General features: G+C 42.1%; 1 protein-coding gene, 1 long non-coding RNA gene and 1 pseudogene across 4 annotated transcripts; 1 reads left to right on the forward strand and 2 right to left on the reverse strand.

Annotated features, from left to right (window-relative positions):
* Positions 1-5576: 5576 nt before the first annotated feature.
* LOC125415945 (uncharacterized) lies at positions 5577-13610 on the reverse strand (annotated as a pseudogene).
* A 7570-nt stretch (positions 13611-21180) lies between these two features.
* On the forward strand, positions 21181-43787 carry LOC125415951 (uncharacterized). Of its 3 annotated transcripts, none has more exons than XM_085676929.2 (4): positions 21181-21318; positions 30179-30305; positions 31880-31975; positions 41931-43787. In XM_085676929.2, the coding sequence occupies exons 1-4, from the start codon at positions 21247-21249 to the stop codon at positions 43274-43276; spliced, it is 1641 nt and encodes a 546-aa protein (XP_085533055.2). In that variant the 5' UTR covers positions 21181-21246; the 3' UTR covers positions 43277-43787. The 3 variants fall into 3 exon arrangements, with proteins under 3 accessions (XP_085533055.2, XP_085533056.2, XP_048314522.3); XM_085676930.2 differs by having other exon boundaries at positions 21189-21610; XM_048458565.3 differs by having other exon boundaries at positions 21191-21680.
* On the reverse strand, positions 34851-53325 carry LOC125415956 (uncharacterized). Its single transcript, XR_014997153.1, has 3 exons — positions 53132-53325; positions 43816-43961; positions 34851-35242 (listed from the first exon to the last, which is right to left on the reverse strand). It is a non-coding gene; the product is annotated as an uncharacterized LOC125415956 (long non-coding RNA).
* Between the last annotated feature and the right edge of the window lie 13096 nt (positions 53326-66421).

Raw genomic sequence — 66421 nt, forward strand, 5'->3', positions numbered from 1 at the left:
ACAAATAACTCCACGTGCTGTATAAGCCATAAAAACTGTATTGGAATCTGACAGTGCAAGAAAGTTAACAGTATATACACAGGGAATGCACACTTATTATATCACCCTGCCTGTGTGATTCGGGTTCCTTTATTAAAATAATACTGAACCACAACTTCATAGTGAAACAACTGCCAACTTCACAACACCAGCTGTGCCCATTCAAAATAATCACTGTCCCACGCTATCGTCTCGCCAGCAAGAAACCACGCGGGACACTAGGATTCTTCTGCAGAGAAGCTTTAATGCATCTTGAGAGAGAGAGCATAAGCTAACATGGCCGGGGACCCAGAATGAGGGGAACCCATCCCTTATATAGGAAACAGTCCTTGCTTCGGACGTGTCACTCCTGGATTGGTCTGCTGCCCATCAACCCAGATGGCGCCTCGGGAGTAGGCGGGGACGCAGCAGTGGAAAATTACCAATTACATGCGCATTATCTTGTTCACCTGGCGGTGAAGCTGGATGCCAGCGCCATCCTGTAATGGAGAATATGGTTGCGGCCCTCCACAAATCACATCTGGCCTCCTTCAATGTCTGCATGCTTCAGAAAGGAGAGATGAACAAATCATTGAAAAATAACCTGAGTATCCTTGGAATATGCAGCTGGCCCAAAATGCATGAGGCCTTAGGGTTTACTGTAGAAGCAAGGGTATACAGGGCACAAGCATTAAAGAGTGCCCGCCCACATATCCATAGGAGGAATTGAGTTCAGTGGCCTCAGATGTCAGTGCAGGTGGGGCTGCCCTCTAAGCACCCAGGTGACTGTGGAGGCCCCAGAAGGTGAGCCTATTTCCACCTTGTCAGAGGCCAGAGGGTTTTAACTTGTTCACAGTTGTTGACAAGTGTGCCTACACGCCCTGATAGAGGGCGTGGTTACTTGGTGTTTGACGTCGAGACAGTGCGCAGGTAGTCCACTCCACCCTTACCAAAGGTCAGAGGAGTCAAGTATACTTCTGCTCCTTCTATTGTTTGTTTGTTTGGGGTTTTTTTTTGCTTTTTTTTTTCAAGACAGGGTTTCTCTATAGCTTTGGAGCCTGTCCTGGAATGAGCTCTTGTAGACCAGGCTGGCCTCGAACTCACAGAGAACCACCTGTCTCTGCCTCCCTCCCAAGTGCTGGGATTAAAGACGTGCACCACCACCACTACTCTGTTCATTCTTTTGGATTAATTGGTTTGGCCTCGGGAGTGACTGCCTTCAGGATTCTTAGTCTAGGGTGGGTTCACTGCCTAAACAACAGAATGCTTTTCTCATGAATTAATGGCTTGATGTCTCAAAGAACTGAAGCAAGTAGCTTCTAGTTGTCTTCTGTATCATATTAAAGCAGTTTTTGTCTTCTTCCCCCTTTGGTATTGGGGTAAAAAAGTGTGTTGAAAATAAACGTGGGCATTTCAGTATTCACTGGAACTCCCTCCTGGTTAGGTTTCTGCTTTATTTTCACTCCATCTTATTCTCTTTACTTATTTTTCTAATCACCATGCTCCTAGTGGGATCCTTGTTGAAGCTGGTCTCCAACAGGTGACAACATGGACTCAAATCCTTGGTCACCCCTTGGACCCTGGGAGCCTGCTGGAGGCAGGTACCAAGCTCCAGATGCAGTGCAGTCTACTATCTCTAGGCTGTGGTGAGAGCATAGACTGCGGGTGCTGCAAGACCGCTGGAACCTCCCAAGGCAGCACCTCACAGCTGTAATGACCTCACACCACTGGAACCAGGGCTCTCGTCTCTGTACTGCCCACAGTACTTCAGTCCTGGGCTTTTGCTCAGGGAACCTCATGCCTACTCTAGAGATATTTGTGCCCCGTGTTTATTGCTTCTTTACTCAGTAAAGAAACTGTGTCAACATAGATGTTCATCAACCCATTAATAGCTACTTTATTACATATAAATGTATGTACTTGTATGTGTATGTACCTACAAATGCTCTTCAGCACTAATAATATAGTCACAAAATTTTCATGAACATCGATGACCTTGGAATATATATCAATTGATGTCACACGATCTCAGAAAAACTATATTATCTCCCTTGTATGTGTAACCTAGGCTATGGTAAGTGTACATAAGTGGACAAATTTACATATGAGTACAATATGTCATGTAGAAAAGAGAATATAGGCTAAATATAGGAGAAGAGGAAGGATTGACAGCAGGTATTGAACATGAGTTGTGAAAGAGGATATGAGATCACTGTTCTTCTGCTTCTAACTCTGCCATGGGTTTTGGTTGTCGGTGGTGTGTAAGTGCATAAATAAATATCCCAAAGAGAGCGTGAAACCCAGTGTGAACTCCTAAGCTTCTGTTCTAAATGTCCACCCTAACGGTACAGAAAGAAGTTCAAGAGTTATATAGTTTTTGGTTTTTGTTAATTTTGACATGATATGTTTCTTTGAAACTTTTTAAGGAATGGGATGTAAAATTTAAAAAAAGAGGAATGAGAAATGTCGCTTGAGCATGTGTGTGTCTCTGCTACAGTGTTTACTCCTGAGGGTGTGTCTTTCTGCTATGGTATTCACTTGGAGCTGCTCACAAGTGATGCTTCCTAAACAAGCTGTACCTTGAAAAAATCGTTCCTTGTAGAAAAAAATGTTTATCCATAAAATACATTTCTATTTGTAAGGAAACACACCTTTCTATACCAGGAATACTATGCTAAACAGATGTAGAGAGACTCCAAGGAGGAAGAAAACACAGACTCAACTAAGCAGAGCAAACCTTACTGACCACAAACAGGACCGGTCTACACACCAGCCTGTCTTTGTTATTGACAAGGATGGGACTCAGCCTGAAGCTGAGAAGCTTTTTTTACTTTAGAAGGGAAAAAGGGAGGAGATGTGAAGTCTCCAACCAGACAGAGAAAAGCCAAGTACGCAGGAGGACAGGTAAATGCCGTAAGTCATGAGGCAACATGTGGATGAATAGAAATGGGTTAATTTATAGGACAAGCCTAAGCTATCAGCCAAGATTTCCTAATTAATAAGAAGTCTCAGCATGATTATTTGGCAGTTAGCTGGCAGTACGGAAAAATCTGCCTACAACTATATTTCAATAGTGTTGTACCCAGATTACGACCCCAAGAGACCACCAAAGAGGCCCAGACTGTAATAGCATGGTTTATTGGTGTTAATTAGCGTAACTCAATTTGCAATTGCATAGAGGGTGGAGGAGCTCCCTTCCTTCTGAGGCGTTAATCTTTTAAAGGTAAAACTTCAAGCAAGTCCTTCAGAGCTACTGTTTTCGGTGGGGTGCACGGTCTTCTTTCCCTACCCTTTGTTCTTAGAGCCAGACTTCTACTCTCTAGGTGGCTGAGTGTTTTACCACCAGAATGACTGAGTGTCCTTAAGCTCAGGAATTTCCCAGGTTGGGTGTGGGGGGGATAGAAGGCCATTATCTTCTTGGGAAAATGCAGCTAATCTAAGCTAGTCTGGGTTTCTAATTTTAAAACACTTCTTTGGGAAACAACTTCTTGTTCCTTTGAGAATAAGAGACGAGGGTCTCACAGACAGATCCATTACCAACTCACAATGAAGACATTACTACACTATTTCTATGTGCTACTCCTATGAGGTGCAAACAGTGAGAAATGATTCTTCCAGAGTCATTACAGGTAGAAGGATTCACTACAACATGAATTTACCCGTGGGTATCGAGGGTTGTTCATAGGACTTCTTAACCAAATAAACTCTCTGATACTGAGGTATGAGGAAATATCAATTCTCTTATCAACTGAGTATGTTAATTTTCCTACATGCCTAAATTTCTCATGTTGAGTTTGGAGCAATTACTCAACACGTAGCTACCATTTTTGATTTCACAGGTTTCTCTCCAGTATAGTGAAAGAGCACCCGGAGGGTGTCTCACACGCATGGAGACCTGTACCCAAGAACCAGGTCCGAGAGCCACTGGATGCAAGAACAAGAGGCAAACTTTATTGTTCACAGGCCTGTGGGTGCTGCAGTCACATGGAGAACTGAGCACCCCGAGCTACGTCTTAGGGTATCTTTATATAGGCAGAAGCAATGTTACAGAAGCAAAAGCGCGGTTACAGGGGTCCCATTGGCCAGTTTGAATGAGGCGAGGGGTGAATTTGAGGGCAGGCCTCGTGGTCCTTGACCTGGATCAAAGAAACCAGATAACTGACCAGACCCTATCTCAAGCACATATGGTCGTCTTTTGAAGTCTTTGTTTCCACTCAGGCCAGAATGTCTTGACCATAAATCCCCTGTCCTGCATCCTGATAAGGCTGTCCTGGGTATCTCACCAGATGTCTGACCATAAATCCCCTGTCCTGCAGCCTGACAAGGCTGTCCTCGTTCTGACCTCAGGTATCCTGCTTTGCTCAGCATTCCGGGGGCCCTTCTCTGAACTGAGCTTCTTTGCAAAATGACATAACTGTGGCTAAAATGAGTTGGGGTCCTTCAATAGAAAGAAATTGGTGTTAAGTTAGGGAAATATTGTAAAATTCTTCGTGGTATTCTTTACATCACTAGGACTTCTCTGCAGGGTGAATGCTCAGGTGTGGGAGAGAGAGTGGATGCATCTACAGGTTTTGTGACACTGTGTCTAGCACGCCACTGGATGGGAACATCCCACTGGATGGGAACAGCAGAGCTACGAAGGAGGCTGAAAAGCCTCCCATATTTGTTGCTGTCCTAGATTGATTTCTGTCGGTTTGATAATAAATGGCTGGGATAAAACCAACAAGATGAAATAGCCAGTTTATTTCAAGTTATGAGCTACTGTTCCTCATCCAGGATGTCAGGACAGGAAGCCATGCGGGAAACATGGGGAAATACTGCTTTCGGACTTGCTCATTCTAGTTTGTCTTCACTGCAACTTTTATGCATCCAAGGAATTCCTGTACAGGGTGGTGCTGGTTATCCTGGCTAACTTCTAGTACCCCATGTAGAAATCAAGAAAACAGAACACAAGCTTATAAGCTAATCAAATAGAAGCAAATAACTAGCTGGGAGCCCTTCAGATACTGCTGGCTTGTGTGGTGTGCTTGTCTGCAGCTAGATAAGAGAGACATCTGCACCTGCAGAGTTTCTCATTTTTGGCAAAACTTTGTTGCTGATGAAGACTTCAATTATTATTCAAGGCTTAGGCACAACTTGAATGTATAGAGCGTCTTTGCAATAGGAAGTATCTGCAGATACTTACAGTGTGAAGAACTTGCCACAGTGATTCTTTTGTTGACTGCCTCATCACAATGAATTCTCCAAAGTTTATATAGACACAAGGAACAGATAAGCACTGGTCCTTTTCTGCACACGAGTACGGTTTCTCTCCGGTGAGAATTACTGAGGTTGAACCAGGACTGAATGACAGCTGACACCTTCACCACAGCCTGCAGTGCTTTGTCTCACTGCAGAATGGACGCTACTGATGATAGATCGTGTTGACTAAGTGGTAAAGCACTTGCTATCCCTCACATGTGCATGGCTTCCCGGCTCTACGCATTCATTGTTGCTGCATAAGGTCTGGATCTTCAGCATGGGTTTTACCACACTTCACATGCCCGTGGAACGCCTATTCAGAATGAATTACTTGATGCCTTTGAAGGGCTTAAAAAATGTAAACTTTTTATTACATTTGTAGATTTCTCTCTAGTATGAACCGTCTTGTGTCGAGAAAGGGTATAATGATTAACAAAGACTCTGCCACATTCTGCATACTTGTAGGGACTGTCTTCAGAGTGAATTCTTTGATGTCTTCTAAGGGCTGAAGAAGAAGAAAAACATTTGCAACACCCCTCACACTTGTAAGGTTTCTCTCCAGTATGAACTATTGTGTGTTTCCTAAAGCCTGTGGGATTACAAAAGGCTTTGTGGCATTCATTACAGTTGTATGGTTTCTCTCCAATATGATTTTTTTTGATGTTTGATGAAGGTATGGAGAACAGTAAAATCTTTTTCCACAGTCTTTACACTTATAGGGATTTTCTCCAGAATGAATTCCTTTATGTTGGTTAAGGATTAAGGCAGAGGAAAATGTTTTTCCACATTCTTCACACTTGTAGGTTTTCTCTCTAGAATGAATCCTTTGATGCTGTTTCAGCATTGAAGGATAGTAGAATCTGCCACATTCTCCACACTTGTAGGATTTTTCATCAGTATGATTTTTCTGGTATATAAAAAGTGATGAGCAAGTTTTGAAGGCCTTGTGACATTCTTTACAGGTGAAGGGTTTTTCTCCAGTGTGAAGTCTCTTGTGTATAGAAAGTGTTTTATAAGAACTAAGGGCCTTACCACATTCTCCACACTTGTAGGTTTTTTTCATCAGTATGATTTTTCTGGTGTATAAAAAGTGATGAGTGAGTGTTTAAAGCCTTGTGACATTCTTCACACGTGTAGGGTTTGTCTCCAGTATAAAGTCTCTGGTGTACAGAAAGTGTTGAGCGAGAACTAAGAACCTTACCACATTCTTCACACTTGTAGGGTTTTTTCCCTGTATGAATTTTCTGGTGTTGAATAAGGAGTGAGTTATAATCAGTAGCTTTGCTATAATTGTTACAACCACTGTGTATTGTTCCTATAGAGCAAGAGTTGATCAAAATTTAAACAATATTCTCTGTATTTATGATTACTTTTAAAATGGAGAGATTTACCCATCCATATTTACCATAACTCAGAAACTACAGTATATTTAACATCTATAGTCCCTAAGCATAATTCACAAAATATGGCAGTATTCACAAACAATCTACACTTCTACTAGAATAAGATTATAAGCAAATGAACAAAAATAATAACATATAATTCGACATTAAATAGCTATGCAAGTTTTAAGGGGATTTTACTAACAGAAATTAGCCCATTGAACAATATAAACGTATGGCTGGAAATCCATGAAATTTTAACATAGCCAATAGAAAGTTAATTGTGATAATGTGAGATTGGACCAACATGAAAATACACAATTTTTACCCATGTATAGACTTATATTTTTATATGCTCCATGACAATTAAACTGTCAATGTCATTATTAAATAACATATCTCAAGGCTTTAGGATGATATTTTATGTTTTATTTTGATCACAAGAAATATATAACTCAAAGATGTCTAATTATAAAAAAATTTCAGGTACACTTATAAATAACAGAAGTTTTACTGAAGGCAACATAGTTGTCAATGAATAGATGATATATTTATCAATTTTGTTTTGCTTTGTGCTTTTAATGACAGAATTTCTCCACATAGCCATGAGTGTCCTGGATCTGGCTCATGTGATCAAGCTAGCCTCAGACTCAGGGATCTTTTTTCCTTTGCCTCACAAATGATGTGATTAAGGCATGTACCACCACCCTCAGTGATACATTTACCTATTTTTAAGAATTATTCATTTATAAGATTAAAAAATCATTGAGCAACGAATAAAGAAAAACAATGAATAAGGCACAAAAATCAGAGTCTTGTATTTACCATGAATTAATACTTCACAGAAATAGTACTTCATAGATATTTTTATACTTTATAGATATTTTTATCTATGAAGTAAAATATCATAGATATTTTCATCTTGCACTGTCTTGATCTGTTTTAATCAATGAGCAATGCACTCACAGATAGAATATGTATGTCGAACGATTACAGACAATACACACTTCCAAATAATAATGCAGAATATCAAATTGCAAAAAATATATTCTACTAGATCTTGACATTTTTATCTTTGAACATATATATATATTGAATATACAGTTATTGACTATATATAAAATTATAAATATATTTACATATATGTTTATATCTACAATGGTCAGGCATATTAAATCCTTAGTACTGTGAGTGTGACACAAAGAATTTATGAAGACATTTTCATCATTTATAAAGAACTCTGATGAGATAAATTTCCTTAAATTAGTGTAGGTTGTATTAAGCAGACTTATGTATGAAGCTATCTTATAATGATTTCACATCTAGATTTTTAGAAATGTGTGAACACTTTCAGAGGTATAGAAAACAGTTAAAAGTCAGTAACTGCCTAAGGTGACTCTGTTTTGCATGAGTTTTACCTGACTACTCCCCCAGCTAGTCAATCCTACTGAGAAAATGCCCTCATGCAGCTTCACCTGAAGCTTTGGCAAAACCCATCCTTTCACAACATAAAACACATTCTTTGAATTGATGGAAATTAAACTTTTGAAGTTTCAGGGTGTAGCAGTCTCTGATATGATGTAATTATGGGTTGGCCATTATGACCCAATCATGCCTCATACTGAGTGGCTAGAGTTCTTCTGGGCACGTGCCTCATCTCCAAAACAGTAAAAAAAGACTATTTATCTGAACTTCGCTGAGAGGCATTGACTATGTCTCCTGTGGATACAACCGATGGAGGTACCAGCAAAATTTCTGACAATCAAGAGACTCAGAACACCCTGGCTCTCTCAGCTTGCTTCACTGTTACAGTGGTAGTGCCCACCCCAGACCTTCCTTGGCCCCATAGATGTCTCACCGGGGACCAGAGAGTAGGGAATTTCCACTCTATGCCCTGCTACCAAAACCAACCGACTCAGTCTGGTCTTCCGAGAAGCTAGGTAAGGGTATTTTTCTCTGGTCCAGATTCCAGTCAGTGGAAAAATAATGACAGGGTCTCCTTCTATGTGTCTCCTATGAGTAAAGATGTCGACAGAAGAAGCAATGGATAACATTTTTCGGTTAAACCTTGTCTTATGTTATTTCTGATGATGATGAATGAACAAGCGAAAAATCCATTTAATGCATGCTGTCTCCGCTGCTGTCTCAGCCTTAGTATTTGCACCTTGCCCTGACTCTCATCGTGGAACAGAGAGGGGGTCACTGTCTGAGTTCACTTTGGCTTCCAGGTGACGGGAAGCAGCAAGGTTCTTCTGCCCTCTTGTCTATGGTCCGTGAGAAATGCCAACTCCTGTCTGGAGTTGTACTAGTGGAGTTGTCTGGAAAACTCCATGTCTGATCCTCTTCAACCAGCTCAGCAGCGGCACAGAGGTCCCCATTGTGGTCTTGTCAGGAGAGCAAACCTAGTCAACTCCCAGCCCCCGTGCTCAGGAAGATCCTGCCTGGCTAGAGGAGAGCTAACCGTCTATGAATTATACAGCCTCAATCAGGGCAGGGTCCGTTTTACTGCAGAACAAAAGGTGGCTGTGGGAACCACTAGACCAGTTCCTACAGTGTGGGGAACTGTAGAGCAGAGGCCCCAGAAATCAAAGGGGTCTGGCCAGGTGTGGGTCCAGGACTCTAGCTCACCATGGACGAAGAGTGGCAGCCAGTTTTCCTGTGGGGAGAGCACCTTAGCTGCCTGTTTGCGAGGGAGACTGGAGACAGAAGTTATGATGGGTCTTTTCTACTGGGTCTGGAATCCTGCGTCCTCTGAGACAGGACATTCTCTCTGTTCTTAGGATTCCTTTGCCCTATAGCAGAGGTCAGACCTTGTCTCTGCTTCATGGGTACCCATACTTTCATTTCTAGAACTTTCTGAGTTGCTTAGAAGTCTGTTTTTATGGTTTCTGTTTATATGTCTCTAGGTTACAGGTACTAATGTATAACTCAGGGTTTGACACCCTCCCCCAAGTCAATGTGTCCCTATCTCATAAGATCATTGTATTAGCCTAAAAATGTAAAAGAGAAAATACATAAAGTACTATTCAGGTTGGCTGCCCAGACCTCCAGACACACAGTACTTTTATGGGCATACGAATCACTGGCTTCAGTCTTATAGAGAAACAAATGCCTTTGAATATAGATAATATATTTTGAAATCTTCGTATGCTGTTTTTGCTCACTGAAAACCTGGTCCAAAGATAAAATGTGCACCACCCACTTCAAACTCAAGGATAATTGTCTCAGAGTTTCTTCCAATGCCCTGTCCTGGGTCATGTTGGCTCCCTGACCCTGTGACAGGCAGAAAGAGGATAACAGGACAGCTCAAGAAAAGACCGCATGCACTTGAGAAGAGTTAAGGGGTGAACTCCTTCCAAGAAAGGCTACTACTATTTACCTTATAGGAAGAAGATGCGTAGAATAAAAGCAACTAATGGGATCCTTGTCGTTAAAAAGAGTAAAAGGGACACTCTGCCTAAAATCAATCAATAGTAACTCCAAAATCATAGTCAGATAAATTCTGTTAGATGATGTCAATATCAATTTAAAGATGATTATGAAAAGTCTATTTATTATCTAAGTAATAAAGACTGCCTTTTGTTTACTATAAGGTTGACCTGGAAACTTCCATGGCATAACGCTTTAACAGTATGTGCACAGGTAATATCAATGCGTCACATGACCCTTGCTGTGCAGTTCGGATTCAACCTTCTTTTATTTAATGGATGTTGCACAGTATCCTCTAAGCTGAACACCATCTTCATAATTCTAGCTGTGCCCGCTGACGGCAACCACAGCCGGGCTTGTTAAATGCTATCCCTTTGAAAACAGAGGAGACAGGCAGGGTCATTGAGCCCTCATCTGAGGATCCACCCGGCCTCCCAGCTAGCTGCATGGAACTGGGACTCAATTGCATGAGGTTCCAAGGTTTTCTGGAGACACCAGGGTGTATAGGCAAGAAAAACTAAAGCTGGGTTGGGAGTCCACTTCTCTGTGGGAAAGCTGTCATATGTAATGGGTAACGGCCCCCCTGAAAATAGATATTGTCTAACACCCTCCCCTCTGGGACATCTTCTTCTTACATCAAGTGGTAAATTTACTTGTTAGGCCAGGTGGTGGTGGAGCACGCCTTTATTCCCAGCACTGGGGAGGCAGAGGCAGGCGGATCTCTGTGAGTTCGAGGCCAACCTGATCTACAGAGCTAGTCCCAGGACGGGCTCCAAAGCTACAGAGAAACCTTGTCTTGGGAAGAAAAAAAAACAACACCACCAACAAATTTACTTGTTAGGATTATTATGTCTCATTTGCAATTACTTAATCAAGGGAGCGATATATAAAGGTTCAAATGGCTGTTCCAAAGAGAGTAAATTATCTCAATTGACACTTTACAATCAGTTACCAACTGAACTCATGTTCTATGCTTCCCCTCTCAGGAGTCTTGTTTACAAAAAAAATGCTTTCTCAATCAAGGTTATTCATATCACTAAAGCTCTTACTAGGATATAATTCTTCTCTCTCAGGACCAGTGAAACCATTTGAAAAAGTTACAAAAGACATAAATACGAAGTTACATCATTAAAAAGGGTTAAATTGTTTTAGATGAGATAAATCATATAAGAAGAGGCTAAAACCACAAAAGCTTCGAGAGAAGTCACAGCAGGTCTGAATACACTATATATGGGACCAATGGAAGATGAGACTCCAAGGTAACATAGCTAATGCTCAAAAGATGCTAAAGTCCTAGGGTTGTAATGGTCTATGGAAGATGAGACTTCAAAGTAACATACCTAATGCTCAAAAAATGCTAAAGTCCTAGGGTTATAATGCTCTATCATTGCTAACAAAACCTGGCATAAAGGTATCTAGTCACTTTTGATAACTTTGTTAAACATAAACCATTTGGAGAAACTGAGTCACAACAAGAACTGTGGTGGAAATGAATTGTCTTTTTATTCTTTCAGGTGTCTTCTTATAAAGGTTAAACTTTATTATTCTTTCCTATGGGTGTATTCTATTTTGGTTTTATTTTTGTCTGTTAATTTGTTTGTTTGTTTTTTCTGTATTCTTGGCTAACATGTAACTCACTCTGTAGACTAGGCTGGCCTGGAACTCCAAGATCTGTTTGCCTCTGCCTTATTTGCTGGAATCAAAGGCGTGTACCACCACTGCCGACAAATACATTCTTTATGATAATGCAAGATGCGAATGTAGAGTATCCGTAGGACTGACTTAGAATTTGTAAAGGTTCACTACAAAGGAATTAGGAAACTAAAGCTCCCAATCTCTCCGTGGACTGTATTTACGGTTTAAGGTTTATTTTGCATAAAAGAACTTCCGTAAAAATTCTTTTTTGAGACAGGGTTTCTCTGTGTAGCCCTGCCTGTCACAGAACTTGCTCTGTAGACCACGCTGGCCTCAAACTCACAGAGATCCACCTGCCTCCTGAGTACTGGGATTAAAGGCCTGTGTCACCACTGCCCGGCTGTGTTTTGCTTTTATTTGTTCGTTTTTTTTTAAATTGTGACTTTTTAAGGCTCAAAATTTTAATAAGGTAACTTATTTTCATTTATAAAATTCCAATCTTATGACAGTTACTAATTTATTGAAAGCTGTTACAAAAGGTAACTAAGACATAATAGTTATTTATGAGCCACCCCCTATTCATGATTAAAATCCTTATTGTGCCCCAAATTGTGTTTGTAGTCCTGCTAAATACAAATGTAATTCATGTTCCCAGACAATATTAGAGGGTGACACTGGATCCTGCCTTCCATTCCACAGTCCTCTGTGCGGGTTATTGGAGTGCAGCCTAAAGCAGTTATCTCAAATAAAGGTTAACTTAGTTTGTTTAATTTGCAATAATATCTAAATATGAAGTATACTTTTAAAAATGTGGTTATTGACATTTAATCCCAGCACTCAGGAGGCAGAGGCAGGTGGATTTCTGTGAGTTTGAGGCCAGCCTGGTCTACGAGAGCTAGTTCCAGGACAGGTTCCAAAGCTACAGTGAAACCCTGTCTCGAAAAACCAAAAAACCAAAACCAAAACACTAGTTATTGAAATTGAATGTTGGGAGTATAATGGGTTAAATCTAAATTACACCCGCATGCAGGACACACCCAGAATCAAACAGCACACTTACCTTCCAAGCTGACACATTCCCTACCAGTCTAAGTAGGATGAGAGCCTCGTCAAAGGATAAGGATGTGGGAAAGCCTGCCTTTCTGCTGGATCTTTGGACTTCAACTCACCCCCCACCCCAGGCTCTCTTTCCTACACACCTGGATGCACAGGGGCTGGTGCTTGTTCCTTCACATCCCAAGGTCCTTGTCTTTGCTTCAGAAATGTCACCAGGTATGGCTTAGAGACAGCAAGGCCCGTTTGTAGGAAAGAGGAACAAGATGTTTGGGTGTTCTTCTTTCCAGGACACTGCTTATGAGAAAAGAAATGGTGTAATAAATGACTGCAGGAAATTAGTTCCTGAAATGTTTTCTGATAGGTATATTAGAATGTTGATGAGGAATTTACAATCTGCAGATTCTAAGCTTCATTTAAAGGGAATGAAATTAAAACTGAACTGTGAAACATCTTCATTAACTTGAACGCTCCACACCTCCTGCCGCTGGATTTGTCCCAGTCTCAGTAGAGTGAAGGACGCATGGCTTCCATCACCAAGAGGTTAAACATAGACAGGGAAAAACAATGAAATGTTTCCTAGCGATACTACAACATCCCTCATCTTTCTTAAAATGAAGAATATGAAATTCTCTGTTGAAAATCACAAATTTCCAAGAGATACCACACAAAACAGGGGAGATACATGCTGAGGGTGAAATAAGAAGTCACTATAGATGAGATGCTCACCCAGGAACACCAGGTTGCTGTAATTCTCCAGCATCACATCCTTGTACAGATCCACTGAGTAGGTTCCAGGCATTCCCTCTCTTGGGGAGAGAACTCAATGGCCACATCCCAGAATGACAGCATTTCCTGAAATATATAGAACAATGAATGATATCGCACATTGAATAAATTAAAACCACTAATAATATAAGTACTAAGATGCGTTGGGCTGGATAGTTCTCCTTTCAATCTGACACTGGATATTTGAGAAGAGAGTAGCATAGTTGAGAAAACAACTCCTTATAATTTAATTTTCAATTGGTGATTGGTATGAAACAACCCACCCCACTTTGGGTAATGTCAGCCTGGACAGGTGGTCCTAGAAGGTATAAGAAAGTGGACTCAGCAAAGCAAGGGGAGCAAACCAGGAGCAGAGGTCTCTGCTCCAGTTCATGCCTCCAGGTTCCTGCTTAGATTTCCCTTAGTGATGGACTGTGAAATATGTGGCGCGCCCCTTGACCAGCAAGGAAGAACGACCATGAAGTCTAAGATCCTTCTCAAATCACACTTTATTGGAGCCTCTTGGTTGAAGGGAGAGCAGAAGCGAGAGAGCAGGAGTGAAAGAGAACAAGAAGAGAGAGAAAGCGAGAGAGAGAGAGAGAGAGAGAGAGAGAGAGAAAGAGAGAAAGCAAGAGAGAGAGAGAGAGAGAGAGAGAAAGAGGAGAGAGAGCGAGAGCAAGAGAGAGAGCAAGCGAGAGAGCGGAAGCCAAGCGGCAGCTGCTTCTATAGGGTGGAGGGACTCGGGTACTGTCCTGATTGGTATTGTGAATACTATTCTGCTTGTGTCCGGGGCCTCGAGATTGGCCAGGGACAAGGCTCAATTGTGCATGTACAAGCAAAGGGCACTCAGCCCCATGCGGCAATTCCAAAGAAGGATTTGTTTACCTCCAAGCTGCAGGACAACCTGCGCCATCTTATAATGGTGATCTCTCCAGGTGGCTCCCTACAGAAATAAACCCTTTCTTCTCCCAGTTGCTTTTGGTCAAGATCTTTATCAGGCAATAGAGACCCTAACACAGGCAATATTTACTTGTGGACTCAAATCTAGATTTTGCCTAAGGTTGAAAGGGAGCTAGAAGCACTTCTAACAGAGGTGAGACATGTTCTGTGGACCTTCGGGAAGTGGTCACATGACCTCGCATAGGACCCATCTTCAAGGAAAGAGAAGACAGAGAAGATGTTATGAGCCCACCACGTGGAGTCTATCCTTTTAAGGCAGATGAAATGTAAAATGAGTACAACTCAGAAAAACATGCATTTGGTGTCACATGCTTGTCGTATACACCACAAAAGTCATGGCGAAGGAGAAGGTACTGACCAGTGCTTCATATGCACAATCGTGAATGTGAAATGCAATGAAAACGCGATTCTGATGGAGAAGTCCCGCTGAGGTATGGGCGTCTGAATTTCTACAGAGTCCCAGAGAGAAGCAAAGGGCAGTGAACCAAGGAACATGAGATGGAAGAAGCAAAGGGGCTCACAAATAAAGAATTCACAGAGAAAATGTATACCTGGATAATTTAATAACCAGCAATTATAGAAATAGCAATGTTTTTTGACTATTTAAAATACACTAGGTATTGCTTTGATCTTACTTTCATTTCCCTTTTATACTTTTTCTCAGACAGGTACGGATGTGTTGGCAATATTCCTAGAATATGCTTTGAATATCTGACACATGTGCATCAGCAGTAGAAAGTCAACTGACTCCCACTGAGGGAAGCTTGAGCAAGAGACCCCCCCCAAAACCCGCCCCTACACAGACACACTTCCTCCAACAAGGCCACACTTCCTAGTAGTGCCACTCCCATTGGAGGCCATTTTCTTTCAAATTGCCACATAATTTATGAGAGCAATAATAGTATTATTTCCTTTTTATTGCTGCATGAAAACTATTAGGCATTTATATATTAAGGGGGTACTTGATATTCATTTTAAGGGTAAGTCTTTCACAGTCTTTCCATTGGTTTACAGATGTTCAATTCCTCTAACACGGTATTTCAGGGTTCTGGAATGTACACTGTACAATGCTCAGTTAGGCAGTATGGGGTTTTGGCAAAGCGGTAGCAGCAGGAACTCCTCTAGATTCATGACTCAACAAGCCAAGAGTAGCAGCCTGCGCTTTCAGGCGTGATGAATTTACTCTTGAGCAGACTTGAGCCCAATTAGACAGCCACTGTCCATGACAAGACACGTTGCACCCTTAGGGATATCCTGCCATACTGGTTATTGGTGTGGCCAGTTAAATAAAAGTGCTTATCGATTGCTCGTCTCCCTGGGAAGTTTGCAAAGAGCCTTCCATCGCTGTGAAAACTTGTCCTTAGGTTGGAGGCTCTAAGGCCAGATCCAGCTGCACTCCTCTGAGTCTTGTGTCTGAAGTGCAAGGTATTTTCAACATAAGAAGAAGAGATACCAAAGACTTTTGGTACAGAGGAAAAGGTGCTTTGGAAAGAATGAAACAGAAAAAAACGTCTTTTCTTTGAAGGGCAGAGGGAGCAGCACTATGGAGGAAAACAGTCGCTAAGTCACAGCACACTGAAGAAAGTTAGTGCATAGAAAATCCAGCAGTTCCTCGAGGAAGAGTGTTTAGACTCTGTTGAAAGCTCCTCTGTAGCTAGGGAAACACTTTCCCACTTTGACAAGGAAATGAATACCACAGATTCCACTCTTTGTACTGAAGAGATCGCAGACAACAGGGAAAATGGGCAGCTTGGAGATCTGCAGGACCTCAGGGCAGAGGGAAGGTGGAAACACCGCCCTCTCAGAGGCCTAGAGCAGGTCCCAGTGGTGACCTGACTGCAGGGACCCCTCCTAATGCTGCCCAGCACCTGCTACCATTGTTCTGAATGGGCAAGTGTCTGCTGCGCTGCGATGCTCTGGCCCCCTCCTCACTGTGGGCCTTCCTTCCTGGGGATGCGGGGCAGAAAGCCTTCCACTGTGGCCTCATTTAGTTGGATTTCAGCTTGTATAATTAAAAGCAAACATTTCTGGGGCCGCTGCAACTGGCAATGCTCATTTTCCATGAGAAAGAAGGCAAACAATACCTGACCTGAGAGGGGCGAACTGATTTGTTCAAAACTGCTGTGAGCTCAAACTCCAAGAGTGGTCTCTGGGGACTAACTGTCCCTCCCTGAATGGAGACTGGTCCTAGGAACAGCCTACTACAACAGAACAGACAGAGCCGAACTCCTAAGAATTCTCACACACCCTCTCAGTGTCCCCATGGAGACATATTTTTTTGCACACTGCAGACAAAGCTGACTACCTGGAGATTGTGGGGAAGTCAAGGCTACTTGCAAAGACAGAACCGTATTACTGCTCAGGCTCCGAACACCAGTGACCCTCCCTTCAGCTCTGGTCTCTCAGTCAATTACAGAACATAAGCTTCAAAGACTCACTACACACAGTATGAAGTGGGAACACACAGGTCTTTGTCCCAGCTCTTAACTCACCTGAGTGTGGCACACAACAATCATTAATTGTTGCCTGAAGTCATCACATTTGGCTCCACTATGACTTACAGCATGGAAATGACCCGTGGAAGACCAAATGTCATGTTTTTATTGAAAATATGGCATGCATAATTAGAATATTAGTTTCGAAATAAATACTACATGCTTTGCTTTGTATGTTAGGTGTCTTGAGGGACCTGTGGATTTTAAGGAGTTGGCACGCTGCTCCTGAGTGCACTTGATGCAAGGGTGAGTGGAATGTATCACGGGCTGTCTTGGAGTGCGCTTTTGTGCCCCTCCCAGCGGTGACTAGGAGTGGGTTTTACTTCAGGTTGCCCATCATCTCACCTATCAGTATTCAGAACGGTGTTTCCAAGTGTGAGTTGTCCCGTAACTGTGTACAGCACAGGCTAAGGTGACCCTGTGCCCCAGACTGTAAAACTCACGTGACCTTGCCCTTGTGACTGTACACACAACTCAAACTCCAGTGAACTTTGCTCTCAGGACCTTGCTTAATCCTCAGAATATAAAAAAATGTCTGACACCCTGAATAAAGTCGGTGATTGCATTAGACTTTATTCTGCCTCATTTTTAGGACCCCAGGTTCATGCACCCAAATAGATCGACAAAAGCATGGGCTTGGTATATTACCATGTATTTTTCCACCCGTGCTTTCTGGTCTTTGTTCTCCCAAGTGATACATTAAGTAAAGCACTCTCTTTCCTTGTAAACATGGTTTAATGATTATATAGTATCTTTCCATGCAATTGCCTCTATTAAAAGCTCAGCAGTGACGATTCCTGCGTGCTCTTGGGGTCTCCAGCGTCCCTGGTTGGAAATTCATATTGCAGACTCAGCCTCATTTTGTAAGCAGAGCTCTGCTATCTTTGGCAGGTTTCATTCTTAAAACTGTGAAAATAGTGAGTAAATAAATACATTTAAAACCATATGCTATTAAGTAGGTCAAGTTTCAGACGACTTCATTAATTTCTGAAAACAGAAACGGACTATCTATTTTCTCTACATGTGTTCTTCAATATATGTGACGGTTTCTCACGTGGGTTCCCCTTACCATGAAGGCCCTGTGCCACCCTCACCTGGGAAATCAGGCCTTGGTGGGTTCAGGCTATAGGAATCACTTACAGAAATGTAAGAAGTGCTCATACAAAAATGTCCCTAAACGAGGTTGGTGCTCATTCAAATTTGCAGTCGCTGACTAGAAGTAGTTCGTCAGTCAATTTACCATGTTTTAATCTAGTTTTGCATGCACTTTAGAAGGACCCAAGGCAGCTTGGTATACACCTGCCAAGACAGGCTCTCTAGAGACCAACTAAAAAGTAGCAGCCCGGAGTCACAGTTTACCCTAAGGCAATACCTGGTTCTAAGAAAGACCACAAACTGAAACCACCCAGGCTCCACCCTGGAACAGACCACCCAAAGGAAATTTTTAATGTTTCAACCATTGTAGATAGGATCACCTGATATCCCTCAGCCCAACACACCATCTCCTTTCACCAGGATATCCCTAGACAAATGTCAGCTAATCAGGGGTTCTGACCCTTAGAGATCCCTCATCTCAACCTCCATTATGATAAACAAAAACAAAAACAACAACAACCAAAAAAAAAAAACCCCACCCCAACTGAGCTCAGGGCTCTCTGATCATGACAATGTGTTGGACACACAGAGAGTCCAAGTTCAAACTTGAATAAGAATAAAGTTTCTTTGCGTTTACACATAGGACTCGGTTTTGTTGTGGGTTTTGGGGGGACTTCGTGATCTGGGTATAGCCACTTTATTTTTCTTATTAATTTTGAATATTTCTAAGTATTAATGGTTTTATTATGGCATATTCTTTTTTAATTGTGTGTTGGGGGTTCTTATGTGATGGTGTGTGTGTGAAAATCAGAGGATAAGTTTTGGAAGTTGGTTCTCTCTTTAACCTCACTGGAGCAGAGTCCTCTGTCTCTGCTGTTGAGTTGTGCACTCTCGACCAGCAAGCCTGAGAGCTTCCAACAGTTCTCTCATCTCCACCTCACACCTCACCACAGGAGCTCTAGGGCCCCAAATGTGTACCACCACATCTGACATTTAGTACCGGTTCCTCGGATCACAGCGATACAATGCCTTGACCAGCACAGTCACGGTCCCTCATGAGGCCACGTTCATACTGCTTTGCCATTATCTGTCCTCTTCTCCGTTGTCCCCAGTGTCTGGGTGCCCTGTGGGCTCCCTCCTCCGTGAGAGTTCCCCTTCCACTTCCACACTGTCCATCTTCTATTATCCTTTCTCTCTCCGCCCTCATTACAGACTCTTCTTGACTTGGTTGTCTTCTAAATATAGACTTATAGATGCTTTTCATTGGGCATTTCAGTTCAATTTATACCTGGTTCTCTGGATAGAAGAAAATGTCCAGTGTACATGCTTTTTAACTCACATCTATGGCTTTTGTTAAGACTCAAAGATGTGAGTCTACTGCTGTTTTACAGACACTTGTTACCTGCTTTTTCTTCAATATGGATTTCAGTCCAGATGGATAATGCTAATATATCTGAAACTTTTATGTCATTCCATGAAATAGAAATTCATAGAAACTTCAGTGAATGGAGATAGTCATATAACTTGGATTCACTTCTCACAGGTCCAAAGGATTTCAGAAAAATACAGCCTAAGTTTCCCTACTTGCCTATTCCTAAGTCACCTCACTCTCTCCTGGTCTTGGAACCCCTTCCTTTCTTCAATTACTGACACAACTATGAGTCAATTTAGACTCAATTATGGCTCTAAAAGTTCCAAATAAGTTCCTAAGTTTTTACTTCTGTTCCTAGTTTGTGTCTGTCTCAACAGGTGTCCACTTGGCTGACAGACACACCCAAACATCAGCTGATGACAACAACCTGCCCCAAATGACCAGGAGCCCTGAAAACTGAGACATCATCACACCTGTCCTGTGTCTGTCCTCCAATGGCCGGCTTCCCTGGGGCCACAGGTACCGGAACTTCAGCCTTGGTATTACAAGATCAGAACTACAGGGTCTTAAAAATGGCCACAGATGCAAATGTCACAATCCTAGAGAAAAATCTGTTGCATATTTAGAGAAATCGCTCCCCTCTCTAACGGGAATAGTTCTCCAAAGTAGGAGGGGCCGATGGGAGGCCCTAGGAGAGCAATGCTGCTTTCATATGAACCATTCTGGGGTTTTCAGGGACTAAATGGCACTGCTTAGGAAGAAGCTACATGATAGACAACAGGAAAGAGAACAAAATGAAGGAGGGTGTGGATCTCTGTAAAAGTGGTCACCCTGGTTAACTACTCTCTAGTCAGCCTTAGTGGAACCTTTAATCACCTTACTGTTGGCTCTCATCTATGAACCATGTATAATCAATGCTTTTATCAGATTTATTAGGGAGTGGATCTTCATAGTTCAACTAATGGATTTAAACAACAGTACGAGCCAATGAGCCAAAAAGAAACATCTCCAGATTTGAGATGATCCAGTACTCAAAGGGGTGGAGGATGAGAGGATTCAGCAGACATTATAACAGGGTTCTTGGTCTTCTCTCAGAGATCCGGCCTCTGTGTCAGTATCCTGAGACTGAACAAGCAGTTTCTGGGGAAAGCCACAAAGGACAAGTAATCTCCACCGTCCCTGAATGTAAGGACAAAGGGACCTGGTACGTGCAGTAGTAGGCCGGGCCAGGTCTGAGGCACAGTCAGCAGATAACCAAATAAGGACAAAGCCTGGGACTTGTCCAGGCCTGGTTACAAATGGAAAACTGTAGCTCTGACCAGTCCCTAACTAGCCCTGGCCAATTAGAAAGTATTACTATGATTGCCACTTGCTTAAAGGCACCTGTAGATAAAATGACCTAACTGCCTAGGAACGTTAGTTCTGCTTAAAAGAGGTCTGCCAGCTTCTCTCAGAGCTGACATTATGGAATGGACGGTCCCAGTGAAGGACCAGCATAGAGCCAGAAATCCCTAGTAGGAAGGGTAGAGCCAAAAATCTCTGGCAGGAAGAGTAGAGCCCAAAACCTAGGTTAGCCGGTTCAGTGACTCTGTTCCAAGAACTGGCTGACCACAAAGTTAGATTATAATCTTGAGAACAATCTTGAGAAACCGGGAGTTACCCCCTTGTGATTATCACTGGTATTTTCGGAATTTTCCAATGACGCCCTCCCTACCCGCTTTGGGTTATGGTTTCTTCCCTTAAATACCCCTTCTCCCAGCTACTCGGGGTGGAACTCCTCTCTACCCACGCGTGGGAAATGAGTCTCGGCCTCAGGGCGCTGGTTCCTGTCAGTAAACCTCAGTGTGATTGCAGCAAGGGCGGGTCTCTCGTAAATTCTTGGGGGTCGTGTTATCCCGAGACTTGAGTGAGAGTCTCCCTACTCCGGGGGTCTTTCACCAGCATGCTGGAAATTAACAACCTTGTTGCTGATTGCATACGTGGATGGTGGTCTTTTGAGGGACTTCTCCAGGATTCTAATACGCACAAATCCAGGAACTGAAGAAATCCCCAATGGGGTCCGGGGATTTTCTTCCCACAGACTTCTGGGAAATGTAGTCTTGGGGAATGTGACATCGCAGGGAGACAAGCAGGAAATCCGCACTCAAAGTTTTGGTCTCCACGTGAGTGTCTTCCTCAAAGTTGGGCGAGAATCCCCCTGCTGTGCATTCCTGTGGCGTCTCTGACATGGAGGTTGGTCCTGGGTGCAGCGCAGCCTGAGGCTCTGTGCGGGGTGCGGGGCCGTCTTGGAGGGAGCGGACCTGGGCTGGGTGGGAGGGCGGGAGAAGCTGCTTTGGAGGTGCTGTGCTCAACTGGCTGGGACGCCTGAGGTTGCAGGTCAGGGCTGGGGAGACGGCGACCGGGACTGTTCCCTGAACAATGGTTTTCTTAGGACGCCGCGCGCAGCCCGAGTCCGCCTTGGGCTTCTGGGACAGGAGAGCTGCGCGGAGTAGATGACAGTGCAAGGTCCAGGGTTGCAAGCTAAGGATGGTCAGCTGACTGCCTGCTCCTGAGGGGGAGCTGGGAGCTCACTGAGCAGCTTTGGTGGGGAAGCCTGCTTCACTTCTGACCCATTCTCACAGGGATGCTGTCAGATTTCTCGCTAACTTTAGACCAAACGGGGTTTCTGGTCCTTCCTGTGCTCTGTAGCCAGCCTAGTGTAACGGTCTTGAGGTTTTGATTGTGTTCATTTTGTCTCCAGTTAAAGAATTAAGAGCGGGAAAGTCTGAGGTGCAACAGGTTGCATGTGAGAAATTCTGAAACACAGCAGACAGATCTGCCAGGATCAGCTGCTATAGAAAGCTGTGACTAGGGGGCGAGAGAACACACATACAGCCCACACACAGAGGGACCCTCTGCAGGAAGAAGGAACTAGAGAAGTTGACTTCAGACCTCACCTTGAGGACTGGTTTTCTTCAAGCTTTGAAAGATCCCTCATCCCTTAATGTAGGCCGACTAACTGTGAAAACGACAGGATGTCTGCTTGGCCCGCAATGGTTGTGTCAACGTCTTGATGTGGTCTTGAGCTTGTTGAGCTGGTCCGGAAGCAGGGTCCCTAGGAGCAGGTGAAAAGCTCTCATGGCCTTGTGTTACAGCGCCAGGCTTTTGTGTTGAAAGACCAGGATAAATCCAGACCCCTCTAGCAGAAAAAATAGAGCCAAAAATCTAAGCAGGGAGAGAAGAATCAAAAATCTAGATTAGCCGGTTCAGTGACTCTGTTTCAGGAACTAGCTGAAGATAAAGTTAGATCATAATCTTGAGAAACAGGGAGTTACCCCCTTGTGATTATTACTGGCATTTTCGGAATTTTCCAATGACACCCTCCCTACCCGCTTTGGATTATTGTGTTATGGTTTCTTCCCTTAACTATTCCTTCTCCCAGTTACTCAGGGTTGAACTCTCTAACCCTGCATGGGAAATGAGTTTTGGCCCCAGTGTACTGGTTCCTGTCTATAAACCTCGTGTGATTGCAGCAAGGACGGTCCCTTGTGAGTTCCTGGGCGGTCATATAATCCTGAGACTTGAGTGAGAGTCTCCCCACTCCGGGGGTCTTTAAGTGTGAGATCCACAGGTGAGGAGAACTCCCAGACATGTGTGTAGTCCTGTGATTTTAGTAACCAGACCTGTGATAGAAAAGAAACGTCAGTCTCCTCTGAGGCACATCCCTGTCATCTCTGCATTTGTGAGGGGGAGGCAGGGCCCTCTGGTTCTCTACTGATTCATAGCAAATTCCAGGCCAGCCTAGGCTACCCGAGTCTGTGACAGGGAGCATTTCAAGTTTAATGATGTGATAAATACTTTCTATCGTTCATTTCCCATTTCTTACAGTGAGCACCTTGACAAATCAATGCAATCAACACTTTGTTGATTTACAAACTATGTGTGCTTAACTTCTGCTGACTCATCCCACAAGTAATTTAAACTTTGTCCCCAACATGTTCTTGTTAAAGACTTTAATTTTGGTATTCAGAAAGTTGTTTGCATTTACTCTGTGAGGAAGAATTCTCTTTGCTTTGTTTGAATAGTTCTGCTTATATTCAGCAACAACAAAAAGTGGTTCATTCGTTTTACATATTAATCTCTTAGCTGCTTTCATGACCTGATGTGACTTTCTTCTGGTTTCTTCCAGTTTGTTCCTTTCATATCTAATCTGAAACTCCATTATTTCTTTATTTCCATTCTGCAGTTCTTGACTGATGTGGCTACTGCGGTTACATTCCTGGGTCTTTGTCTGCAGCTGCAGCTGGCATGCCTTCCCCTGTCCTAACAGCAGAGGCTGCACTGTGAGCAGATGCTTCTTACAGTGAGCCAGAACCAAACCACTCCCTGCACTGTCCTTCACACGGGGCACTGCATAGCCAACCAGTAAAGCAGACTGCTAATGGTGGGTCCTGCTCCTCCACAGGTCCAGTCCAGTTCCCCTGGTTGGCAGCCCTGTGTCTTTCCTCCCAGGTTTCTTTCACTATGCTCTATGTCAGTGTGAGGGAAGGAGTTACTTGTGTTTACAGCTCATGCATGACCCGTGCTGTGTTAGACATGTCATCTCTGGAAAACTCTGGAGCGGAGGTGCTGGGTGATGACATTCAGTTCCTGCCAATTGATCTGAATGATTATGTCAGAGGCCATGGAGAAACCTTGCAAAAGATTTGAGCAGGGGTCAAACACATGCAAGGAATAAACCTGAACAGCACCGATTTTTATTATGTTGTTAATTCGGGTTATAAAAGTGTCTGCCATAATATCCTCCATAGTCCTTATCAAATGCAGCAACATATTTTGAGATGAAAGGTGCATGTGGTTGCATGGCCACCTCTTCGATATCTGCATTCTGTTGTTCTCTCCATTGCAGTCTCTATGTGAAATAAAGTCAGGTCTATGAGAGTGCATGGCCCTAATCTGTATCGGATATACTCCACACAGTGATGCTTTAAGAAGACTCAGAAACAATGTATGGTCTATTAAAATCCGCAAAACATCTAGACGTCTAATGTACAGAGCAAAACATGTGATACTTATTTTGAAACTAAAATCATACTTATATAATGCATGTTTCCAAATCAGGTACTATATTTTGTCTCTCATATTTTTCGTAGTTTAATCTACTTTCTGAGTCATAAAATTGCATAACTTGGTGGCTTGAAGCCAATGCTAGTGATTGTTTCATGCCACAGTCATGTGATTAAAGCCCTGGGACAAAGATCTAGGGTTGGTACTCCATGATGTGTGCGGTGTGCATTTTAAGCATGCTGTTATATCGTATGTAGATCTGCTATTTTGAATGGAGGGTCGCTACTGTTTTGGAACCTGCCTGACCTGGAATCCAGTCCCTTCTTTGCATCTGACTTCCTATCAATATCCTGCTACTCTTCAGTTTATCTGTCTACCTTCGTGCCTATGTATGTATCTAGTTACCTTTGTAACTGTCTGTCTGTCTGTCTGTCTATAGAATGGGCTCCACGAAGTCAGTTCACGCATTAGAGCTAGATACTGGTCCCACTGCCAGTGGCCCCATATACTGCCCAAGACACACCATTGTCACCTGTATTCAGGGGGTCTTGTTTGTCATATGCAGGTTCCCCAGTTGTCAGTCTGGAATCAGTGAGCTCCCACTAGCTTGGGTCAGCTGATTCTGTGGTTTTCCCCATCATGGTATTAACTCCATGGTATTATTATAGGATAATAATATTATTTGTATTATCCCTAGTCTCTCTCTTCCCCTGGAACTTGACCTAGTGGTTAGTTGTGGATCTCTACATCTACTTCTATCAGTTTTTGGAAGAGGGTTCTAGCTTCTCTGGGGCTGTGGACTATAGGCTGACCATCCTTGTTTTATGTCTGATATCCAGTTATGAGTGAGTACATACTATGTTTGTCTTTCTGGGTCTGGGTTACCTCACTCAGGATGTTTTTTTTTTCTAGTTTCATTCATTTGTCTGCAAATTAAAGATGTCATTGGTGGGTTTTTTTTGTTTTTTTTTTTTACTGCCAAATAGTACTCCAATGTGTAAATGTACCACATTTTCTTTATCCATTCTTTGTTGAGGGGTATTTAAGTTGTTTGTAGGTTCTGGTTATTATGAATAGTGCTGCTATCAACATAGTTTAGCAAATGTTTTTGTGGTGTGATTTAACCTCTTTGGGTATAGGCCCAAAAGTGGTGTTGCGGATCTTGAGGTAGATTGATTCCTAATTTTTAGAGAAATCACCATACTGATTTCTACAGCAGCTATACCAGTTTGCACTCTCACCAGCAATGAAGGAGTGCTCCCCTTAATCCACATCTTTTCCAACATAAGCTGTCATCGGGGTTTTTGATCTTGGCCATTCTGACAGGTGTAAGATGGAATCTCAGGGTTGTTTTGATTTGCATTTTCCTGATGACTAAGAATGTTGAACATTTCAAGTATCTTTCAGCCATTTGAGATTCTTCTGTTGAGAATTCTCTGTTTAGGTCTGTATCCATTTTTAGTTGGATTGTTTGGTAGTTTGATGTCTAATTTCTTGGATTCTTTATATATTTTGGAGATCAGCCCTCGGTCAGATGTGTGCTTGGTGAAGATCTTTTCCCATTCTGTAGGCAGCTGTTTTGTCTTGTTGACTGTGTCCTTTGCTTTACAGAAGCTTCTCAGTTTCAGGAGGTCCCATTTATCAATTGTTTCTCTCAGTGTCTGTGCTACTGGGGTTATATTTAGGAAGTGGTCTCCTATGCCAATGTGTTCAAGTGTACCTCCCACTTTCTCTTCATGAGGCTCATGAAGTCTTTGATCCATTTGGACTTGAGTTTGTGCATGGCAATAAATAGATATATTTGCATTCTTCTACATGTCGACTCCCAGTTATACTAGCACCATTTGTTGAAGATGCTTTTCTTTTTCCATTTTATATTTTTAGTTTCTTTGTAAAAAAAAAAAAAACCCCAGGTGTTTGAAGGTGTGTGGGCTAATATCAGGATCTTTGATTCAATTCCATTGATCAACCTGTCTGTTTTTATGCCAATACCAAACTGTTGTCGTTACTGTAGCTCTATAATAAAGCTTGAAGTCAGGGATAGTGGTGCTTCCAGAGATGTTCCTTGGGGCAGAGATGTTCAGAATTGAGATTTCCTCTTGAAGAATTTTTCCTGTGATGCATATGAAATATCCTTTCTTTATCTTTTTTGATTGATTTTATTTTGAAGTCTATCTTATTAGATATTAGCTACACCAGCTTGTTTCTTGGGTCCATTTGATTGGAAATTTTTTTCCCCAACCCTTTACTCAGAGACAATGTCTGTCATTGAGGTTGTGGTGTGCTTCTTGTATGCAGCAGACGAATGGATTCTGTTTTGTATCTAATGTGTTAGCCTGTGTCTTTTTATTGGCAAATTGGATCTATTTATATTAAGCAATATTAATGACCTGTGATTACTAGTTCCTGCTATTTTTGTTTTGTGTTGTTGTTGGTATTGTGTGTGTGTTTCCCTTCTTTGGGATTTGCTGTTGTGAGATCTATTGTCTGTGTTTTTGTGACTGTAGCTGACTTCCTTGGGTTGGAGTTTTCCTTCTAGTACTTTCTGTAGTGCTGGATTCGTGGATAGGTATTGTTTAAATCTGGTTTCATCATGGAATATCTTGTTTTTTCCACCTATGGTAATTTAAAGTTTTGCTGGGTACAGTAGTCTGGGTTGGCATCCATGAACTCTTAGTGTCTGCAGAACACCTGACCAGGACCTTCTGGCTTTCATTGTTTCCACTGAGAAGCCAGGTGTAATTCTGATAGATCTGCCTTTATATGTTATTTGGCCTTTTCCCTTTGCAGTTCTTAACATTCTTTATTCTGTATTTTAGTGTTTTGTGTATTTTTGTGGCGAGGAAACTTTTTTTGGTTCAGTTTATTTGGTGTTCTGTAAGCTTTCCTTATTTTCACAGCCATGTCTTTCCTTAGGCTGTGAAAGTTTCCTTCTGTGATTTGTTGAATATATTTTCTGTGCCTTTGAGATGGACTTCTTCTCCTTCTATCCCTATTATCCTTACATTTGATCTTTTCATGGTGTCCCATATTTCCTGGATAGTTTGCCTTAAGTTTCTGTTGGATTTTTACGTTTTCTTTGACTGATGAATCTATTTCCTCTATAGTGTCTTCAACACCTGAGATTCTCTCTTCCATCTCTTATATTCTGTTGTTCATGCTTGCATTTGTGATTTCTGATCATTTACTCAAATTTTCCATTTCCAGAATTCCCTTGGTTTGTAGTTTCTTTATTGTCTCTATTTCGGTTTTCAAGTCTTGAATCATTTCTTTCACCTGCTTGATTGCTTTTTCTTGGTTTTCTTTAAGGGATTTGTTGATGCCTTCCAACTTTTTGTTTGTCTTTTCCTCCACTTCTTTGAGAGAATTTTTTGTTTCTCCTTAAAGGCCTCAGTCATTTTCATAAAGTTACTTTTAAGGTCGTTTTCTTCTGCTCCATCTGTGTGGGGTGTTCAGCTCTTGCTGCTGTAGAGCCACTAGCTTCTGGTGGTGTCGTTTTGCCCTTTGTGTTGTAGAGTGTGTTGTTGAGTGTGTTCTTACCTTGTTGTCTACCCGTCTGTTCTTCCAGGTGGTATAGGTGGAGCCTGTGCTTCAGGGGGTTCCTCTTCCTCCAGTTGGTGGCTTTGGCTCAGTTGGACGCCCCTTAAGGGGCAGGCAGAGTAGAGCCTCTGGTTATCTCCTCCAGGTGCAAGCAGGCCCAAGGCGCAGATGGTTACTCCTAGAGGTGGAGGCTTGCCATGGTGCCATGGTGCCATGGTCCCGGTGGCTCGTTGCTCCCCAGTGGGTCAATTTCCACTGGGGCAGGGGAGGTCGATTTCTGCTCCCAGGTGGTTCAGTCCTTCAGGCCTCCTGCAATCAACTCTTAAACCACCTCACATTTACCAAGAAAAGTGTTGACAGAGTAAATACAGATGTGTCCACAGAATGAGAAGGACTGTGTAAACATGGTACACTCCCAAGTACCCTCTGCTAGATTATACCTAGCCCCTGTCAGAACAACCAGCTGAAATGTCTAGTCTTCAGGTTTGTTTGACTCTCTGAAAAGATATCTCTGTGGGACACTGACAGGAGACGCAAGAATTCTTACTACAACTACTCTGTCCATTTAGTTGTTCCTTGTTGTCTGTGGAAACAGCCGCCATTCACATGGAGTACTATATCCAACTCCAAATTATACTAAGAATGTGTAACAGTCTTTAGTGAGTGTCAATGTGTCCCCCTTAGGACAGACACTATTTGAATTTCTTCTCTATAGAAATGAATTTTGCCAGAATATAATTTGCCTGAAATTTTTGCCTTTAATACTATTGGGTAAAATCCCTCCTAAATAATATTCACAGGTGTACTGTCCCCCACCCACAGCGTCTCAGAGAGGTTTGGCGCTGGTACGGCAGACACTTCCCCGGGTGGTAACTGTGCTAGGCAATTTGGGGAGTGGTTCTTATAGTTACTTCTGCTTTGGGGCCTTGCTGCGTCAAACTCTGTATTTTCATTACACTTCACTTTCATGATTGTGCGCATGAACTGTTGAGAAATCCCTTCTCCTTCACAGTGACTTTCTCCTGTGAGGAATATATATGTGTGTGGTGTATAGTAGCACATGGTACTAAGTACATGTTTTATGGATTGTAACATGACGGCCGACTTGTTGGGGTATCTGTTCCCGCTCAGTATCCCACAGCCGGAAAACCCAGAGAAAATCAATCACACAGAGATCTCTATAAGTTATAAAGCTGATTGACCCTTAGCTCAGGCTTCTTGTTAACTCTTATAGCTTATATTAACCCATTATTCTTATCTATGTTAGTCACACAGCTCAGTACCTTTCTCAGTCTGACAGCTTACATGTTGCCTCTTCAGTGGTCAGCGCAGGAGTGGCTAGGGAGTTTCCTACTTCCCAGAATACTCCCAGTCTCTTTGCTCCACCCCTACTTCCTGTCTGGCTTTCCCGCCTATACTGCCTGCCTGGCCAATCAGCGTTTTATTAAAATACATGATTGACAGAATACAGACAATTCTCCCACACCAATGGATGCGTTCATTTTACATTTCTGCCTTAAATGGATTGTGTCAAATTGGGCCTATAGAATTGTTTACTTTGTCTTTCCTTTTGATAGGTCAGTGTAGGATCATGTGACCGCTTCAGATATTTCTGGAATATTACTTCCTATGTAAGAAACCTTTCTAACTCTCTTTCATCCTCGGAGAAATCCACAGACACGTGATGCCTGTCTGAGGGTTTGTATTGCTGTGCTAAAGCTCGTGATGAGAGTCAGCTTGGAGAAGAAAGGGATTATTTTAGACTCCAACTCCAGGTAACAGTCCATCCCTGAGGGAAGTCAAGACGGGAACCTGAGGCAAGAACTGGAACAGAACTCACTAAGAACACTGCTTACTGACTTGCCCATCCAGCCTTACTATACCAGATAGGACTTCCTGCCTATTGGGGACCACCCATAAAAGGGCTGTGATACATCATATGAGTCATGAATTAAGAAAATGTCACATTCTTCCCTACAGGACCGTTTTTGGGAGGCATTTTTCTTTATTATGTTTCTCTCTTCTCAGATGACCCTAGCTAATGTCAAGTCAACAGAACTATCCAGTCCAGTGCATCTTGATATTTATATTATTGATGGTTTTAAGTACAAAAGTGTGGTATCATTTGTTGATCTTTATTTCAGGAGATGCTGTCCTTCTCGGATGTGGCCATCGAGTTCTCTCCCCAAGAGAGGAAATGCCTGCAGCCTGCTCAGTGGAGTCTGTACAGGGATGTGATGTTGGAGAATTACAGCAACCTTGAATTCCTGGGTGAGGATCTCATCTGTAGTGACTTCTTATTTCACTTCACATTGTATGGTATCTCATGGGAGCATTTCTACAGTGATTTTCATATCCTTCATTTACAGAAAAATTAGGGAGATTGCTATATTAAAAATCATTTGGGGGCTGGTCTGATGGCTCAGTTGTTAAGAGCACTGACTGCTCTTCTAGGGAACTGGGATTCAATTCACAGCTCACAACTGTCTGCAATGCCAAGATCTGACACCCTCATGTTGTGCAATATTTTGATTGACAAATAAAGCTTGTTTGGACTCAGAGGGTGGAGCTAGCTGACCCTAGAGGTTTGGAGGACTGTAGATAGAGGGACAGGAAGTTGTGGCATGCATAGTAAAAACCCAGTGACAGATTTTAGGGTTCAACCTGAAGATCTGAGACACAAAGCAGCCAAGTCACTAGAGAGTTCTGTATGAAATCGTCAGACTGAAAGAGATCAAGTTTCTGTCTCATTCCACCTTATATTCCTCTGTAACAGGAGGAGGGCCCCGCTGTTCATCCAGGCCACCGGCTAGCTTACACCTGAAATAACCACACAGAAACTGTACTAATTAAAACACTGCTTGGCCCATTAGCTCTAACTTCTTATTGGCTAACTCTTACATCTCAGTTTAACCCACTTCTATTAATCTGTGTATTGCCACATGACAGTGGCTTACTGGGAAAGATTCAGCATGTCTGACTCTAGTGACTCCATGGCGGCTACCTGACTCTGCTTTCTTCCTCCCTGAATACAGCCTAGCTTATCCCTGCCTAGTTCTGTTCTTCCCTGCCATAGGCTCAAAGCCTTTATTAACCAATGAAAGCAACACATAGACAGAAGGCCCTCCTACACCATTCCTCTTTAGTGTTGACTTTAAAGGCATCACTACTGCCCAGCCTGTTTGGTTGACTAGTGTGACTGTTTTGCACTCTGGTCTTCAGACAAGCTTTTTCTATTAAAATACAAATGAAATGTCACTAGAGGAAGTGGTAAGGTTGGGCTGAGACGGGTACTTATCCCATTTGCACAGAGGAATGGGAGATGTAGGAAATTGACTTCTGCGCCGCTTCTCTCATCATTCAGGTTCTTACCTCAATACCTGACACCTGATTTTTATTGATAAAGATTAATTAGTTTAATCTTCATCCTCACACAGACAGACATACATGCAGCCAAAACACCTATGCATATAAAAAATAAAAATAAATTATTTTAAAAATCATTTCACTGTTTTTCTCTTTTTGTGTTTAACCTTTTGTGTTGGATGTCTGTTTCCTTCACTCTAGTGGGACTGTCAGAAATTCAGTGGCCTGAGGCATGGAGCATGCTTGTTAATGAAAGTATTTCACAATTCAGATTTAATTTTTTTTTAAATGTAACTCAGACTCTGGGTGTTGTAGGCTCCTTCACATGTTGTAGTGATCCTGTCTGAAAACATTTAAGGAACTGATTGTCTGCAATCATTTGGTACCTCATCTCTGTCCTTACAAGCCATGTACAGGCAGGGACATGTCAATTCCATGTATGAGAACGCATAAACAAACTTCTTTTTTTCTACAAACAGGTCTTGGTGTCCCTAAGCCACACCTGGTGACATTTCTGGAGCAAAGATCAGAGCCTTCAGATAGGAAGAGAAAAGCATCAGCCAGCGTGCACCCAGGTGTGTAGGACTGAGGGGACTGGGGGCAAAGTGGAGGTCCAAGTATCCAATAGGAAGACAGGCTTTCCCATGTGCCTTGAAACATGATACTCTGGGAATCATTCTTTAGGTCTCTCCTTCAGGTCCTCGTTGTCAAAGCACATCTCTTAGATGCTTTACGTCTCATAAGCTATGTATCTTTCCAACAACAAGCTGTGCTTCTATTTGCCGTGACTTCCGAGGTTTTTCTTTTCTTTTTTTTTTTAAAAATATTTATTTATTTATTATGTATACAATATTTTGTCTGAGTGTATGCCTGCAGGCCAGAAGAGGGCACCAGACCTCATTACAGATGGTTGTGAGCCACCATGTGGTTGCTGGGAATTGAACTCAGGACCTTTGGAAAGGCAGACAATGCTCTTAACCACTGAGCCATCTCTCCAGCCCCAATATTTATTTATTTATTTAGTATACAATATTCTGTGTGTGCCTGAAGGCCAGAAGAGGGCACCAGACCTCATTACAGATGGTTGTGAGCCACCATGTGGTTGCTGGGAATTGAACTCAGGACCTTTGGAAGAGCAGGCAATGCTCTTAACCACTGAGCCATCTCTCCAGCCCCCGAGGTTTTTCTTTTTGATGAGTTATTGTCATATAAGACTCAGTGAAGGAGAAGTCTGTGTTGGTCATATTGAGAGTCATTTATTTACAGACATCGAGAACAGACCCATGCCAGAAAGATCTGTACATCAAAGTGAGAATATTGAGTTTATAAAGTCAAACCCATAATTCCACCCCAGAAGGGCAGACAGTGATACAGGCTGAACAGTGTCAGTTCTGTTGATTAGAACAACTTGGGGATGGGGAGCCATTGGATAAAACTCAGACAAACCAGAGTTGCTTTGGACTGTTCATTCCCCACTGATCTTAGGGAAGGTCAAAGCATTAGTATATTTTAGAAGGGGTTGTATTGGGTCATTAGGTACATTAATTTAGCAGAGGCTATTGGATTTCTTTCAACACTTTAACCACCAGTTGATTTGGCAGGGTCTGACCATTAGATCTAGGAAGGGTAGGACAGAATGACTTACAAGGCCTTACATGTTGATTCAGGGATGCCCATCAAACCAATTATGGGTACAGTGTGGCTCTTTTATGGCAATTAGTAGATTTAGGCCTTTCAGGATCCCTAGTTTTTTAGGATTTTGTTTTGTCTGTTATTTGGCTATATTCCCAGTCACCACTTGCTAGAGAAATTATAAACTTGTATGTATAAAGCTGATGTTCCCAAATACATCAGAGTTGGTAAAATGTTTTGTGACAAATCCATTCTGGGTAGTCACTGTGGCTAGCCCTATAGAATTCATTATGACCAATATTACCATGAGTCCAATTGGATGAAGAGATCTTGGGTCTTTTCATCTCAAGGTCTCCTGTTGATTCTCAAACTTCCTTCAAGTGTATGTTTTCATTGACTTCCAGATTTATAATGGGAGCAGGGTTGAGGAGTGTATGTGGAGTTTTTCTTGGGACCAAGATCAGTTCTGTCCCAGAAGCCACTTCCAAATAACCACTCAGAGTCTTAATTATGAATGTTCAGCTGATATCTCAGACTGATTACTAACTAGCTCTTACATTTTATACTAACCCATATGTCTCATTTATATTCTGCCATGTGGTGATACTTTACTCCATATGGTAATGTTATCTCTTTCTCCTCTGCATCCTGGGGACTCTGTCCTTCTTTTTCCCAACATTCTCTCTGCCCCAAAAATCTTACCTCACCATGGGCCAGTTAGTTTTTTATTAACAATGAGAGCAGCACATTTTCACAGTGTACAGATGAATTATTCCACAGCATTTCCCCTATTTATCTAATTAAAAGGAAGATTTTAATTTAACATAGTAAAACTGTATGTAGCAAAAGCAGTTGTCAAATAAGAATTACTGTTACAATACCCAGTTCATTTGTATTTGGCAAATTTAGAGGACATATTCTATTACCTATTTTTCAAAAAAAGTTTTATTTCTAATTTACCTTTTATCATAACTAGGAAAACTTTAAGTCTAATTATTTAATCTTTAACTTGATCAAAGACCCCAGAAGCATAAAATGTTACCTTAGCAACAGGGATTTCTGGCTGCCTGAATGGTCACTCAAAGTTCTTCTGTAATGTTGGGGCATCCATCTTTGACCTATAGGCCTAGAATGTCTGACAGACATTTTTGAGAAGCAGGAAATTTTGAAGAATTATCCTACCTTATCTGGGCAAACTTTTGGTAGTCACTTTCTTTTGTGTCCTGCTGATACAGTTTGGACAGTATACTGTCAGCAGTTGAGGCAAGGGCAGTTTCTTAGTCCAAATGGCTAGGTTTTGCCATAAAGAAAATAAACTCCAAATGCAATTTTTACAGTGCCCATCATCTTCTTTGAAGTAAATTGTTGCTACCAGGAGCAGACATGTCTCACTATCAAAAAACCTCATATTATTAAAACATTTAAAAAAACCATATTTTGTATGTCTTTGAAGTGTTTGAAGACCATATATCTAAGTATATCTGTTAATGACCTTGAAAACACACTGAACTTGACTATAAGTTTGCTTATTGTAGATAACTAACTTCTAATCTTTATTTTAATTATATGTTACCTTTCTATGTATGTATATACATATATAATATATAAACATATACATGTTTATAATGTATATGTGTATATACATGTATATATGAGCTGCATAAATACAATACCCCAAACAAGAGTAGACAGTATCAATAAACCAAAATGCATACCAATGTAAAATATTTTGAGGTTAATGGCTGTTTTCTGGTTTAAAGTAAATTCAATAATCTACCCTTTTGTCTCATCATTTCTTTATTATATCCCCTTTTTTTTCTTTAGAAAGAGATCTTTAAATTTAACTCTTTTGCTTAACTTTTTTCTGCCTAAGACCAACAAAATTTTGTAACCAAATCCTCCTTTTTTCCCTTTATTTTTCTAATCCTCCTTAAATGGTAATAAACATCTATTACCCATATTTGGGAATGTAGGCATTGTTCTTTGGACCTCTTCCTGTTGTCTGCGGGTGCTGATATCTTTGGGAAAACATTGAGAAAGTCAGGATAATTGTTAGGTCTTGGCTGGAGTAGTCTGTAAGGCTGGATAATGCCAACCAGCAGCTTTGAAACTGTTTTGGATGTAGAATTCTGAGGAAACTGCAACAGAGGTGCTCTGAGATTTTGGATCATTTAGGCCATCCATTTTTCTTGCTGTCTAGTCTCCTTGTTCTGAAAATATATCAAGTTTTAAAGGTAACATACACATCTGTATTAATATAATTATAGTTATACCCAATAACTATATATATATATATATATATATATATATATATATATATATACTATATATATCTTATACCCAAGTTAGTCAAAGATTACGTTTTATGTTTGAGCATGTAAAATATACATCATATGTGTTGTAGTTATTCCAGGTTTATTTTTTTATGCCTTAGCCAGGATTATCAGGGGGTCTCCCTCAATCAAAATTGACCCATATCAACCTGGAATGATTCCACAGACTGATTTCCTGTGGAAAGAAAAGCATAACCTCTCTCTCAATGTAACATATTTTTGACTTCTTTTTTAAAGTCAAGACCTTTTAAAAATATACAGGTTGGTTTATTCCACCAGTTTCACAATCCAATGTTTGTTAGCAGCTGTCATTTCTTCATTAGCAATCAGAAAATCTAAAGACAACACAGTAACATAGAATCGAAACATTCTATGTATTTTCTATCTTTATTTAGCTTTTTTCTTTTATATCACTTATTCCCTTTTTTAGTGCATTTACTTTATTATTTTAAAAGTATGTTTATATATTTTTATGACTGTCTATACATTTTTACTTTTTTCTCCCATACCTTTGTACATTTTTAAATGTACTGTAACCTAGTCACAGATTTTTTTTTTTCCAATCTGGATCTGTCTTTCCTTTTCTGCCTGCATGAGCAAAACCCCAAACTCCCCACACAGCGTGCAGGTGGAGCTCATACTGGTGACTCACGTCCTTAGGCAGCTGCCAGGAGTTACATCCCTGTACTGCAGCCCATATGAGAGACACAAGACTAGGAGATCTTGTCTGACTCCTTTTTAGTGTGCTTGGAATATTTTTAAGTGTGCTTAAGTCTTACATAGATGTCGATGCACCAAGTTCGACACCATATGTATGTGGCGTTTTCCTGTCCTATCAGCTGCTCCATAATAACCAAAACAGAGACTTAATATTAATTATAAATGCTCGATCAATAGCTTAGGCTTATACTTAGCAAGCTTTTACATTTAAAATGAACCTATATTTCTTTTTCCTTTTTTTAATTAAAATTTTCTTTTCATTTTACATGCCAGTCCCAGTTTCTCCTCCTTCCCCATCTCCTACCCCCATCCCACCCTCCTTCCACTTCTCAGAGGTGTAAGGCCTCCCTTGGGGAGTCACTGAAGTCTGGCATACCAAGTTGAGGCAGGACCATCCCCCTTCCCCATATCAATGCTGAGCAAGGTATCCCATCATAGGGAATGACTTTTAAAAACCCAGCTCATGTACCTGGAATAAGTCCTGGTCCCACTGCCGGGGCTGCCCAAACAGATCTAGCTACATAGCTGTCACCCACATTCAGAGGGTGTAGTTTGGTCCCATGCAGGTTCCCCAGCTGTCATTCTACGGTCTATGAACTCCCACTGGCTTGGCTCAGCTGTCTCTGCTGTGTTATTCACCATCATGGTTTTGACCTCCCTTGTTCGTATGATCCTTCCTCCCTCTCTTCAGCTGAACTACTGGAGCTCAGCCCAGTGCTCGGCTGTGGATCACTGCATCTGCCTCCATCAGTTACTGGATGTGGGTTCTATGATGATTAAGATAGTCACTAATCTGATTACAGGGGAGGCCAGTTCAAGCACCCTCCCGACTATTGCTCAGAATCTTAGCTGGGGTCATCCTTATGGATTCTTAGGAATTTCCCTAGCACCATGTTCCTCCGTAACCCCAGAATGGCTCTCCCATCAAGACACCTGTTTCATTGCTCTCCCTTTTTCCCACAGCTCAGTCATCCTGATCCCTCACGTTCCCATCCCTCATTCCTTCCCCTCTCCCCTCCCAGTTTACATAGGAGATCTTAACTATTTCCCCTGCCTGGGGTCCTCCATGCATGTCCTTCTTAGAAACCTGTATTTCTTATCCCCTCTGCCACCTGGCGCGTGCAGCTTAGTTTACATGAGTGCCCGGCGTTCAGCCTGCTGTGCCCACTGTTCCGGTGGCAGAGCCTCTGTCCTGTATTATCTACCACTTTGCTGAGGACTCCTTACACAATCAGACACTGACACCTCAGCTCTGAAATTAGCTTAGTTAAGAGAAGGAAAATTCAAAACCGGGGACAGGGCAAGGCCAGTTGAACTAGCATGTAGTTCCTGTAACAGTTGGGTAGCAGGCATAGGAATAAGGTTCCCCTCGGTAACTTTTACTATCACTTCACGAGACATGGAGTACAGAGAAATTGCAATGAGGGTCTCCATTGCCTGACACATTTGGAGTGTGGTGCAGAATCTAAGATCCTCCTCAGCATGAGAGAATCTACCTCCTGTGCTGTGGGGCATGAGGAGCGACTCATCTTCCCTTCAGATAAGGAACAGGATTTTCTGGTCTGGCCCGCAGGCCACAGGGAGACAGGAGCTGCAGGCACTGATGAGCCCTATTCCCCATGCATCCTTCTCCTGCGTTGAGACTAGAATGCCATTTAGTCTCATAGATCTCTGTCCCATCTGAGGGTAAGTGAGGCATTTGATTCTGGCTGTGTCCTTCCGTGCAAGTGTTGTGTAGATTTAACCCTTTTTACTCAAGCACTCAATTTCAATAACCGGCTTCCTATGTTTCTCTTTTCTTTTGTGGTTCTTATTTTTTGTTTGTTTGTTTGTTTGTTTGTTTTTTTAAGACAGTTTCTCTGTAGCCCTGGCAGTCCTGGAGCTGACTGTGTAGACCAGGATGGCAGTGAACTCAAAAAGATTGTTCTGCCTCTGCTGCAGAGTGCTGGGATTAAAGGTGTGCGTCACCACTGCTGGCCCAATAACCAGTTCCTTTAAGGACATCTGATTTCAATATTATTCCATACTAAAGAAGAGAAAGTGGAACTTACATTCGTTCAGTTTTCTGCGTTAAGATTCACTCTGATGACAGATACAGAAGACTGGATAATGGGAGGGAGAAAGTTTTCTCTCCCTGTAATATTGTGTCTGTCCGTGAATTATATTTGTATACAGCAGATGTATATATCTGTATTTAGCATGAATATAGGCACAACTTTGGGCACACTAAGTTTATTTCGTCATTCATAGGTGACTCATCACTAACTGTTATGTCTTAATTACCTTCATTGTAACAGCTTACAATAAATTAGTGACTCTCATCAGATTAGGACTTAATAAATAAAGTGATTTTTGTCTGTTAATAATTTCACACTCTAAAATTGTAACATAAAGGGATGGTTTGTTTGTTGGGGCCCCCCAGCTGTTTAGTCCCAGAGAAAAATCACACTGAGATCTCTATAAGTTATAAAGCTGATTGGTCCTTTAGGTCAGGCTTCTTACTGGCTAACTCTCACATCTTGACTAACCCATTTTTCTGATCTATTTTAGCCTATGTAGCTCAGTACCTTTTTCAGTGGGGCAGCTCACATCCTGCTGCTTCGGTGATCTGGGCAGGAATGGGGGAATCAGCTTCCTCCTCCCTAGAATTCCTCCTGCTCTCCTTGCATCATTTCCACTTCCTGTCTGGGTTTCCCACCTACACCTCCTGCCTGGCCAGTCAGCGTTTATTTAAAACATGATTGACAGAATACAGACAATTCTCCCACACCATTTCCCTCTCTTTTTTAAAAAAGAAAAACAAAGGAAAATATCCATAGTCCATTTTTTGGGAATGTGGGCGTAGTATTCCAGGCTACTTTCAGCTGGTTGGGGGCGCTGATAATCTTATGGGGACCTAAAGAAAATTTAGAGTTATGATCAAGTCCTGACTGAAGTATCCTGTGAGTCTTGATCATCTCAGGCAGCAGTCTTGAACCTGTTCTGGATGAAGAACTCTGTCATCTGGGCCATCTGTTCCTATGGGAGATTTTTCAGGTGGTCTTCCTTGATCAAAGCTGATTTTTCTTAACTCTGAATAAATCCACAGCCTCTCATTTTCTGTGGAAACAAAGACATATCTCTTCTCCAAAGTAACATACCCTTTGACTTCAATTTTGAAGTCAAGGTATTTTCAAAATTCCTATCTTGGATTAATTCTGCAGCATTTATAAGCAAATATCTTTTAGCAGCTGTTGTTCCTTCCTCAGCATTCAAACAATTTAAAGAGAGCATAATAACATACGGTATTCTCTGTGTGTTTTCCATCTTTACGTGGCTTTATTTTAACCTCTATTTCTTTTATTTTTACTTTTAACTTTTGGCTTTTTGAGACAGGTTCTCTGTGTGTCTTTGTCCTGGTACTCCCTCTGTAAACCAGGCTATCCTTGAACTCACAGAGATCCGTCTGTCTCTGTCTCCCAGGGAAATGCTACCTGCGTGTGCCACCACAACTGGCTACTCTCTTTCTCTCTTTTTTTTTAACTTTGAGAACTTTAACCTTTAGCCTGTATATGTTTTTAACACACTGTAAACCATTTAGAGGCTTTCTTCCTCTTTGAATCTCTCGTTACTGTATATCTCTCTTTTTCTGACCACATGGGTCTTTAATTTGCTAAGGAATATAGAGAAGTTTTTTGCCACAACTCTATGGCATTTCAAGGTCCTTGCCAGGAAGCAAGCTGCAACAGTGTGTCCAAAGTCGGGACAGCCTGCTTGAAAGAGTCAGAGTTTTCCCTGGCAGGACAGCCCAGAAAGCTGGCATTTTAAAACAGTGCAGCTTTTTTCCTGTTACAGCTGAAAACCGAAATGCTTTACTCTAGTCTTTCCCAAGCTTTCTCAGGCTTTTTGTGGATGCAGTTATCCACATGGGTGCCATTTTGTAACATAGGGGGTTGACTTGTTTGTGTTTTCTGTCTCTCCTGGTTCCCACAGCTGTTTTAGCCCCAAAGAAAATCACATAGAGATCTCTATAAGTTATAAAGCTGATTGACCTGTTAGGTCAAGCTTCTTATTCCTTTTTTTTTTTTTAAAGATTTATTTATTATGTATACAACATTCTGCCTCCATGTATACCCACACACCAGAAGAGGGCACCAGATCTCATTACAGATGGTTGTGAGCCATCATGTGGTTGCTGGGAATTGAACTCATGACCTCTGGAAGAGCAGTCAGTGCTCTTAACCACTGAGCCATCTCTCCAGCCCTTCTTATTAGTTCATGTAGCTTATATTAACCCATTATTCTGATCTATGTTAGCCATGTGGCTCAGTACCTTTTTCAGTGGGGCAGATCACATCCTGCTGCTTCAGTGGTCTGGGAAGGAGTGGGAGGAATCACCTTCCTCCTTCCCAGAATTCTCCTGTTCTCCTTGCATCATTTCTACTTCCTGTTTGGTTTTCCTGTCTATACTTCCTGCCTGGCCAATTAGCGTTTATTTAAAACATGATTGACAGAATATAAACAATTTCCCCGCACCAGACCAGAAAATCTTCCCGTGTGTGTGTGTGTGTGTGTGTGTGTGTGTGTGTGTGTGTGTATAAGAATCTGTATTGAGCAATTTATAAACACTTTAAATAGTTACATATACTAGGCAGGTTTCTCTAGAGAAAAAGAACCGGTAGAACCAAGTATTTATATATATAAATATATATAATATTTATACATACAATGCTTATTCACATATATTTATATGTATATACATACATAAATATTATTAACAGGCATCCATATACGTGTGTGTGCATATTATAAAGGAGGTTTATAGATTACCTTAGAGAGTGGTGGCTTTCTTTGATGGCTACATTCTGGAGAAGGAAAGAACCCAGTAGCTGCTCATTTGACAAAGTGGGCTGACTCAGCATCCTCAGCCAGCTCTGAAGACCTGGAGCCCCCCGAAGAGTTGTTGGTATGAAGTCTGTGTTGGGAAGATTAAGGAACTGATGTCTGATGCTAGCGGAGGATAGCAGCATCAGGGATGGATGGACTGAGGCAGAACTGAAGGCAGGCTCTACCTCAGTCCAAAATGGAGATCCTGCCTCCAGGAATCTCAGAATGCCACTTGGATTTCTAAGTTTGTGATCAGCCTGGTCTGAATAGTGAGCTCCAGGACAGTAAGGTCTGCACAGAGAAACCTTGTCTTGAACAGCAAGAACAAAAAGGAAGTGGTAGTCTTGTCATGTGTCCTCTGACAAATGTGCTGTCTCAGCAAAGGTTTTTTCTTATCATGATGTGATATGGTTCAGATATATATTTTCTTGCCATCCAAACAAAACATAAAATACTGTCCTGAGTTTTTGAGCTATAGATGTAATATTTTGGGGAACATCTACTTAGTGTGCAGCTTCTCTTTCATATCTTCGACAACATACTTATGTGGAGGATAAAAATTTCACATTTAGACAATAACTCAGATTCACACAATCACAATTAACTTTCTCTTTCCAGGCTTGGTTACTTTATACTTTCAAGGGTGTCTAGACATATAATATCTCTATTGTTTAATGGGTTTATTTCTGTTAGTAAAATGCCCTTACACGTTACTTAGCTATGAAATTTTGAATTATATGCCATTACGTCTATGTTTTATTTGATTATGCCCTTATTCTAGTTGAAGTATAAATTATTTGTACCTACATTATTTTATTATTTATTCTTAGTGCCTTTAGGTTTTGAAATGTACTGTATTTTCTTACTGATGCTTCAGTGTGCATGAGCAGATGTTTTCTTTTTAAAAGATAAGCATTGCAAGTGAGCATTGTAAGAATATTTCCTGGCCTTTATTCATATCTCAACTTTTGTTCAACAGGAACAACATCCAGTGATTATAATGTTTACAACAAGGCCATTGACTGTAACTCACTATGCATTCCACACCAAAGAATTCATATAAGGGAGAAACCCTACAAGTGTGAAAAATGTGGTAAGGGCCTTAGTTCTTATAAAGCACTTTCCATGCACCAGAGACTTCACACTGGAGAAAAACCCTACACGTGTAAAGAATGTCACAAGACCTTCAATACTCGCCAATCACTTTTTATACACCAGAAAAATCATACTGATGAGAAATCCTACAAGTGTGGAGAATGTGGTAGATCATTTTACTATCTTTCAATGCTAAAGCAACATCAAAGAATTCATTCTGGAGAGAAACCCTACAAGTGCGAAGAATGTGGCAGAGCTTTTTATGATCTTTCAAACCTAAATAAACATCAAAGATATCATTTTGGTGAGAAACCATACAAGTGTGAAGAATGTGGCAAATGTTTTTCCTCAGTTTCATACCTTAGACAACATCAAGTAATTCACTCCAAAGACTATCCCTACAAGTGTGTAGAGTGTGACAAAAGGTTCTCCTCCTTTGCGTACCTTCAGAAACATCAGACAGTCCACACTGGAAAGAAGCCATACAAGTGTGAGGAGTGTGGCAAATGTTTTTGCTCATCCTCATCGCTTAGACGACATCAACCAATCCATTCTGAAGACTATCCCTACAAGTGTGCAGAGTGTGGTAAAAGTCTTTCCAGTTTTAAAAGACTTAAAGAACATCAGATAATTCATACTGGAGAGAAATCATACAAGTGTGAAGAGTGTGGCAAATGTTTTTACTTATCTTTGTCTCTTCAGCGACATCAAACAATTCACTGTGAAGACAATCCCTACAGGTGTGAGGACTGTGGCAGATGCTTTTACTCCTCCTTATCCCTTAGAGAGCATCAAACCATCCATTCTGAAGACAGCCCCTATAAGTGTGCAGAGTGTGGCAAACAGTTTTCCTATTCCAGGAGTCTTCTGGAACATCAAACAACTCATACTGGAGAGAAACCCTACAAGTGCAAGGAATGTGGCAAAGCCTTTCATTATCAGTCATCCCTTAGAAAACACAAGAAAGTTCATACTGGAGAGAAACCCTACAAGTGTGAAGCATGTGACAGATGTTTTTCCTGTTCTTCATCCCTTAGACAACATAAAAGAAAAAAGAAAATTCAAGGGGTCTGGAGAGACGGCTCAGAGGTTAAGGGCACTGACTGCTCTTCCAGAGGTCCTGAGTTCAATTCCCAGCAACCACATGGTGGCTCACAGCCATTTCTAGTGAGATCTGGTGCCATCTTCTGGCCAGCAAGCATGCAGACAGACAGAACACTGTATAAATAATAAATAACTAAATAAATAAATAAATAAATATTTTTTTAAAAAAGGAAAAGAAAAGAAAATTCAATCTGAAGACAATCCCTAAAAGTGTGGGGAATGTGGCAAACACTTTGTGAATCTTTATAGCCTTACTCAACATATGATATAGTTCATACAGAAGAGAAATCCTACAAATGCCTTAGAAGTTTACTTCATCAACCCTTAAATCACATCAAATGATTCATTCTGACTACAAAGTCCATAAGTGTGAGAAGAATGGTAAAAATCTTTTCTAACAATTTAGATCTTATCCAACTCTAATGAATCCATGGTGGAGAATATCAAGTTAATCATTTTGCGATGTTGGCATGAACATCTAACGTAGAACAGTTCAGATACTAAGAGTGTCATCAGAGAACAGTGGAGACTTCTCTTTGCTGTAACCCCAACAGTTTGTTCAAATTGTGTGTTTGAAACGTGTCTTAATGAATGAATCTCTATCTTCTGTAACCATAAATGCTCCATGAAACCTTTACTATGTCATAACTTTGTCCATTGGTTACCTGGAATCTGAGATCTGGGCTGTCCATAGTTACTGTTGTTTTTCCCAGTGGAGTCATCCAAGCGTCTGTAACATCCCCCTTGGTGTGTAAGAAGCTCTGCCTCTCTGAGCTAGCAGGTTGTTCACCCAGCGTCTGACTCTGGAATCCTTATTGGTAAATAAAGGATAGAGACTTAGTTAAAACAGCACGAAGGCTCTTCCAATCTAGGCACTGGCAGCACGGCAGCAGCAGTGGCTGCAGAGGTGCAGTCATCATCTGAGGCAGCTTTAGTGTCAGGTGCAGCTGCTGTGCCTGAGATAAAAGCAGCAGTGCCCACAGAGCGATAATGCAGGAAAGGTGTGGAGCAACCAATCATTTTCTGACTGGATACAAAGCTCATTCCATAAACGGTAACTGATGTGATGTTATTTTGTGATAAACTTGTGCCTGGCCAGGTTATAAGCCCTAGGAAGAATTTAGTGCCGTTACTCTAATGAGTGGACAGTAACTAAATGAACCCAAGTTCTCATCTTTATACCCACAGTGTAAGGCACCTCTCTACACCCACCAGCAAATCTTAGTTGTGTAGTAGACGGAGAATAATACACAGAGGCAAATTAGTCAAAGTGTAGAGACTATTAGCCTGGCAGTGGGGAGCTCTAATGTAAAAGTGATGCTTGCGTCACACACTGTAGAAGAGGTCCCTTACACACATCAAAAGTCAGGGATTCCTGAGGGAGAAGAGGTGGAAAGAATGTCAGGGCCAGGTATAGTAGATGTCTGCTCTGAAACAGTAGAAATGTTGAAAAATTTCTAGGACAGTGAAACATTGCTAAAAATGTTGCTTGAAAACACTGTGGCTATTACTAGCTGGACAACACTTCCATGGGTTAAACCCGGCCATCCAATAAGCAAGGTTGCATAAGGATTTCACTCTATCTCACCCTGAGTGGAGGAGCTATTGGCAATTGATGGCTTCTGAGGGAGACAGTCAATCTGGGGGGCTTCCAGGCTTCAGTCAACTGTCCCACACCCCCACACTTGCAGGAAGCGCTCAATGGGGTGAAGAGATAACAAAGAAAAAGCCCACCAAGTGGGGAGAGTAAAATGGTTTTAAGGGTTAGAAGTAATGAGTGAAGGAATGTGGAGACTTGAATAAAACATGCAATATCCATGTATTAAATTCTCCCAAAATAAATACCATTTGAAAGGTTGTTGCTTTTGGACATGTCCAAACTTAATTTGTTTTGGCAGTGATTATAGCACATGACTCTGGCTGTCATATACAGAGGGTCAGCATCCTACTGGGAAGGCCTCACAAGGACTCCCAGAAGGGCTGAGGTGCTGAGGACTGAGGGGCCCTGCATCAGTGTAACCTCAGGGAAGAGACAGGGATGGCTTTGCAGGCATGAGATGGGGCCAGGCTCACCTTGTATCTTCCATATGGCTTTGCCATTGTACAGCAGAGGAACGATGACCAGTGCTTTCCCCACCTTCCTTTCCCTCCCTCCTACATCCATAGTGATCACGGTAGCTTTGGTTCCTGGTTTTCCATCATTAAGAAAGATAGGAAAGGAGCTTAACAGTCAAAGAACTTGGTGGGTAGACAGCTACAACACAGCACACACCTTCTATCAATGAGCTTTGTTAATATGTGCACAATAGAGAAAGCACAGAAATGAATACGCCTCTAGATTACGTGGCAAAGAAAGAACCTATGCTTGCGACTTTTATTTCCATCATAATTAATAACAAAGAAGTGCTGTGTGGAAAGATTCTGTGTTTTAAAAAGTGTCTAAGATGTGGTCAGAAGTGCACATAGAAAAAGGGTTGGGTTTGCTCTGTGTATGTGAGTCAGTGCTTTATTCCTGCTTGGAGTTTCTGGTAGGTATCAACTTCCTCAGAACACAGAAGGATTTTTCCTTATGAATGGAAAGGGTCTTAATAGATATACATTTGTTCTACAAGAGAATAGTTTTTCAGAGCTGCAGTCTGGGTAGAAGCTTCTTAAGGGAACAGCTTAAGTGTGAAAGTATAGAGAGACACACTCTCAGGAGTACATAGTATAACAGAGACTCACACTCAACACTAATGTAGAAGATTTCCTCTCAGGAATAGATACTATCACAGAGATTTATAATCTCAGGAGTGAGTACTATAGCAGAAACATACTCTCAGGACCAAATAGTGTAGCAGAGGCTCAGAACCTCAACTGGCACTTCTCATTTATCTCTTTAATTTTAAACCCCATTATTTTGAAAGTAAAAAAAAAATAGATGTGAAAATGAACAAGCCCTGAAAACTACAGTGTTGTAGAATATTATTTTAACCAGTCACAGATGTGTTACAGTTGGAGATGCCTTGGAATGCTACTTTACATGTGTAAAGATGTGTTACCTTTGTTTCCGCTGCCTTTGTTAGTGATGTGAAGATGTGTTACATTTGTTTCACTGCTCTGCCTAAGGCACCTGATTGGTCTAATAAAAAGCTAAATGGCCAATAGCTAGGCAGGAGAGGGATAGGTGTGGCTCACAAGCAGACAGGATAAGTAGGAAAAGTACTCTAGGATGGAAGAAAAGGGGAACATGAGGGAGAGAAGGACACACTGGGCAGAAGCCAGGCAGCCTGCAGACAGCCGTGGAGACAGCAGCCAAGCAAGATATCCAGGAAGAAAGAAAGGTGCGGAGCCCCATGGCATAAGACAGACAAGGAGAAGCAGGTTAAGTTCTAAGAGCCAGCAATAAGGGAGCCTGTGCTGATGCGGAGCAGTCATAGCTAATAAGTCTCTGTCTCATGATTTGATACCGAGAGAAGATGGCAGACACCAGCCACATGCCAGTGCTGTATTTATTTTTTCTCAACATAGTAACTTGCAGTCAGCAAGACACCAGCAATATTTTGTTTTGATAATAAATAGCATAAATAAACTTTGTATTTTCTAATGATCTGACACCTACATTTTTTAAAAAAGTAGATTGAACTAATTGCAACTTGTTCTGCATATCAAGCATATTTTCAACCTATCTGTGCCTGTTCCCCTTTTACTGACCATCTGCACACATATTATTTCCCTACAACATGCTATTTATCACTCAACTTTAGGGAGTTTCTTTTGTTGTTTGAAAGAGCACAATGGAATGTGAGAGAAGAGGGAGGGAAGAGAAAGGAAGAAGGAGAAAGCGGGGAGAGGAGAGCCTGCTGGAGGAGCGTGCTGGGGCAGGGACGGAAGCAGGAAAGCGGGGAGAGGAGAGCCTGCTGGAGGAGCGTGCTGGGGCAGGGACGGAAGCAGCAAAGGCCACTTTTGTTTTCTCTCCATTGCCTTCGGCTGGCCTCACTCTCACTGTCCAAGTTCCAGTACTTCGTTGTGCCTTAGGGCTGAATTGTCCCCCTAGGCTTAGTTCTTTGAGTCAAGGTCCCAGCTGGCTGAACTATAATGGAAAGGCTGAGAGACCTTTAAGAAAGGGAGCCTTACTGGTGAAAGGGGGTGACTGAGGGTCACCGTGAATGTACGTTTATGGTCTGGTCCCTTTCTGTTTACACTCTGCTTATGGAGTGTGAATGTGAGGTGACCAGCCAGTCTCCTGCTCTTGCCACCATGCTTTCTCCACCTGCTACCATGTCTTCACACCACGATGGAATGACCCCCGTAATGACCCCCTTGAACCGCATATGAAACATGAATAAGTGTTTAAGATAGTTGTCAACTCATATATTATGAGAAAGTTAGAGAGCTAAAAGGTACCTGGAGTTGGGGAAAGTTATGATTAGATTGCTATTTTGCTTTCTCTTTTTTCTTTTCTTTCTTTCTTTTTTTTAATTTTTATTTATTTATTTATTTTTTGACTTAGGGCTTCCCTGTGTAGCCCTTGCTGTCCAGGGACTTGCTCTGTGCTCTAGGTTGACCTTGAACAGACATTTACCTGCCTTTGTCTCTGGAGTACTGGTATTAAAAGATGTGTCACCACCATTGGCAAATGGCTGTTTTCCGCTAATGAGGGGCCCCTATTTACCACTGAAAAATAATAGGAATTAATCACTTGCAGTAATTGTGACGCTGGGGGCAGCAGGGAGGGTCTTTGCAAAAGCACGGAAAGTAAGTTCCCCTGCATATCTGTGGGTATGTGAACCATGTCCTCTTAACTTTGGGAACTTGCAATGAGCCAGAAGCCTTAAATAAGTAAAGTTTAAAACTTTGGTATTGTAAGCACACCTAATTCAAGTTGAATTATGATTTAAATTTTTATGCAATTTGATGTACAACCTGTGAGGATCTTCATTGTGTCTGGTTTGGGACCGTCTTCAGCTGCTCCACAGTGCCATCTTGAGGTCTGTTAGCAGCTGTGACCACGCAGTCCGTGGGAAACCCCTGGAGAGCTTTCTCCATGTGTCAGCGTCGTGGGACGAAATGTTACAGGTTAATTGAATCTTTCTTAAATACGAACCCAGTGTTTCAGCATGTGCCCTTATTTGGAAATAGGACCATTGCAGATATAATTGGTTAAGATGAGGCCGCTAGCCTCCCATAAAGTTCTTTGTGTTTAAATCGGCCTTCCAGAAGTTTCTCATGGAAACACGCTCATCTTTCCTTGTGAAACAGACACAGCACAGCTCAGAATATTTTCTCTCCGAGGCATAAGTGTTTTTCATTTTGGGCGTAGCTTCTTTCCACTCTTCAGGACCTGAGCACAGAGCTCGTTGGGATGAAATTCAATCTTACTGAAGTAGTCGATCTCTATTTCCCCAGTGGGAAGTTGGTCATGTGTGGGGTGTGCAGAACAAAGACAGGCATCATACCAGAGGTCCGTGGGAACCAGGGAAGTTGTGGGCAGGGTGTGGGAGGATGTGCCTCAGGAGCAGAGAAAGAAGCCCAGGCAGAGAGAAGAAAGTGTGCGATACTTAGGATGCCCTAGCAGGACCTTGAAGGAAAGGTGGAGAAGGGTCCCTAAAAGGAATTAAACCACAGACTCAGTCTTTCACCACTAGGCAGAGAATGCATGGGTCAGGTGGGGCTCCCCATGGTGGAGCTGGAATGAGAGGACACAGTGTTGTGGGCAGGACAGTGATGGTTTTGGAGGAGATGGGGTGTGGGGTTTGGTTCTGAAACATGCCAGAGAGCTAAGAGGCACCTGAATTAATGCTTTTACAAAAGAAACGCTTCTGCCTGGTGGTGGTGGAACAGGTCTTTAATCCCAGCACTTAGAAGGCAGAGGCAGCTAGATCTCTGTGAGTTCAAGGCCAGCCTGGTCTACAGAGCTAGTTCAGGACTAGCCAGGGCTACACAGAGAAACCCTGTCTTGAAAAACAAGCAAACAAAGAAATGCTTCATAGGCTTTAGACTTCCAGACACTAGCAATGCTGCTTCCACTCTGCTGGGAAGCTAATGAGCCCCTCCCACTTGTTAGTCTTCTGCTGTCACTTTAAGAACTAACCACGCCCACCCCAGCCACTTTGGACCTCCCCCCAGCCATCTTCTCTCTTGTGTGTGTGTGTATGCGTGCGTGTGTGTGTGTGTGTGTGTGTGTGTATGTGTGTGTCTTTTTTTCTCTATGTTTGTCTATGTTTTTCTTTCTTTAAGTAATAAATGTCTAGCTTTATGTATAGCCTTATGTCCATTTACTCTGCCGTCCACCGCATCCAGCCGCCTGACTCTGCCGCTCGCCCAGGGACCCTGACTTCCCCCTCCGCATGGCGCTGCCACTTGCAGCTGCTCCGCGAGCTGCCCGGGACATCCCACCATGGTATTATTTTTAAAAAGAACAATACCCACCCCCCCTTCAAAATGTCCTACAAGAAGGATGGTACAGGAAGAATGCATGGGCTCAGTCTGCCCCAGACCACACAAGGCAGAGGCGATTTCAAAAAGAGTCTTGTAATGCCTAGCAAATGAGGCACTGAGTCATTGTCTTGGGCAGCAGTCGTTACAGTTGCAACCAAGACCCATTGAGGAAATCCTACTTGTGGTCAAGAGACTAGAGCCTCTGGCCTGGGTGGAGATCAAACACTCCAGTGGATCTAAGTCAATCATCTGGTCAAGGGACTACTCCTGTGAAGGCAGACCTACCTTAAGCCATACTAAGAAAAAAAAAGGCGGAATAGTTAGCTCTTTCTTGAGATCCTGTAATTTTCCTTTCCGGAATTTCCATGTCCTTAGCACAGTCCCTAGGAGCCACCGTGAGGTCCAGCTGGATCCACCCACCTTTAACTTAACCAATGTTTGGTTCCTGTGAACTCATCCATCCTCTGTGGTTGTAATGAGCTCAGTGTTAATGAGATCTCACAGTCAAAACAGCCATGCAAGGCTTTGAACAGCGAGGGGTAAAGGTGGAAAATAATTAGTATCTATTTTAGGTCTTTGGTCTGTCAGCGTGAGAAGAGAGGGGACAGAAGCAGTGCAATGAGGGAAGGACACAGCGCAGCAGGGAGTGGGTTTAATTAATTTACCCAAGCAAATCTGGAAAGGGTGGCAAGTGAAGCCGGGAGTAAAAGAACAAGCTTACACTTACGTGTGTATGTTTTAACCACTGAGACTAGTTTTTCAGAAGTGTGGCTTTCAGGCTTTAGAAAAGGTGGTCTATTTGAAGATGTTATATACAGTCAATGTTGGAAATTTTTTTAAAAAGGTGTGAGATCATTTATTTGTTTCATAAACGATTTTTTTCACCTAAGCCAAATCTAGATGCTGACTCTACAAATAGAAAATTACAATAAGATAGGGGAGGAAGACTGCAAATGGACATTCATGAGGTGAGAGCAACATAAGCCTTTTATTCTTGATTTTTCCAAAAAAAAATCCGGTGTAGTCAAGTTTATTCATTCTTAATATTTCCCAGTACTTTATATATCCTGTTATGACTGATAACCTTATGTGCTTTTGTTGTGAACAGCCTGACATCTGAGCAATTGAATCTAGTGAATGAGCAAAGTGTTACCTTACACGGTCACCATTGCGCTTTCAATGTCTGCTCCTTACAGTGTTCAAGAGTCCAGTGTATCACCTGATCAATGGCCATAACATTTATTTTTTGTCAGAAAACCTGACATTCCAGAGTTAGGAGGAGTTGGCTATGCACAGAGGAAGGTGGAAAGAGCAATCCGAGAAGGTCTTGGAGCAGGAACAGACCAGATCTCCCCCCAGACAGCATCAGTGTCCGGTGGGAAGGGGCATCAGGAGCCAGAGACCCAAGCAAGGCCTGGCATTTCACAGTTGGTACTCGGGAATTTATTTTGGTATCAATGAGAAACTGCTTTGGAAGCCACTCAGTTGGAAAGTTTTAATGCCTCTTGGGAGTCTGCAAGGGGCACTGTCAGACGCAATGGTCTTGCTTTGTTAACTAGGTGTCAAACCCCTGCTCGTACTTCCAAGTGCTGGAAAGGCCACCTTCCGTTCCAGGCAATTCCAAACAAATCCCCAGTGCCTTGTCTTCAAGGTGCGCTTTATTGTCTACTGTGTTGTGTTCTCAGTTGTTACTATGAGGGACCTAAGATGCCAAGGCTGTAACAGGCAAATTTTCTGCCCTAACAGTGCAAGTCTGTTTCAACTGCTCTGCAACTTTAAACAAACAGTTTCCAAGCATGTGGCCAGGGGTGGGGTGGGGTGGGGTGTTAGTGGTGAGGGGGTGCAGTGGCATCCACCTGGCTACAGAGGCAGGAGGCAGCACCTGGCATGGAAGATTTTCTTCAGGTTTGTGCTCACAATGCTTCCTGAAGGAGCAAGTCACATGACTCAGCATCTTGTGTCACATGGCTCAGCGTCTACCTCTCTCCATTGCTGCCTACTGAACAAAGACAGTTCTCCCATCAAGGCTGAGAGCAGCCTAGGTCTATGGGTGTAAACATACGATTTAAAAGACAGCTGGAGAGCATAACCCTTGAGCACAATAAAACTAGCAAGTACTAACCTAGGACCTAGGAGCCTTACAGCCACGAACTTCTGACCAGGAGTGCAGTGCCAGGCATGAAATTCCCTCCAACACAGCAAGCCTCAAACACCAATCAGAAAGCTGTTTGTTGCCCCATGAGAGTCATACACTATGGCACCAGTGTATATAATCTGCCTGGGAGGTCCATATTATGGCATGAAGAATTGAATGCTGGGTAAGATCACTGACATGTTTTCATTCTGGCCCTGTAGAAGCTGGGTCCAGGGAATTTAGCTGTGGTGTAGAGGACAGGACAAGGTGAGCACTGTTATGTGTGTCTGTTGGCTCTTACTGGCACTGAAGAGTCTTGGTGAAGGTGATAAGCATTTGTAGTATTTAAAACTATTATATCTTCAAAAAGAAAAACTCCAGAGCCCAATAATTCTGCAGAGTCTTCATAACATGTACCAAATGATAGCAACATAGCAATTTTTCCTACATGGCATCAGGGAGAAAAAAGTGAGCATACTACTAAAGAGGCGGACTATTCTCCATCGGGAGTGCGGGTTTAGAACCGGGGAGCGCCATAAATCGCACGCTGTAAGTTTTATGTGCTTCCTCTCACTAAATAATTCAGGAAAGAGAGTTTCCAGGGAGAGCTGCTTGAAGGAACTTTCACTAGAAGATGAACACAGAGTTTGCAAGACCTTTGAAAACATCCAAAAACTGTTTCATTGAGGAAAAATACAATATGATGTTACATTAGAATGCAAGACTCACTAAGAAGTTTCTTATCTGACCTAGGTTCTAAAGCTGGAGCCTGCACGGTTAAGCAGGCTAGGAAGACAGGTTTTATGTCAGGCTGTTTGCTTCCTTTAGAAGGCATTGCCATGGCTGTCTGTCTCCTGGATGACCACCTTCAGCAGATACACAAACCTGTGTATTCCATGTACCCTATCCAGCAGCCTCTGGATGCCCCATCATCCATTACCACCTCTTGGTACATCAGTCCGTGGTCATTCAGTCCACTTTTGTCCCTGCAGTCACGTTGGTCATATGCTGGCTGGCATCCCCAAACCCTGAGACCAAGTTGCAAAATCCTGCTGTTCAGTAGTTCAGAGGCACATATGTCTCAAAAGGCAAAATTTATTGTGCTTGCATTAACCACTCACAGAGGTTTTGTGGTGTACTAGGTGCCTGAAAAGAAGAAATCAAAAAATAAAAAAATAAAAAAAAGAAGAAACCAGAAACACTGGCTTGATGGGGAAACTTTATCAACCAATCACATCTAAATAGGGTATGGCTACCTGGGGCCCAGAAAGAAATACTGGAAGAATCCAGGTGCGCACTCTCTCTGCATGGATCACGCCCGACGGAGAGGAAGTTGGACCTCCCATTCTTGTGGCGTGAGTTTCCCCTCATAACCATTAAAGTATAATTGTAACTCTTGAGCAGGCCTGGTTATTTATCGTACCTACCTAATTCGCAACACTGACTGCAGAGCAACGAGAGGTTAAACTTCACTGTGCGGGGGTGAGTTCATTGATGCCTGAGGATTCTGGAGGTGGAGCTAGAAAAGAAAGTAGCTATGAATGAAAGAAGTGGCGGGAGAGTGTGGTGGGAGACTGTCCCGAGATGGGTGGAGCGCAATGACTAGGTCACAGGACCAAGATGTGCTTGCCCTTCTTAGAAGTCTCTGTCACCAAGACGACGCACACACGCCCACGTGACGCACACACGCCGACGTGATGCACGCAGGAACATACAGAGGACAACGGCTACAGCTGGGAAGGCACACCCACCAGGAGATGAGGGAAACAATCCCGTCTAAGGCAGCCTCAGGAATGTCTTAGAAGAAACCTAACCAAAGAAACAACAGGCCTAACGATGTTTTTTATTTACTGAGGACCAATTTCCCAAGCTCCGGCGTCACTTCAACATATTGCCTCGCTCATAACAGACCGCTTCCATTAGACCCAAAGTCAAGAAAAACATGTTCTCAAGAAGCAAAATGACCTTGCTCTCCTCTAGGAGTTGATAGTATGCGGCAGTCACAGTAGTCTTAAGTTTTATCCATTTTCATATTTCTTAGCTCAAGCTCATGAAAAATAACAGACTGCCAATCTCTGCCTGCAACAGACAGAATCAGCAACAGTGACCTTCAAGTTGTGTGAGAAACTTCTGGGGAGCTATTTGTTAATGAGAAATAGCGTTAAATATTTTTATAGAATTACTTTAATTAGGTACACTTTCAAAATTAATTATAACTTCAAATTTTCATTATAATACTGGGTAGTCAGTTTCTATTACCGTGGCAGATTAACTGGGTGACCAGTTTAGAGGGAAGAAAAGATTATTTTGGGTTATGTTTTCAGAAATTCAGTCCATGGTCACCTCATCCTGCCACGTTGGTCCTGTGATTAGAGAGAATGACTGGAGGCTGGGAAGTTGACAGACAGAGAGAACGGTCAATATCCCCTTCAAAGACATGGCATTGGTGACTTAGTTTACTACCTTGTCCTTACCTCCTGAAGTTTCCACCACCCCCAGAGAGCCCTCAGGAATGTAGTCCAACCCTTCAACAGTAGAAGCAACCAAGGAGTTAACCACGTTGTTTAGTGCCATAATTGGGTTATTTGATAGTTGATAATATTTTGGAATAACTTATATATTGTCTCTACAGGGCTAATATTGCAATTATGACTTATATGATCAAGTTTAGTCTAAACGTCTGTGGGTTAGGGAGACGACTCAGAAGATAAGGCATTACTGAGCAAACATCAGGACTTGAGTTGGAATCTCAGCATCCATGTAAAATCTGGGCCTAGTTGTGTATGGCTGTAACCACAGTACCGGGGAAAGGAGACAGGTGGATCCTGGGCCTCCCTGGCCCACTAGCTCACAGCACTGGGGAGAGAATCCAGGTGGATCCTGGGCCTCCCAGGCCAGCCAGCTCACCCAATCACAGTGATTCTGAGAGCGCTTATCTTAAGAAATATGGTGGAGAACAATAGAGACAGACACTGGAAGTCAGGTTCTGGTCTTCGCACATGCATGCATGGGAGCACTTATATGTCACTCATGCCCCCCCGCTTGAACACACACATATACACACAAAACTATTGACTATTCTTAGATCCCTGAATCATGCCTCATTAAGTTGGTTTTTAATACTTGTGCAGACTAAGCATACTGATAAATAAATCAGATTAATAACTGTATCTTTCCATATGTAGATCTAGCTATAATAAAAGTCATTACTTTTTAAAATCAGAATGAGGAAAGAGATGAAAGTCTATTAACACTTGATGACTCTTTAAGCATTGAATTGTAGCAGTATTTCCCTTACGTGTTGATTGAGCGCCCCCTGCTGGTATCCCTTATGTATTGTATTTTTATTTGTGACTAAATGTAATTCATTGGTAAGGAATGAATCTGAGTATCTCATCACACATAATTAACATTTCCCCAATTGCAATCATTTGTCAAAATTCTGCAAATATATATTCAAGATTTATGCATTTGACTGAATCAAACGTCTCATGAATCTATTAATACATGTTGAAATCCCTCTGGTGACATGCACTTAGACATCGTTGCATAATGTTTACAAAAATACAATTGTGTGGCTGCGGTTTACACAGCATACACTGTACAGCAGAGACACCTGCATGCCCATGCTTACTGCAGCATTGTTCACAGTAGCGGAATTTTTGAATCCACGTAGGTGTCCACCAGCAAGAGTGGAGAGAGAAACTGCGGTGGAGGCGCAATAGAATTTTGTTTATGAACAAAGGAATTGGAAGTTATGTCCTTTCCAGGGAAATGGATACAACCAGAGATGACTGTGTTAATGAAATGAAGTCCAACTCAGGAAGAGAAATTTTACATGTTTCCTCTCATTTATGAAAATTATACCAGAGTCACACATGTAATTGTGTGTGTGTGTGTGTTTTGAGAGAGAGAAAGAGAGAGAGAGAGAGAGAGAGAGAGAGAGAGAGAGAGAGAGAGAGAGAGAGAGAGAAATGGAAACACGTCTGTAGAACAACACAGAGACTAACGAAAGGGGAGGTGAGAGACACGGGGAAAACACGGCCAAAGAACTTTATACACATGTATGAACACTTCCTTATATAACCTAGTAATGTGTATAATGAATACATGCCAATAAAATATTAACCATCACAGGGTGTAAAAGAACAGCAGAAAGACAGAAAATGTAAGCATGGCATACAAGAGAGAGTGTTAAAAACACATACTAAGTCAATCACAGTTTATACAAATTTCAGCAACCAAAAAGACCTTTACTTAGGAAAGTGGCTATCTGGGTGAGACGAATACATATACAAACTCTGTATGATCTCTTTTCTGTCTGTCTTTATGTTTGGATGAGTAATGTGCAAGATGACAAGGCAGCAGATACTGTGCTTTGATGAAACTTTCCAAACACAGCACTTTGTTGCGGCGTTAAAACTCATGAGTAAATGTCATCGGCAGGGAAAGGGACCCCTCCCCCACAACACCTTTGACACCATGCTGGCCTAGGAGTGTTTGCATTACATGGTAAATCAGATTTCGATAACATAGCATAGTGAAAAATATTCATTTAACATTATTTGGGTTTTCTTATATTCCTCTACTATTCTTCAGATATAGTATAGTATTTCTAAAAATTGTTTTGTTCTTTCTTTCTTTCTTCCTTTCTTTCTTTCTTCTCTCTCTCTCTCTCTCTCTCTCTCTCTCTCTCTCTCTCTCTCTCTCTCCCTCTCTCTATGCTGCATCTATGTTGGTGTACAAAAGGCCAGAAGAGAACATCAGATTCCTCAGAGCTGAAGTTACAGGTGGCTGTGAGCCATCTGGGGACTGAACGCTCATCCTCTGGAAGATCATCAAGTGCTCTTAGATGCTGAGGCATCTTTCCAGGCTGAAAAATTGTGTCTTGTATTCCATATCTATATAGCTTAAGAAAAATTTCAACATACATGGTTCTCATTGAAATTTCATGATAGTTCTGCCCGCAGTTGGGTTTATTTACTAGTTTTCAGAAGAGAAAGGTGCAGTATGGTCCTGCTGTGCAAATGTAAATGAGCAGGAAGAGCTGCTGACGGCTTTATGTGGAGTAAGACATAAAATACTCCAGAGACCTCACAATGTCTACCTTCACCCCCTTTGATAGGGACCTCTTTATTTGGGGGAGTTTCTTGATTCATGAAGACACACTCAGATTAACACAAGGAGTAGGGACCGCCTAGAGCTGGCAAAGTGGGAATAGCAGATCCCTAACACCCAGAGACGTGTACCTAGGAGTCAGAGAAGATTAGAGGCTCTGGAACGCTCCACACTATGAGATTTGAGGACTCGAGTAGCCTTTTCTCATAGAAGGATGATGACATTTCAGCATCCAAAGATGTCTGATCTTTCTTTTTTTCCAGTCTTAGAATTTATTTTAATAAAAAGTAAACAAATACATTTACTGCTTAACTATAAGATTACAAAAGGACAAAAATATACAATAAAGTATAATTTTGGTGTATGAAACGATATCAGATATCTCTATTCACTTTTTTTTTTAAAAGATATCTGGTCTTTCAATGTGACCTCACACTGATGGTAAACACTGGCCACTCATCCCCAAAGGTATGGTCTCTATTATGGAGATTACCAGGACTAGGCATTCAACAATATGCATATGCTGTCTACATAAGATCAGATATGCTCATATGTAAGTTTTAAAGAACCATAACATAAAAGTAAGCTTTGCTGGAATTAGAGATTCTGTTTTTGTCTTCGGGGCATCAGTTGACTAGAATTTGTAAAGTCGAGGCAGCTGTGACGTATCTAAAAAGTGACATGGTTTATGTTTTGTTTCCTCTTCCCATATGCCCAGAAATGATTCTGTCAAGCACACAAAAAAATTGTAATTATCCAGACTTCCCATAACACGAGGAACAGAAATCACCCCAATATGTAGAAAGACAGCTAATCTAACTAACAACGCACAGAAGGGGTATTGGGTATGGATTAAGGATCTATTTGATCCCTTTACTTTTCTTTTTTCCTGTGTTGAGGAGATGAGGCGATCCCTGACAGTGAAAACATGGCACCGCTGAGCTCCTAGATCCCCCGTGACCCTCAGTGAGCTGTGGGGACAAGAGGATGGCACACTGCATGGAAGAGAGGCAGAGCAAAATGCTGTGGTTAAAGTACCAGAGGCGTGTTGCAGGGCACAGGTTATACGTGCTGCAGGCAGAATTTAATAGGACTCCACCACGGGTCTTCACCCACTGGAACTGCCCCTTTTCCATTCCACAATGAAAACACAAATATTTCCCGGTAGTAGACAGAGCCAGTCCACTAACTCCTCCATTCCCCTTGACTTCAGTCATCTCGTGCGGTAACAAACTGCAGTCGACTAAACGTTAACCTTGCTTCTCGATGGACGTCTGCTCTTGGACACCCTGGAAGCTCAGCCAGCTGGCTCCGTGTCATCCCCCCTGATGTGACACTAACATGCTCCAGCTCCAGTCCAGAGGACCTTCCTCCCAAAGGGTCCTCCTGTGGTCTCTTCATGTCCTCTTGTTACAGACCGGATACCACACAGTCATCTGTTTTCTTCATTACACGAGAGGATCATAAAATAAGCTTTTTTTTTTTTGATACAGTCTAGTGTTTATTTATGTTATGGCAGATACACTTGAATTTCAAAATTTAAAACATATAAAAAGTGGTTTGGGACAAAATAAGCATTTTTTAATTAACTAGCATGTTTCCAAGGTGACTGCATTTTATATGATCTTATGCAGTCAGCCTGCGTTCCCTATTTCAGTGAAGTGAATTTAAACTTTAATTCTCATTAAAGAACTTCCCAGTACATTTGTCACCCACAAAAATTAATAAAAATTAAAAACTAGAATAGAGGGGTTAGAGAGATGGCTCAGTGGTTAAGTGCACTTGCTATTCCTATAGAGGACTAGGTTTGGTTCCAGGCACTCACATGGTAGCTACCTCCTGAAACCCCATGGCAGATCTGATGCCCTCTGCTGGCATCCAGGGGCACTGCATACACAGTCTTACAAGAACTCACACATACAGCAGAAATTAATAAGTCTTAAAAAAATAGAAGACTATGATTAAAATGCTTCTATAAACACGTATACCAATAGTATAAATATAGAGACACCTATTTTATAATTACATGAATACTTTTCTTCTGAGGCATTTCATCTCACAATTTCTTCTCATTTTGAAATGATACATAGAAATATAAAATTAGATACATTTTGATACACACTTTCTAAATTCTTTTAAAGTTATTTGATATTGTCCAGATGAAATGTACTAGCAAACAATAAAGGGGATTCCAAATAATTAAAATAACAGAAAGAAAAGAAAGACAAAGATATTCTACATTGGGTTACACAATTGAACACTGAGTTGGGAGCTCAGTATTCTGGGAAGTATTTTTGAGACCTATCCTGCTCAAATCTTGCTAAAATGTAAAAAGAGGGCAGCTAAGCCCTGGACACCACACACTCCACTCACCCAAACTAACCCCAGTCCCAGGCTCAGCCCTGGACACGGAGGCAGATGTGGGCCTATGATTATCAGACAGGATTATGGCAGGATGGCCTACCCATGTTATTTGTATGACTCCTGATTGAACATAATAATCCTAGCATAGCTTCTATAAGGACAACATGAGACACAGTCATGAAATAACCATGAGGTGGCAACACAAAATTTAAAAAAAAACTTAAGGCTTTTCATATGTAAGATATTTAAGGATATGTAAGATAAGGATTTGTGAATTTCTGAACGTTTTTTGGTGGAGTCGGTTGTCTCTCTTCACCCCTAAGTGGCAGGCAGGATTCTGTTTCTCATGGCCCCTCCCTTCTTCCGTGTCTTCTCCGAGGGAAGACTGACAGTCCCTGAAATTAACAGCGGCTCTCCAGCGGCTCCCCTTGTCCTGACCCCGGACCCTCCCGCACAGGAGGGAAGATGGTTTCTCCACTTGTCCTCTCTAAGCACGGTCTGTTCTTCTTTGGCTTCATGGGCTCAGATTCTCCAGCTCTTCTTCCTTCACACAATTCCTGAAAGTCAGCCCCAGGCAGTGCAGACTGGGATGAAGATTCCTACATTTGGAACACTCTACTCTGCAAGGTAGGGGGGGTGCCCATCTTATATTCGGATGCAATTTTAAAAATTACCTCCGTTAATTTTTTAAATTAAATTAAACGCACTTTTAAGGATTGTTTCCTGAGACTTTATATCACTAGAACATTCTGTAAAGTCCCAAGTACAGATTATAGATTCTCTTTTTCTGATTCCAGAATCAGGCAAATGAGGAAAATGATCCCATAAAATGCCAATCAGCTCCTAGGTCTTCTCTGTTAGCTTCCCCTTCTTCAGTAGAAACTGGATACAGTAGGGGAGAGGACCAGTCTCCGCAGCAATCTGTCTTCCAATCAGTCATCAACACACACACATACACACACACACACACACACACACACACACACGCACACGCACACGCACGCACACGCACACGCACACACGCACGCGCACGCGCACATGCGCACACATACACACACACACACATACACACACGCACATACACGCACACGCACGTGCACGCACGCACACATACACGCACACACACATACACACGCACGCACGCGCACACGCACACACACACGCACACGCACACACATGCACACACACACACACATCTGGAAGGTGTCTTAGTTACTGTTCTGTTGCTGCAAAGAGACTCCATGGCCAAGGAAACTTACAGAAGAAAGCGCTTAATACAGGGCTTTCTTGTAGTTTCAGGGGGTTAGTCCGTGATCATCATGGCAGGCAGATAGCCCTAATGCTAGAACAATGACTGAGCTTATATCCTGACCCTTAGGCTGGGTTGCAGTCAGAGAGAACAAGGGAGACTGGGCCTGATGAGGGCCCCTGAAACCTCAAAGCCATCAGTGACTCAGAAGGCTACACCTCCTAATTCTTCCCAAAGAGTCCTGTGATCTGAGGACCTAGGATTCGAATAGAGGAGTCTGTGGGGGCCCTTCTCACTTAGATGACCGCAGACGGTGACCTCGGTAGTGATGTGTACAAAACGTCAGATGTGGGAGCATCTAAAACACAGCACTAAAAATCTAAAAGAATCTTTAAAACATCCTCAGGTAGAGAAGACGTGGATTAAGGAATTGTATTAGAAAGACCCTGAATAATAAGGGACATACATACATGGCATATATGTAGTATAGAGAGATGTGGACAAAAATTTTTAATTAGGGTCTAAATAAAAATTAGTTCAAACCAAGTTCTTCCTGTGATGCCATGTGGCCCTAGCTAAAGTAGAAAACAATCTTGCATTAAGCTTTTGTTATGCTTCAGATCTGAAATGTCCTCCTAGAAGCTCCTATTTTGCACACCTGTTTTGCAGGTGGTGGCATCATACTGGGAACTGAGGAAGCTCTGGAAGGTGGAGTCTGGGGGATTAATGTACTGTGATGGGGGTGGGTCCTTAGGGGCATTTGACCCCCTGAAGCTTTCTGGCTTGAGCCCTCTGAATGCAGGCACCAAAATAAATAAATCATCTTCCTTAAAGTTATTTCTGTCAGATATTTTGTTCACAGCTGAATAGGTTACTCATACAATTTTCCAGGCTTGCCAAACAAGCCAAATAAAATAATGGCGACCAGACGGATTACTACAACCCCCCTCCCAGTTCTGGAAGCAAAAACCTCCAAACCAAGGGGTGGCAATGGCCATATGCACTCTGAAAGCTCTAGAGAACCCTTCCGTCCTCTTGCTAGCTTGTGGTGGTGGCCGTGGGATCCAGGTCCTCCTCAGGTTTCCCTGCATCTCTTGCTGTCTGCCTTCCCTGTCACAAGGGCATCCCACTTCTTCTGAGGACACCAGCAGTATGAAACTGTGAGCTCAGCCTGCTCCAGTATGGCATCATCTGGACCAGCCGATGCCATATGCAGGGACCCTATTAACAAGTAAGATTCTAGGAGTCAAGACGTCATCACGTCTTTGAGGGTTTCCCTTTAACGTACTTAAACTATTGTGTTGCCCAGAAGAAGCAGTGAGAGATCAGATTTGTTTTCTCTTCCCCACCCCTGTTGTCTATGATACCATCACTGGCTCTCTTGCCATGGAAAACCCAGCCTCGTGGCCAGGCATCTGATGGAGGTATGGAAATAGTGAAGCAATATAACCAATATCACTTAAAAAAATATCTCATCATCAGCCCAGGAAAACTTCCTCACAGAATACACATTAATGAATACACATTAAGTCAGAATGACTAGCATCACGGCAATCGGCTAAAACAACGGCAAAGAGAATGAAATTCCACACTTTCACGCAGTCAAGCGGACACCCATTTCTTACATGTTCCCAAAATAAACAATAATTAGTCCTCAAGTTAGAAGATTTGACAACGCCATTTGTCATGTGTAATGTATTATGAATATGCTCAGTAATTGGGCTGGCCATCTGTGTAAGCTAATTGGCTTTACTCAAATGAAAAATAATCTTCTCATATCTTTATGACAAAAGAGAGTTTGGGAGCAAGGTGCCCACTAAAGTCAAGATCCCATCCTCCTGAAACAATTGCAGGAGACTGGGCTAGCTTCTTTGATGATTTCATTTCAAACAGACAACTTCATGGCCCTAAAGTGCTGCAGAAAGACTTTCCTACACTTCAAAGCTGTGGAGACATTTCTTTACCTTTTCAAAAGAGTTACAAAGGCATCAAAGAGAGAAAAATAACCTATGTCTTCTAACGTAAACTCAATAATAAAAGGATTCAGTAAGTTTTTAGTCTTATTTTCAGCAGGGAGAATGAAGCCTCCTTAGTTTAATGTGCTTTTGCCTTTCTAGAGGAACCATCCAAGAGTGGCCTCCTGTGACGTCTGCATCAGAGTCCCGGCCCACGGGGAGGTGATCATGTCCTTCCCAAGGACTGCCCACTCCCTGTCTCCATCCACTCACTCACCTGTACATATGCTTTACAGAAAGCGCAGTCCTCAGAGAGAGACGTCTCTTTCTCATGAAGAATAACGGATAAAATGTGTGTGTATTGATCTGCTTGTGTATTGATCCAGTGTCAGATTACTGATGCTTTTTGTATCAGTCTTTTGTAAAGGTATCAGCCAGCTGATCTTTTGGAAAACAGATTCACATGCTATGTGCACCCAGGGTAGATTTCATTAAGTTTGGATTTTTCCCAAGAAAGCTGTGTATTTTTTTTTGAATGTTGTCTTGGTTAGGGTTTTTATTACTATGAGGAAAGGCCATAACCATAGCAACTCACAAGGAAAACATTTAATTGGGTGTGGCTTACAGTGTCAGAGGTTTAGTTCATTATTATCATGGTTGAACACGGTAGCATGCAGGCAGACACGGTGCTGGAGCAGGAACTGAGGGTTCTGCATCTGGATCCACAGGCAACAGGACGTGAATTGTGACACTGGGTGTTGCTGAGCACCGGAGACCTCAAAGCCTACCTCCACAGTGACACACGTCCTCACTCCAACAAGCCACACTTCCTCATAGTGCCACTCCCGATGGGGGGCATTTTCTTTTACGCCACTGCAAATGTCAATATGAAAATTTTTGCACTCATAAAAACCTGTATAAGGATTTAATTAAATGTCTATCTATGACAAGGCATGACGTGTTGGGAGGGGAGGCACCCAGAAAACTAACATCAACATGGCCACCATTCTACTCCTGTGCTGCCCGTGAGCTCTTGGCTCAGTCACTGCGCTGTCACTGTGAAGACACACATGAACCAGGCAACTTATAAAAGAAAACATTTAATTAGGGTCTTGCGTACAGTTTCAGAGGATTAGTTCATTATCATCATGGAGAAAGCAGACAGGCATGGTGCTAGAGCAGGAGCTAAGAGCATTACATCTTACCCACAGGGAGCAGGTCAGGGGAGGGCTGGTGTGGGCTGTTGGAACCTCAAAGTCCATCGCTAGTGATACACCTTTTCCAACAAGATCACACCTCCTCATCCTTCTCAGATAGTTCCCCCAACTGGGGACCAAACATTTAAACATATGAGTCTATGGGAATCATTCTCAATCAAACCACAAATTCCCTCTGTAATCTTGTCTATTTAGTATATGTATTCAATATTTGCAAAGGTGTATGTACATTTATAAGATGGAGTCACACACATGTGTGTGTATGTGTGTGTAAGATACATGTGCACAAGTGTGCCCATACATATGGAGGCCCAAGGTTATCGCCAGGTGTCCTTAATCACTCTCCACTACATAGATTGAAGTAGAGTCCCTCAAATGAGCACAGAGATCACTGATTTGAAGAGTCTAGCTAGACAGCTTACTCCAACAGTCCCCTGTCTCTGCTTCCTATGCATTGGGATTACAAAGAGGTCACCACACCCACTGGACATTTATATGGGCACTTGGGATCTGAACTCTGGTCCTTGTATTTGCGTAGAAAATATTTACCCACAAGCCATCTCTGTAGCATTATTTTTAAAGTTCAAATCATGTGTCAAATTGAAACAGTTTGGTCTTGTTTCTTAAGCAGAATTTAACTACCTGTCGGGGCATCACCATTAGAATTTATGCTTTAAAACATACGACCTTTCGGAGACAGCTCAAGAACTTAAAGTCTCCCCTGAGGACAATTACCAGGCCAGTGTCAAAGCGGCTGGGATTAAGCTCATGTGTAAGGATCCTGTCTTATCCATGACTCTGAATGACTCCAGAGCCCCAGCATACAGCTTCTGTACTGTGACTATCAGATTTTGCAGAACTTAGAGTTAGAGGTCAAAGAGAAACTGAGATTATTCTGCACAGTATTTGTTCATGGAGACTAAGCATCAAACAGCAATTGCAACCGCTTGTTTCTGTTAGTAATGCTGCCTGGATGAATTACCTAAAATGCTTCAAAATTGTAGACGTCTTTCCTCTGGGCAGGTGTGGCTTCCCCAACTGACAACAGAGCCAATGAGAGGTAAGTAACAGAGTCCACACACTCTCCCCGTGTGTTTCCATCAGACCTCCCACGAACTCACCATTCTCAGGGATCTACCCCAGGTATTATAATATGAATTGAATGTTACTACATTGCAATCTTTAGGGATATCTCGTTCTGGGGGGTTCTTCTTTGTTCAGTCTTACATGTTTCATTAATTTTTTACTGAAAAATTCACGATATATTCAATTAGAATTACCCACTATTGAGGCTTGTATTTCAATTAGAATTTTCTGTATGGAAGCCAGGCTCGGTGGTCATGCGTAATCTGAGATGGTTTCCAGTTGAAGGAAGATTTTGGTGGACTCAGCTACATTGCACTTGTTGATTTGGTTCCAAAGCTTAATATACAGTGAAAATGGATAAAGGATGCTGAAATTATGCTAATAGCTAAGATTGTATCATCATGTTTCCTGAATGAGACGAGGACTTGTAATTAGCTAACCATCTAAACTGTGATAGCAAGCTCGTGACTTTATCAGCTGGATCCGAAATTGCTAAGACCTAAGATCAACCAGCATTTCCTTTCTGCCCCAACAATTCTATCAAAAATTGCATACAGGAAAAAAAAGACAAAATATATTAGATGAACATTGTGCAGTGAGTCAGTAAGTTAGCAGTAAAGGCTTCATCAATTCCAAATCTGTTTGGGGGGGGGGGCTTGGTGCCGTGTCTACACGTGTGCAGATGGGATAAAACTAAAACTTTCAGAGTATTTCGAGAAAAACAGTTTGCTGCCATTCCCTTGGATTTCTGTCATTACATCTTATTTTGTGCCGTTACAAGATCACCAGTGTCTGCTGAAGCAGTTAATGCTTCTTTGAAAAGGCAGTTGCTACTGAAGGGTCCCTAGAGAGACCTCACCGCGACCGTGTGCTACTCAGCTCACACCCACCGCCTTAGACAGTAAATGAGAAAGTGAGCCCATTAATATTTTATATTTCTTGACCAAGTTCTAAAAACCCTTCTTTTGCTGTATAGATCTGTTTTTTCGTCTTCTGTCCCAGTTGAAATCAGAATTATAGAAATTCTTTAAAAGGTTTCTCATTATATTTTTCTTTTGTTGAGAAAGTAGCTTTGTATATCTAACTTATGCGCAACCCACTAGAATTGTGCATTTGATATAATAGCATTTTTAAAAAGGCTATAAAAGGTATACGTTTACACTTGATGAAAATAGACTTCTGCCTCAAGAAGATTAGCTTCATATATAAGTTCACTTTTCATTCCAAGATAATTGAAAGAAATTTCAATTTTAATTTGTTAGTGTTGTCTTGTCTTTCATAAAATTTAATTGTGCTGCTGCTAATCCAACCGCACTGGAGTTATTACTGCTACAGGTGAAGTGATGAATACTGAGCAACTGACAAAAGAGAAATGAGCTCCAGCCGCTGCGGAAGGGGGTGTGCGGGTCTGAGACAACTGGTGTGGCTGAGAGCAGCGGCAAGTGCAGCAGGGGCTTCCAGGTTTACCTGCTGTCCTGACCTGAAAGCCATTTATCCCAGAACAGATGTCAGCAGCACACCCACAGTCTACAGAAACAGCTCCCATCAAAATGAGACTCTCATGAAAAACAACAACAACAACAAACAATTTAGTGTCCTTTCTATATGCTTGAAAAATATAGGGCTTCGGAAATAGGGCAACAGAGGAGGAGAGAGAAGAGGAGAGAAGAGGAAGGGGTGGAGGAAGAAGGAGGGAGGAGGGAAGAAGGGAAGAGGTAAGAGGGAGGA

Source organism: Myodes glareolus, chromosome 15 (genome assembly GCF_982192425.1).
Source record: "Myodes glareolus chromosome 15, mMyoGla1.1, whole genome shotgun sequence".
Taxonomy (NCBI): Eukaryota; Metazoa; Chordata; class Mammalia; order Rodentia; family Cricetidae; genus Myodes; species Myodes glareolus.

What these genes read in the sequence shown, in the direction of transcription:
- LOC125415951 (XM_085676929.2), top strand. Translation starts at nt 21,247, where the DNA reads ATGAGTCTCGGCCTCAGGGCGCTGGTTCCTGTCAGTAAACCTCAGTGT. An exon ending in CAGCAACCTTGAATTCCTGG is followed by an intron (nt 30,306 to 31,879) that starts GTGAGGATCTCA and finishes TTCTACAAACAG; the next exon opens with GTCTTGGTGTCCCTAAGCCA. An exon ending in ATCAGCCAGCGTGCACCCAG is followed by an intron (nt 31,976 to 41,930) that starts GTGTGTAGGACT and finishes TTTGTTCAACAG; the next exon opens with GAACAACATCCAGTGATTAT.